At 43.1% G+C, this 71,868-nt stretch overlaps 3 protein-coding genes, 3 non-coding genes and 1 pseudogene across 7 annotated transcripts; 3 read left to right on the top strand and 4 right to left on the bottom strand.

The window, feature by feature from the left end:
- The first annotated feature begins 1,437 nt into the window (after positions 1-1,437).
- Positions 1,438-2,110, top strand: LOC6532275 (calmodulin-2/4). Its single transcript, XM_002093008.3, has one exon. The coding sequence runs from the start codon at positions 1,566-1,568 to the stop codon at positions 2,019-2,021; it is 456 nt and encodes a 151-aa protein (XP_002093044.1). The 5' UTR covers positions 1,438-1,565; the 3' UTR covers positions 2,022-2,110.
- A 5,672-nt stretch (positions 2,111-7,782) lies between these two features.
- Positions 7,783-8,527, bottom strand: LOC6532274 (annotated as a pseudogene).
- A 26,587-nt stretch (positions 8,528-35,114) lies between these two features.
- Positions 35,115-35,214, bottom strand: Trnai-uau. The gene is made up of 2 exons: positions 35,177-35,214; positions 35,115-35,150 (listed from the first exon to the last, which is right to left on the bottom strand). It is a non-coding gene; the product is annotated as a tRNA-Ile (tRNA).
- Positions 35,215-36,037: 823 nt separating this feature from the next.
- On the bottom strand, positions 36,038-36,135 carry Trnai-uau. The gene is made up of 2 exons: positions 36,098-36,135; positions 36,038-36,073 (listed from the first exon to the last, which is right to left on the bottom strand). It is a non-coding gene; the product is annotated as a tRNA-Ile (tRNA).
- A 16,842-nt stretch (positions 36,136-52,977) lies between these two features.
- LOC6532271 (protein extra-macrochaetae) lies at positions 52,978-56,957 on the bottom strand. The gene is made up of 2 exons (XM_002093006.4): positions 56,087-56,957; positions 52,978-54,112 (listed from the first exon to the last, which is right to left on the bottom strand). Exons 1-2 carry the CDS (start codon positions 56,648-56,650, stop codon positions 54,077-54,079), a joined length of 600 nt encoding a protein of 199 aa, XP_002093042.1. The 5' UTR covers positions 56,651-56,957; the 3' UTR covers positions 52,978-54,076.
- Positions 56,958-62,898: 5,941 nt separating this feature from the next.
- Trnam-cau lies at positions 62,899-62,970 on the top strand. The gene has a single exon. It is a non-coding gene; the product is annotated as a tRNA-Met (tRNA).
- A 4,627-nt stretch (positions 62,971-67,597) lies between these two features.
- Positions 67,598-69,689, top strand: LOC6532269 (ras-interacting protein RIP3). Of its 2 annotated transcripts, none has more exons than XM_002093005.4 (3): positions 67,598-67,755; positions 68,078-69,308; positions 69,384-69,689. In XM_002093005.4, exons 1-2 carry the CDS (start codon positions 67,623-67,625, stop codon positions 68,938-68,940), a joined length of 996 nt encoding a protein of 331 aa, XP_002093041.1. In that variant the 5' UTR covers positions 67,598-67,622; the 3' UTR covers positions 68,941-69,308; positions 69,384-69,689. The 2 variants fall into 2 exon arrangements, with proteins under 2 accessions (XP_002093041.1, XP_043063011.1); XM_043207076.1 differs by having other exon boundaries at positions 69,357-69,689.
- The last annotated feature ends 2,179 nt before the right edge of the window (positions 69,690-71,868 follow it).

Raw genomic sequence — 71,868 nt, 5'->3', positions numbered from 1 at the left:
AGCCTGTGTCCGAGCTTTTGGGCTAAAGTGGGATCGATTCGGAGCTCGAATCTGTGCCTGTGAGCCAGACAGATGTAGGAAGTCGTTGGGACAATTGGTCAGGCTTTTCGGTTGGAGTTTGCAATTTAAATGCATTTATTTGTATATCTGATTAGATTCTATCTACAGATATCTACATGGTTTAGAGTTTATTCCTTTTGTCGTACTGCTACATGCCCAGAATTATTCATACGCAGTTAATAAGCTTTCCGTATTTTTCAGAAATGAGGGGAAAGTTAGGGGTGCTAGTTGCGGTGCTGTTTGTTTTCCTTTCATTGAACTCTCCAATAGTATGACTCCCATTTGGAGCTCTCCCAGTTTCTCAGTTGTTCTCTGTGCGTTCATCCTTTGCGCAGCAATGGCGTCTGCTCCACCAGACGCCACCCACTGAAAAGGAAGGTGGGCACAAGCAGCGGAAAAGGGGGACGGTTTGGAGTCCTTGGCAACAGGATGCGTCTGTCATCGATTTTCCAACGCGATAGGGTTTCACTGCGGCCGAAAACGGCTTCCGGTCGCATTGCCAGACGAATCCTTTCGATGATAAAGACGAATCCCAGCACGTGCACCGCATAACGGCAGATTCCGGGGTAAGTCTACGGCGGAACACGTGTCTTGTGATCAATCTGCAGAACGGAACATCCAATTGGGCACGAAGCACAGTGGTTGGATCTATCAAAACTGAGGACCAACATGAATTGCTAGGTTGCAATATGATATGCTACATAGCGCATATGTTAATTAACACATTTTTTTGGGAAATTCCTTTTTCTGAACGTCAAGATACTTATTTAACAATAGTGTAAATATATATTATATAACTCTTCGAATAAGAACCCACTGTACATGGCTGGCTGTCGGAAGTGCATTCGCAGGGGTGGTGATTCGGAGATTCCCCGTTCTTTGTGATGATGTCAGCAAATGCGGGCACAAAAAAGGACAATCGATTGTTGTGACACGGCTTGTGTGTGCTGTGCACTCCCATTCGCGTATCCATTCCCTTTTCTCTCTCTGGCAATTTATCCAGTTTTCATGAGCGTTCAATTAACGCTGCCCAGTCTCGCAGAACCCATGCCATTCCCATTGCGATTCAGATTCCCATCCCAGAATTTATTCTCCGATCCCACGGCGACGGCGTCTAGCTGCTTGCACGTGCAGCGCAGGACATTTATTGGATTCTCGGCGTGCCTTTATTTGTTTCTATATTTGCCCAAGATTCCAATTAAACGCCAGTTCCCTTGGTTCGCCGTGGATCGCCGTCTGGGTCTCGAAGTCCCATGGAGAACGTTTTATTCCTACGGCTTCTAAGGGAAACAGGGTGCTTGGCTTGGTTAGGAATCCCTTGGAAAACTTACATAGTTTACAAATGAAGTAGCTTTTGAAATGAACTTCCATTTGATTGCGTCGACAGTCAGAGCCATATTACTGATACATCAGTTCAACTTCCATATTGAAGCTAAAAACAACAAATAACATACATTTTTAATACAAAAAAACATTTTAAGCAGTTGCAACACCCAAATATACGAATGGAGAGTCCAAACTACACCTTATCGAATGACGATTTGCAAGACATTTGCGAGGCCTTCGCCCTTTGTGATCCTCAGAAGACTGGAAGAATCGGGGCAGACGATTTGGGAACAGTGATGCGCGCTCTTGGCCAGAACCACACCGAGTCGGAGATCTACAGATATTCCGAGGGACTCGAGGGAGACGTCAATGGGTTCATAGAACTTGCCGATTTTATCGAATTGATGACCAAAATCTACAAACTGATGAGCCACGTTGACTACTTAAAGGCGGCATATAATGCCTTTGATTCCGATAAGGACGGTTTAATATCATATACCGAGCTACGTCATGTTTTTGCCAATGTTGGCGAAAAAATCTCTGACGAAGAGTTCGATGATGTGTTTCGTCAGGCTGATACGGATGGCGATGGCGTTATTAACTTTCGGGACTTTTATAACGCCTATAGATCCTGAATACTCATATCCTCAAATTTAAATTGGTTTGGCGCGCTGAGTATATACCTATTTATACATTCAATAAAATCTTGTTAGACGGTTGTAAATTAGTTTCTTTAGGACTCTATGGTTTCGCTAAACCCCTCACCAAACTATTCTGGATGCCTTTTTACAGAAGACCTATTAGTGTTCAACTTTTAAGAACTAAGGGGCTTCCTTGCATTGTTGGTGACACTGTGGCACCCTGTATTCAATTAAAGGTCTTCTTGGATATCAGCACTAAAAGCCAATGGCGCAAACAGAAATTGAATGACGGTGTCTTGGCTCTAGTCAGCCCCTCACCCATTTTTGTAAAGTCCTCCCCCCTGCGTGGAAAACCGCCTCCTGCCATGCCATTAACCCAATAGGACGACGGCACACGCTGAGGATTAGACGTGTAATCAGCATAAAATGTTGCCAAAAGCCGCGCCCGACGCAGTGCGTTGCACAAAGTGGCAAACATGAAATCCAATATTGCGATACAGCGAGCTGAGCAACCGCATGAAATTGTAATGGCAATCGGAGTGTGAGTAAGGGCACAGTGGTAAATCGATTTATTTAACTCTTTCAAATACCTTTTGCTATACGACAAATGTAATGTGTCATTATTTGCCACAGGAATTCAAATATATATGGGGCGTTTCTCTGAAGAGGTAATTTGTTCTAATGTTGGTTTTCAGGGCAGAAATGTGCCAGTGTTCACTGTACTGTGGACGCTACAGGCGGCTCTGACGCCGCTCTGAATGTCGATGGAAACGCGGACGTTGCTCGTACGCATGTCCTTATCCAAATACAAATATGGGAGGGAGAATTCGAGGCGGAGAGAACACGTGCAAAGCCGCGGGGGATTGCACGACTTTGTCCGAAATGGAGTTCAAATTGGGACTGAGACTGGAGATTTTGACGTGGACTGGACTGGGGTATGGAGTATATGGCTTTGGGTTTGTTGGTGTTTGGACTTAGGCTTGTGCTCGAGCTCGAGCTTGGGAATGGAAATGGGAATGGGACGTCGATGTGGGTACGCACCGAAAATCTCCAAGCGCGTTGCCTGTCGCATTTAATAACTGTTTTTAATAAGTGTCCCTCGGGGTTCGCTCCGCTCAGCCTGACCCTCTTTTCAGCCCACTCTGCCCCTTCTTGTGCGTTATTTGCATGAAGGTAGGCACTGAGAAAAAAATCGATGCGATTCGAGCTGTCGTACAACAAAATGATGTAGAATGAAAACTCCGAAGAATATAAGAGAGTGAGTTCATATGACACAACATTTAGCATAACTTAATGGCCATGCGCTTTTCTCTGTGTAAGCGTATTCCCCGTTGAACTGCAAACGTTGTACTCTAATTGCACGCCCCGGCGTTGCGTTGTTGTTATTATAGTTGGACGGGGTTTTTGAGTCACGCGGCGACTTCAGGTGCAGTGGGAAAGGAAGACCCAAAGGGGGCATCCACGAGTGGGGCAAGGAGGCAGAGGGGAACACCCCGCACTCGTGCAGCATGCAACATGTTGGCCGCAATTTATTAGTGCTGCCATTATCGTTTTTCTTCAGATTTACCTCCAAGTGCCTGGCTGCGTGTCGCCCAGTGTTCGAAGGCCCCTTGGTCCCCGAAAGTATTTATTACTATAATTTTCCATATGTTTTCCTTGTGCGTTCTGCTCGTTGCACTGCATTTTTTCTCGCTTTTTTTTTTGCTTTTTTTTTTTTGTTTTTGGCAAATTGCGTCTGGAAATTGTGGTCATAATTTGCAGCTTACTAAATATGAAGATCAGCTTTTGGAGCACGATCTGTGTGCCCACAACTCCTCCGAGGGAAACCAGAAGAAACGGGGAAACAAATTTATTAACTTGTGCAAAATTAGTCGCTTACAGTCGTTTAGACATTGCAATTTGATTTTTATGGTCGTTCGCTTGTGTATCTATAAGATACATTCGAGTGTTAACTAGCGGATCCTTTGCCAGCTGCACCATCTATATGGGTTTTTATTTAGTTTTATGAGCCTGAGATTGTTGCACTAATCAGACGACAATTTATGGGGCATTTGTGTTTTGGCCACACTAACTAAAAGTTGTGGTCGTGTCTATAAAAATCAGGGAGACACAAAGCCATTACCCTAATGAAAATTAGTTGAAATATGCAAAGTATGCCTCTGATTAGTGGCTATCATAAAAAGAACTCCGACTCGAGTCGCTTTTAATGGCCATCCGGCGCACTCGGGTACTTTGGGTGGCCCCCAATAGACTTGAGTTTGTACAACCGATACCCTAGCCCATCGAATCTATCTATAAATCGCACGGACAACTGCCTTCGATGTCGCCTCAAATCGTTATGGGTATTTATAGGATGGGAAAGGTTAAGTTAAAGTGAGTTTCAGGTTCTGTTCGATTTTATCTGCGGCTAGAACTAGATGTTCGCCAGAGATCTCTGACAGTTTTATTTCAAGTGCGTGATCTGGTTGATTTAGGGGCCATCACCTGGAGCACAGCTTCATTTGTTTGGATGAGGATGCTACATTGAAATTAAGAGGACTGAACAGGGAAAGATTCCTAAGATATTTTCCAAGTATGAGAATATGCTAGTATTCAAGCGCGTACTAAAATGTTGTTGGCTCAGCTTGTTTCTCGTGGTCAAAGAACTATCCCCAATCTTTAAGCTATTTTGTATGATATCTGCAATTGATCGATGTGGCAGCAATCTTTTCCAACACGATTTCTTTCTATTTCCCGGAGCAGCTGCTTTGGCTCAGACAAACTGCAACTAAAATCAAAACCGCATTTAGTTATACATAAACTTTCAAATGCCAGCCATAAATCTGTCTAGGCTGGCCCCCCAAACCCCTTGTAGCCCACGATTTACCCACTCCTAAAAGACAGACATTTGAAGAGTCGCCGGTCGCCGGTCGTCGGCAGTTGGCGTCTTCCATTGGCCATCTTCCATCTTGCTGACAAATAATTTACCATAAAATCAACGACAACTGCCAATTTTTCAGTAATTAGCCCCGGCGGAGCACCCCCCCTCGCACATTCCCCGCCCCTCCCTTCCAGAGCACTTGAGCGTAATTAATAAAATATATAAGCCCCGAGATCTCTCGAGGCGCATTGTTGGGTTCAGTGATGCTGCCTGCCAGGCATTTGCAGAAAATTAATTGTGCTCCACGCAGATTAACACATGCGTGGCAGGCTACTGAAGAGGGGCACCAAGGGGTTAAGGGAAGGTGCACGGTAAGAACGCACTTGCACTAAATTTGGAGCTCAAATAGAAACTAAGAGGTACATGGAATTCTGGAACCAATAATGCTATTTCGTGGCAATGATTCTTTTTAAAATGAAAAACTGAAATAGTTTTTCGAAAATAGTTTTGAGTATTTCTTACTTTTTGTCCAAAATTGTTCTCTCTGCATCCAGAAGATGCGGCTGCGTTTTGGGAATTTTTAGCGTTTTACAAATTTGAAAATTTCTTGCCGCATTTTTACGACTTCCCCGCTCGATGTCTGCATTTTTATGTCGATCGTGTGTTGTCACTGAAGTTTGCCCGATGCGTCCCCCTTGCAGCACGTTGCATGCGGCACGCGCGTCGCATAATTAATTAAAAACGCATTTAAACGAAGCTTCACGACAGTCAATCGTTCGTGCACATTTGGCCACAGTCTACGTAGCATGTGGTGCTGTCTTGACGCAGGTTTTATGAATTTTCTAAGAAGCCTTTCGTCGACCGCCATAAATATAAATAAAGAGAATGGAGAACTATATTATTCTCGTTAGAATCGGCTGTCTCCGCCTTTTGTCTTCTGACTCCGAGGCTTTGACTCGACGGCAACATGTGTCTTTTGATGAAATACTGACAAGCCTTTGAGTTTGAGGCAGTTGTTCTTCTGCGGATGCGAGGAGCCACAATTGACGACCTCTTTTGCGGCCCCATCGATCCGTTCACTTGAGATTTGCATACGGAGAAGGCAACGCGGAGGCTGGCAATCTTTTGACCTCTGATTTCGGCGTTTTAGGTCGACTTGGAAAGGTTGAAAGTTGGTTGGGAAGGCAGAAAAAGGCTTGAGAACCAGATAAACAATCTTGTACAAAGAGAGGTAATGGGAGGTCAAATTGATTGAAAGTTCGTTGATGATTATAATTTTTCTTGATCCAGCATGTTACTTTTCATAATCCATCGGATGTATAAATTCCCACAACACATTTCAAATCAAATGATTGACTCAACTTCAAATCGAATTCAATTTACTTCCTCAACAGCTCCCACAATTTTGTAGAATTTCACAGATTGCTCAAAACTTGGCCTGCCAAAACAATCATAATTGCTCAAAGCATAACATCCTCTATGTTATTTACTTGCCCCTAAAAAGCAGGGAACTCATACCCTTGCATACATTTGGATTTTTAGGGGCAAGCGAATCAAGTTCGGAGCTGAAGACGCACATTTATTTATGAAATTCCGCTTCTATATCGCCTTTGCTCTTTTTGGGTGTTCGAGAATTAAATAGCTCACTGAAAGCCACTTAACAGTTGATTTCAGCTGAATTTAATGCAACATTAGCGCTTCTTTATGCCGCTTCCACCGCGAGAGACCCGCAGAGGTGATAGAATCAGATAGAGTCTGCAGACAAGCCATGGGAATCGATGGACGCCCATGTGGCAGGCGCCGTTGATGGGAAACAGCTGACCAGCGAGTACCGAAAATATTTTATTTATGTGCCAGATAAATAAAGCGAAATACCCCGAAAAACGTGGAAACGTGGAAATATATAAAAAGCTTCGTGGCAACACTGATTGGCAGGCCACATGGATTGAAATGGTAGGAAGTCGTAGATGTCAGGTGATGGAGTGCAGAGTTCCGGCGAAGAAGTAATATTCTGGTTAATTGTTGGTAAAAATTCATAATTCATAACTACATAACTACCTATATACACAATTAGGTTTGCTGACGGTATCTAATTAAAATACCTCTTTGGTTTAAATATACTCCCCAAATGATCGACCACTTCACACTTGCTCATTACCTGATTAAGCCAACTAAATAACCCCATGAAGCGGTAATAGAATCCTTCAGCCAACAGCAGTTCACTTAGCCCCGCGATCAATTTATAACAGATCGTTGGCCGGGCCAAGAAATCGCTTCATTTAAGCCCACTTTGGACGCGGCCGGGATCCGTCCTCGTTGGCCACACTCGCCAGTACGACACCTAGGAAATGGATGGAGGAGATGGGGAAGATCGAGAGGGAAGCCCATAACGATCATTGTCATGGATGGTCAGCACAGCGGGGCGGCCATAGCTGTTAACTACTGTACTGAATGGGCGCATTTGCACAATTTGCACTCACTTTTTAGGCCTTAATAAATTCGCATAAATTTCGAACAGAGTGGCGTGCCAATAAGCGAGCGATTTGTGAGCCTAATGAAGGCGATTTGTTGCGGCACCAACTGCCACTAAATTAGACATGAGAATTGATGGGACCCAGCAGACCCAGACCCTCAAGGTGCTATCAATACGCCCCACACACTTTTAACGAGCCGCCACTGAGATTGCCCGCATTCGCTTTATTTGGGAAATCTATGTGGAAATATTTTATTTTATATAGTTCGATCAACTGGTCTGCGGATTGTCTGATCGTTTTTAATGTGGCAAACCAACTTCTGGACAACATCAGATTCGGGCTGTCCAGAGATGGCCTGTTATCACCCCATTTGGTGAGAAGTGTTTGTTTCTTTTCCATTTTTTTCCCTCCAGCTTACGCACTTTTCACACAAACACATTTCCGAACTGGTTCACTAATTTGTTAAAACATAGCACTGAGATATATGTGCAATATCACACATGCAAATTATTCAATGTTTTTAAGATTACAACATTTTCCAATCACGAATGTATTGCCCTAAGCCAGTTGGATTGTTAAAAAATGTCTACAGCTGGTCGATATGGATGATGAAAACACCTGCAAATTGCAAAACATTGAGTGGAATTCGTCGGGGAGGAGGACTCTTTGGCCGAGGCACATCCTCCCACATGACCGCGAGGCAATAAGTCAGAAGGGAAAGTCGGGTAGGAAAGGCACAGGCAACCCTCGCAGCTGGCAGGAAGCCAAATCCTCGAGAGGGGGAGGATTTTGGCAGGGGGCTGGGGCTCCCCCATGCGACACCTCCCACATAGAAGCCAGCTGGCTGGTAAGATCCGGCTCATGAATACATTTGAACTCGTTAACTCCGACACACCCCAACATTTGCTTTTGGGGGTTGTTCCGCCCGGGAACTCACTCATCCATCTCGACCGCCTCGTCCTCCGGCAGTCGTCCATGTCCTGGCTTTGCACGTGCACAATTTCGAGTTCATCAAAAGGAATTTGCTTTTGGGGAGCGTCCTCGTCTGACATTTATTAGAATTCTTTGCTTTCCGCTCGTTTCATGGAGCCTGAGGGGAAAAATAGCTGGGCAGAAGGGGGCGTAGAAAATTCAGCTTTGAAAGCTTTCAGCCAGGAATAAGTTTTTCTTGCTCCAAGCACTGCGGAAAAATTCCTGGTGTTTCCAGAAAGTATTTTATATTGGCTTGGCTTTTACTTTCTATAATAAAGTTTAAGCGGGAACTTGAAATAATATTTATTTCACTGGATTCAGTCACTTCGTTTCGGTTTGTTGATTGTAATGTTGGTTGACTGCCATTAAAGTTTGGTTTGTTCTCGCTTCAGCTGGCTGGGTGCCAGTGGTTGAGGACATGAATCCGTATCTGTGGCGGATTTGGATGCCTTAAAGCTATTTGCAGGGCATTGAAATCGGAGCTGAAACACGCCACGCATTTTGACTTTTGCAGCTGCAAAAACTGGAGAGTGAGTTGTGTGGAATCTCCATGTGGCTCATGTCGCGGAATTTACCATTGCGAATTGTTTGATGTTGTCAATAGAGAAATCAATGAAAAGACAAGTAGCAAAAGGATTGTGTGCAAACCACATTGAAACTATGACAGCGATGAAAGAACATGTACAAAATATTTCCAGATTTTTCATTAGGAAGCTAACATTTGTCCCATGTTTATCTCGTTAATTTCGAACCAGATATAAGCTCATAAAGTTCCCCTCGTGTTTGTCTACTAATTTCATGTACTATTCCCTCGACTAATTTCGCTCGCAAAACAAATCAAGCAAAGCAAACAAGCCTCGGACATTTTTGTTAGACAATTTCACTTCGGAAGGACAAATTAAAATTACTTATTAACATTTACCAACTGGAGCAAACAAACTTGGGTAAACATACAAGACAAAGCGACGGTTTGTGTGCCAAGCCCTTCGTCAAAAAATTCGACATTTGTTCGAGCACAAAGACAAACAATCCGTAGCAAGAGGATTAGGACCACCGATTGCGACTGCTGAGCACTTGTTATTCCAATTTAATTAAGTTAATTGCTAGGATTTCGTGTCATTGGGCGATGAAGTCCCGTCCTCGAGGGTTGATTAGTGGATTTTCGATCCCAGAAACACCGAAATCGATGGCACCTTTCAAGGCGCAACCCCCGAACAATGGGATCGAAATGTGCACAGACTTGCGTGCGAATTATATTGGCAAATGTTCTGAAAAAACAGCTCGAATGAGGAATACTTTTTCGCACATTTGTTTTATAATTTCCGCATTTCAGCGGCAGGCATTTGTCTCTGCAAATATTTGCCATTTTAATGGGAAATCTGTGCGGATTGCGGTGCCGTTTCTGTTCCTCCGATCGGAATCCCTTAATTTAAGTGGGCGCGACAGTTGGTCGATGGGCAGCGGCAGCTGCATCCGAGTGGTCCCACTAATTGCACTATGCAAATGAGTGATTTTTCACTGTTTTTGCCTCGAAATACCAAACAAACAGATGGCTCTATTTACCACTTGTGCACTAGTGGCATTAACAGCTCATTGTGGGAAGGTGAAATAAATTAGGGACACTCATAGGCATTTGCTAGGTATTGTTAATACAGTGGCCGGCTCGGAGCAGACATTTGCGCAAAACCTTGAACGAAAACTCCCCACAGTGAGGTTCATTCCGGTTAAGTGCAAGCTGAGATCCTGGCCACGGGGAATCAGATTTTATAACTTAATCAACGCAGCCGTCGCTAATGGCACATATGGGGATTGCCTTTGTACAGAGATTGGTTTTCCAATATCATCATACCGCCCCTTTTGCGGCTGCAACTTGCGGCACAAACATTTGACCAGCAAAAAGCGCAAATGTTGCAATCGTTCGAGTTTTTTGGGGTGGCTTTCTACATCTTTTGGGGGTTTGTTCTACCCGAGAGTTAGTCGGCGTCGAAAGTCAAGCATAAATGCGTTACGGACTATCAATCTTGATTAGACGTGATTTCTGCTCTTCGAGCACAAGCACAAAGCATTAAAATTAACAGCCGACATCCAGAGGACATCCCATCCCATGAAGTGGATGACAACAAAAGACGGACACGTGCCTGAGAGATATATGAATGACATTTTGGCTTTGGTTTCGGCTTTTAGGGAAATTTGTTCTGAGCAGATTTAATGACGTCTACGGTTACATGACTCAAGTTGCGGAGCGGAAAAGCCAAACAACTTTGGAAAATGAAAACATAAAAATGTCCGGCTGCAGCGATTTTCTCATTATTTTGCACCGTTTTGTGGCAATTTCAATAAACAATAAATCCCTACCGTGCTCGGCCCCCAAAAGCAGCAAACATTGTTTGACTATATATTTCTGCCACAGCGCGAAAAGGCTCGAAAAGACTCGAAAAGGCTCGATCTGGCCACAATTTATAGCAATTTTCACATGAATTGAATGGACCGCGCAGGCGCCTGCCAACAAGAGCGACAACAAGCCAGCTGGGATCGGAATGGATCGGATCGGGCTGGAGCTAATTCGGGGTTGGGTTTTACACTCTGCCAAATATTGGGGAAGCCTTTGCTATTTGAATGTTTTTTTCATATACTCATCAACTACAAAGAAACCAAAGAATTCTGAAGAATTCCCGTTCCCTGAAGGCACTTTAAATATAGTATTGATTAGTTAAATAAAAGGAGTGTTGAGAACATTTCCCGGTGCAGTCTGCAAAGAGGGGAAGGGGGGCCAATAGAGAAGGGGCCACAAAGTCTGCTGTCGTCGGGGCGTATGAGTGACGCGACTTTGCTGAATGGAGTTGCAGTTGGCCGGCGTTGGCTGGAATCGATGGAGAAGCCAACTGACTGGCTTACTGGCCATTGCCTGTTGGCCAGCGAACATAATCGTAAACAAATAAAATTATTGCTGCCGATCATGCACACAAATTTATGCACACACGGGAACGGGAACCATCATCTCCCTCTTCTCTTTTCTGCCCCTCCCACTGCCTTTGCCTTTGCCTATTTTGCACTAATTTTCCAGGCGAAAATGGCCAAACTCTTGGCACGAGGTGTTGCCGCAAGCTGTGTGTGTGAAATATGCAACAACAGCGTGAAAAAACATGAAGGCAGTGGTCCAAGACTTTTGGTTGCCTTTTCATGAAAAGCGGCTCGCACACACAGCGGGAAATGCATTTTCGCGTGCGGCGGCTCTTGGCCAGCGAACAAAAAATGGCCAGCACATCTGGCTGAAACGCTGAATACTTTAAACTGGCAGCCAAACGTTGCGAGACCACATAATACAGGTAGTCAGTTAGTCAGCGCCGGTCAGTGATGAGGTGTTAGTTAATGCACCGTGGTCTTAGTCCGATGGAATGTGGGTGGAACATGTAACAATTAAGTAATGAGTACATTTTATTCAAAAATGAATGCCTCATATAAAGGACCAACTGAAAGGGGCTTATAATATTTAAAGATATTCAGATACTTCACTTCCGTTTTAAGCGTTTTGGCAGTGTTTAGTTTCCGAAAAAAATATTGGTTGTGCCTTAATTTAAATGCATTTACTAAGACCATACAATGTGCTGCGCGTTTAGAAAGCCTTACCATCCGAAAAGCCTCTCCGTGTCAGTTGATTCAAGACATCTTCGTGGCTAATGAAGACTTGAGCATGACGTGCTGATAAAGATCGCACATGAGGTGGGTCTTCTTTCCTTCCTCTATACTGTCATCACGGGCTTTAATATTGGTGTTTCTCGAGGCGCTGGATAAACGATGCCCGGCTATAGTTTTTGACCAGAATGGGCTGATAAACGCTTGAGTGGGCGAGGCCCCAAGGCCAACCCATCATTAGGACAGCTGTTGGACTCGCTGTAGTCAGATGTTTGCCGATTACAGTCAAAGCTGGCTAAAGAGAACAGACATCTGTCATTTATATGATGTTGAAAGGGATATTAGTAGCTTTAATATGTATACAAATTATATTTAAAAGTTTAAATTAGTTAAGTTAAGAATATCGTGTTGGTTTTTATTGAATGTTTGGAACTAAGTAATTTTATTTAGTCCGTTTTATTGTGACGCGAAAAAGAAAGGACGAAAACAGGACAGTAACTGGGGCTTCCTACTCTATTTCTATGCTCAGGGGTTGGTATTTGCACCCTCTTCAGGATCAACGGCCATATCAATGGCATTTGTTTGACTTGTTTTTGTTGCCTTTGTTGGTGTGCGCCTTTGTTGTTGCTAGCTTTTAGCATAATTAAACGACACATGCCACAAAATGCACTTCTACGGCATTCATATCCTCGTTTCAACAGCGTCATCATCATTCGACACGGCATCCATATGTTCTATTAGTAACCCGTGTGCCGACCCATCCCCTTGCCCCAATTTCGTCACTCACAAATTACTCCGTATGGCTGAAAACTCGCAGTGAACATAAGGTTTCATTTCGAGATCCCACACTTTCGCTCTTCGTTTTAATTTAATGCAAATAAGTCCAGCTGATGGATTAGTCCTCTTCACGCCTCGCCTTTGTGGCCTGAACTATTTTCCATGTTGATGGATTGCGGGGAAAACTGGGTTCGTGTGCTTTTTCTAATATTTAATTTAATCATGCAGGTGCAGGGTGGTTGGATGATAATGATAATGATACTATAGGTACGTAATTAACGATGGGCCGGCATGAATAGCATTATAACCAATATTATTTTATTTCAATATGCCGACACAGAAACACCTGACACATGCATCAAGATAAAGCTGATCTGCCTCGTTGCATTGAGAGATTAATTGCCCAACCCCGACAATGCTACTAACTATAATTGTAGAGGAGAAATTTATGTGTCGATGTGCTGGCCCACAGCCAGAAAACTATCTACAGAACATTCCTTCTGTCTGTTGTTAATTATTTTATTACAAGTGCAAAAGACACAATATGTTGTGAACCATAGCAAGCTGAATGAGAATTCATTGACCATTTCGTTGTTTCAGTGCCGAAGGCTATATAAAAATTCAAATTAAGCTTATTAGTTTTCCAAATTGTTTTTTACACCGCTTTGCTCATTAAAAACATGGTCTTTTGCCGTAGCCACGTGTGGTCCTTCGGCATTTGCAGAAATGCCTTTGCACATTTCACACATAATTATGAAATGCATGCGTGTAAAAATGTGGGCATCCTTAGCACAGTATTTTTGCAATTTTTTGGCCATAGTCGTAAAAATGCAAATTGAAGAGGCCGTTGGGCAAAAAGCTGAAGGAAAATGCTGGGAGAAATGAAGAAAAACAATTAAAATATTTGCAAGGCGTGTTACAACGCCGATGGATTTTAATGATGTTTTATTGTCTGTTTCGAGACGACGAGACAAGACGAGAGTCGAGATGTGATCATGATCACACCACGATGATGATCATTTTTTCAACTAAATAATTGAATGCAGCTGGTTGGCGGTTGTCGCATTAAATTTAGGTGTCTTGTCGCCTGGCGTCTGCATTGCATCGCCTCGCAATTGGAGGCTGAGCCAACGACCGCGGCAAGTGACAAACTGACTGAATGACTGACTGACTGACGCAATGACTGACTGACTGAGCAACTGTCTGAGGAGGCAAGTCGCGACGATAATAAATGAAGCGATTGCAAGTGTAACAGAACAATGACAGCAACAATTGCGGTGTTTGGCATTTGCCAACAGCAGCAGCCACAAAAGCAGCAGTCGCAAGCGCCAGACAAAGGTCTATTAATAATCAGTTTTTGGTTCAATCGGAGCACAGTGGTTGAATCACCACAAGAAATTGTTAAGTGGTTTAATGTCCTTAGGCTATTAAATAGTTTTATTTGGATAAAAACGCTATATATAACCATAGTAAAACTTGTATATTGGATTAGATCTTATGTTTGAAATCATTATGTTAATTTTGCATATTTAAAGAACAGTATAAAATCTATCAAAGCCCGTCGTTGTAATTAAAATGTCAGTTTCACAGCACTAGCATCGTGTTTTGACCCACTGTGACCTGATGCCATCGGCGGACAAAAACAGCGACGATGACGACGACGACAACAGCAACAACTGGCAACTAACGATCGACAACTGCAGCGACGACTATCCAACTTTGACTCCGAAACTCCGAGAGGTGGCATGGGGAAATCGGAGGAAAATCAGAGGCAGACAGGCCGGCAAATGCGTCGCGTTGGCTTTTCCAAAAATAAAAGCCAAACTAATGAGCCGGCAACATGCGATGCAACAACTGCGACGCACGTGCAGCAAATAGCTGAGATCGAAAATCAAGAAAAAATTCAAAATAAAAACAGAGTCAAAAACAAATAATTGATGGCCGGTTGCAATTGTTGCTGCTGCTGCTGATTGACAGCAAATGGCGACAAAAATCAGCATCTGATTGACAACTCACTCAAAATGTGTGTGCGTACGGTATGTGCCGAAAACAATACTTAATTGATTTTCCAAACATTTCCCGATCTTTTTCCAGCCTCCGGCTCCTTTGGCCTATGATTTATGGCCACAAATGCGCGGAAAACTTTCAAGTCCAAAATAGACGAACATGCGTCCTCAACTTAATTTTCGATTGCCTTGCCTCTTTCTCGTGCCTCTTGGCTTAAAAACTCTCATTTGTCATCGCGTATATATATACATATATATATCCGAAGATCGATCCGATCGAAAAATGCAGTCGCAGGCGCGTGTCTATTTTGACTGTCAAAATTGTTTTGCGGCTGTTCCCGTTGACATTTTATTATGTTTGACTTTCTGTCTCTATTCATTTGGACTGCTCCAAAGATTTTCGGTGGGGATCACGTCTTTGTTTTAATGTGTTCGTAAGGATTTCGATTTAAAACTCGTGTCTCAGTTGGCAGACAAATCGCTCGAATTCAAGCGTTTGACCTCTAAACTGCTGCAGAGGGATCATCGGGGGAAATGGTGTGAAATTTGGAGAGTATTCTTGGGAGGGGACTTTATATAATCACTACGAAACAGTACATAAACGAAATGCTTTGTTATAGTAGCTGCTACATTGTGTCGAAATTCTTTAAGAATCTTATCTTAATTCTACTTCAATTATCAAGCAACTAAATATTTGAGCTTCGCCCACAAAGCACACACCATTACTCTAATCTTAACTAGCTAAGATCAGTTCTATGTCTGATACATGTTTACCCAAGTCGTTTCGGATAGCTTTCCTTTTAATGTCAGTCGTTGTACTACATTTTCCAGCACACAGAAACGGCAGCTAAAACAGCGAAGAAACTGCTTCAACATCTTGCCAATAAATATGCATAATTTCTGACAAAACTCTCGCGGTGTAACAAGGTACGAGAAAACATCTTTAACCAACCGAGGATGTTGCAATGCTTTCCCAGTCTTTTCCCCACTAAATGAAATATAAGTGCATGGGCAAACAATAATGGCAACAACAACCGGCGGCAGCAACAACAATCGGTTTGCATACACCTGCAAAATGTTGCCGACATTATCATCCGCCCGCCTCCCCTGCGAAAACCCCTCCCCAAATCCGATCGGAGCAGGTGTTTGCCTCCACTTGCTGACTGGCTGGCTGCATAATGAATTCATGGGTCTCCCGGTCTCTCCTATTGAAACCCCCTTCGGACCATACGATACCATTATGCACCCCACATGCATAAGAGTCTCATTCATCTAGTATGTAGTCCCATCTTTCATGCACGGAGAGAAATGATTATACAATTTGTATATCTGGATTACGCGGATCGTAATAAAAGCTATGAAAACGTTTATTATCCGACGTAAATAAAATACGGAAATTAGTTATATAGCATAGTAAATTTTACTAGATTTAATTTCTCTGGAAGCTCTTCTTCGCAGTGCATCACCTCTGTTGCACCTTTCCGATTCGCATTGGCATATTCAATCAGCGCCTGGCCAACATCTAAACAGGTGCAATTCTCTTCTGCGATTTCTAATTATTTTTAGTCGGGGGCTTTTATGACTTTTCACTGGCACTAAGGCGGTCCATTTGCCATTCGTTTGCTACCTGCGTTGGCTCATAAATTTCATTACGCTTTTATTGCACAATTTTGCATGTTGTTTATAAACAAATGCATTCATTGCATTTGCCGCTAATGTGATTAAGCGGGTCCAGAAAGCGCCGCAGCAACAATGGCCAGACAAACAAATGAAATTATTGGCAAATGCCATAAAATTCGCCATAGTGCACCTGCAATGCATCAAAGTGCAGTAATACTTATAGTAACAAAACTTGGACTCAAAGTGAGTGCATAAAATTAAAAGCAAATTAAATAAATTGGGCGCCATTTATTGGGGGCAGTTACTTCGGTCACTACGGTTAGACAAACAAGATTACTTTGCTTTTACGATATTCGGGTAATAACTATTAGTATGCGAATTTTAACTATTTTTTGACGTTTAACGGCCTTAAATAATATATTATATTAAATGATTGTGTTTGTTGCTGGAGGAAAAAAAGAGTTTGCTTTGCAATATATTTAGTCACTGGTGGAAAACTATTTCCACATACCTTATTTCAGTATTGAAATTTGTATTTTTCTTTATTTTTATATATACTATTTTAAAGGTTAGTCTAATTTTTAATTCTTTAATCAATTTCCTTTTTATGGAGCTGCAATCTCTCCATTGCCTCTTAATTTCCGGGCATTTTCCAACCAACGACATGGAGAGCAAACATTTTGCCACTTTAACGTTCGTATTAAGCGACAACATTAATTAACTTGCAATTTAGCATAAATACATCATCGCTCAGTCGAGTGGCAAGTTGCAAGTTGCTGGTTGCTGGCTGCAGGTTGCATGCAGCATGCTGGTGCGGCTGCTGCTGTTACTGTTGCTGTGCTGCCAGCAGCATTTTCACCTGGAAAACTCGTATAAAAAGTGCTCCAGTTTAACTTGGTGCACGTTTTCGACAGGCGGGCTTTCGAGAGGAGGGGCAACTTGGGATTGGGATTGCGATTGGGAGCTAGCCAACAGCAGCAGCAGCAGCAGGCCTTGTACGTGTACGTCTATATGCGGCTATAGGTGGCCACCTGTTGCACTCGAGTTGCCGAGTTCTCTGTTAGTCAGCCGCTGGGAAATACCAGTTGGTTGACTTGACTAGAGTTTTTCTTGGATCACAGACCTCTGCGCATAGGACTGTGAGCAGCAGTTCGACTTTGAGACCACGAGGTGTGCGCAGACGCCGTGGGCCGTCGTTGAGAGTCTGTTACAGTTACCGAAGTGCAGATGGACGCGGCGAATGCACAGCAACAAAAAACTTGAATATTGATTCTCAGCTTAGAATAATGTTTAGCATAAGGATTTTATTGTTTATCTAAAATGAAATAATAACACTTTAGCGAATATGTATATAACTATTGAAATGAATATCTAGGCACCAAGTTTTCTTCCCGGTGCTCCCAGTAAATGATGCAGTCTGGATGGCGATGCAGATGGCGTGCTGCATGCAGATTGGCTTCGATAAGGTGCAGCTCCTACCCATCCCGAACCCCTTCCCCATCTGCACTCCCATTGCCATTCCATCCCGAGCCCCGAATCCGCCATCTAATGGCCTTTCTTTTTGACGTTGTTGCTGTCTAATTGCGGGGCGTTGTTTCTCCTGGTCGAGGAGTTGCTCTCAGCGCTTTTGTTTTTGTTTTCATTGTGGTTGTTTTGTTTTTGGGCAATTTGTCTAAATGACACTAACTAATTGCCAGACTAACGCCCCATAAATGGGCGAAAAGCAGCCAGGTGGGACTGGGACAGGTAAAAAAAAGAAAGAGACAATGCTGGCTACTTTCACCTGGATTTGTAGAGTCCGAAACCGAGGTTTTGGGTCAGCTTTGGGGTCTTAACTCATCCATGAAGCGGAATTTCGAGGGCATTGCGTGGGTCCAAAACAAAAAGCCCCTTCTATTTTTGGCGGGTGAAAAGCCTATGTGGCGAACCTAAAGTTTAGAGACAGAAATTCATGGGGATATTGTTTTCTTGTTTATTCGCTTATGTTTGCCATAAATTATCGCACGGAATATTTGTGCACACATTGTTATATTTTATTATGAGCATTTTACTTTGTTCTCGTGGAAATTCTTGCGTTATTTTGTGAATTTCGTGGCCGCGCGCAGCTGCTGTCGATGTGTCTTTTTTAAATTGGTGTGCAGCATCAGCATCTCTCGCTTATTTAAAAACTTTAAGTGTCAATTGTTGTGACAAGTTGAAAAAGCGTGAAAATATTGCGAATGAATGCGAACGGACGGACGGACAGACGAGGGCCACAGGTGCGTATGAGCAACATTGAGAAGGCGGCCAAACGAAACTAGTTGAGCATAGTTGGCCAAATGGGATCCACAGTCGTCCGTGGCTGAATACTGACTTGAAAACCAGCTAACGTCGCGCCACTTGACAGGCCAAACGGTAAAATCGAAGTCGAAGTTTGAAGAACACTCAGCGAAATACTCGAGCTGCTCCAAATAGCTTTGAAACCTGACATAAATAATCTTAATGGTGGTATGAGAATTTTGCTATCTTAGGAAACCCATGAGCGAAGACCAGCTTTCAAAAAGCAATATTCATTGTTAGCGAAATTTAGAAGCAAGCTGCACTGTTGAACCGATTTTTATGGCCTCCTTTAGGCAGTGTCTACTGTGTCGTTTCTGGGAGTGCCCGCCATAAATCTGCCGGCCATTTAGTGTCCATCATTTCGTCCGGTTAGTCACCGTCATCGGTGGCAGGCAAATGAATTGCCGCCGGCCATTATAATTTTTTTTTGAGCCAGCCGCACTTGCCCGCTGTAAATTTGTCAACTTTCAGTTCGGTTTGGCTTTTCGAATCGGATCGCTATGGATCGGTTTTGTATCTTATGAATCTGTCGAGGTGGTGCCTGTGCACCTGCACCTGCTGTGCCCATTTCACGAAGCTGCCGTTTCTGCTGCCATTAGCAGCGGCGGCCACTAATGGGCGCCCAGTACCGCCCCACCAGCAGCAACACCAACAGCAGCAACATGTGGCGCACAGCTGCAACACATCAGCGGCAGGGTTGTCAGAGTTGCCACCCACTGCTGCGGGCGATCTTGTGCGACTTTCGGTGTGTCATCAGGCGTTTCCCTTCTCCGAACGGCGGGCAGAAGAAACCGAAGACTTTATGCCCTGATAAAAAATGTATACTTCTCCCATAAAGAGAAAAATCATTTCCGATCAATCTTAGAAGAGATTTTTTATTGCTTCGCTGCATTTAGGACTCCATGAGCCACGAATACAGTTTATCCAGAAAAGGACAATCAGCAAAGGCTTAAAAATGATTTATCGCAGGTTTCTCCTCTATTACAAAAGCTTTGGAACATATCTGATATATCCTCTCTAAGGGTATACAAAATAAAGCGAATGAAGTACAGACCGCCGGCCTGTCATTTTCCGTCTGTGCACCTGTTTAAAGGCATTTCGCTTTTATTGATTGCAGCCCCTGAATCCGAATCTGAATCTCTGCCTCCTTTACCTTTATGAACGAGTATCTGCATCTGCATGTGTATCTTTTTCTGCGTTCACAGTTTGCAGTTGCGGTCATTGAGCCGCTGATTTGTGGCGTTTCTAAATTGTTTTTCATGTTTCGGCGGCAGCTGCATAATATGTACACTTTATTGACAGCCACGCCAATTTGATTTAGATACCACTCAGCCCGTTTTTTCCAGTGTGAGCGTGTCTCCATTGCGTAGATTGTTTGGCAATTGAATGAGTTGCAAGCGTGTGCTGCCAAAAACGGAAAAACCATAATAATATTGTTAATTTGTATTTTCCCTTTCGATTTGTAGAGCATCAAAACATAATTAATCACAGAGATCATATACACGTGTAGTCAACTGTCACAATTAGTACATTTCGAACATAATCTCTAAACACCAAGAACTGTAATAGTTTTGATGATAACAATAGGCTAGACGGACGCACTAGGTCAAATACTAGTTTATGTAGATAAGAAAGCACAAATTAGCTCAATTAGTTTCTTAATATTTGAGTAAATCAAATCATGCGATTGTTTCTAAATCTTTATTAATGCAATACATTTATCTTAAGCATGTCTAAGGGAGGTTAATGATTAAGCTTCATATTTGCATAGTCAATTTCATCTTTTTGTAAGGGATGCGAATTTATTAACATAAAATGCTTTCAAGTAATTATATAGCGTGGGTAATACTATTTATTTTGGATTCCTTACTCCCATTGAACCCCATTTCAGCTGGGTATCGGGTGCAATTACACGCCATCGCATCATTAAATTATCCGCTGAATTGCTGTGTGTTTTGGGGGACTTGTGGAGTATATATAGTGGCGCACTCATTGCCATGACTACAAATACTATAAATACAATGCCGCTGAAATTCAAGTGCAAAGCAAATGGGGACTTTATCGGAGTGATGCGAAGTGTACCCGGGCGACTGCGACTACGACGTCGACTGAGGCAGCGGAAGCGTCGCTGATAACTGATAACGTCGTCGTCCGGCCGAAAATTGTTACTACTAAAGCCCCTCATAACCCCTATATTATGCCTAATGCCGAGTGCAAGAGGGGCGCTAGCTGAAAATGGGGCGTGACCACCTGCGGAACCACCTGTTCGTTCAATGGTGCGATTGCTGCGATGTGCGATTTGTATTGTTGCTTTTTGTATTGCCAATGACGAACGATCGTTAGGCATTCTTTTTGTTTGTGTGTTTAATTTGCTCAGGTGTTATGCACCTGATTTGCGCGCTATCGTAGCGGCCAACGGCCACATGAGATAGCGTCGCATCTGGGAGAGGAGAAGGTGTAGTGGCACAGCGAGAAAAATCATTCGGAATGGATTAATGAAAGGAGATCACTTTTTATATCATTCAAAGCACTTATTTTCTAGAAAACTAATTGGGAGTACGTTTTATTTGATTTGATTTACAGACGCTTGTATATACATACATACGTCCCATTTGATTTGAATCACACATGCGTGTGTATCGCTCGTGTTTTTCCCCCAGTGCATCAACCGAGTTGTGGACCAGGTAATTACTTAACCCACCTCGCTGGAGCTCTGTTGTTTGCGCATCAATTGCCATGTGAGGGGGAGTGAGTTGCTAGGTGGGGCACTTACAAAATGGCAGTTCACTTATATATTCAATTTGCACTTCATCTTTCCTGGAACTTGCGCAGGAATTATTAATAATAATACCCCCTATGGGTAGTTACTCAATTGTTCTTTAATCTCGGTTGGTGTCTTGAGTAGCTAGTGGATTGATAAAAATCTGGGTGAAAGTGCTCAAGTGCCGTCTTAAATAATAAGTCACTTGTTTATTTCTGCACACTTTTTCAGGTACATTGTAAGTAATCCTTAAGCTAGAAAACTGCGTCGAAAGCCAATGAGTTTAAGTGGCTATAAAGCTATATCTGTTTTGTTTTTGCAATACAAGTATAAATGAGAAATGCATGTTTAAACGGTATTTTTTATTCTCAGCAGACAAAGGAATAAAGACTAATTCCCCCCTATTCTATAAATTTAATATATATCAAAGCAATGACTTAATACCCCCCTAAAAAGATGCAATTTATGTTATGTCTTTGGAAATGATAAAATATGTATTTTTGAGCTCCTTTCTAACCCAACATACAAGTTCCTTTCGGCTGGGCTTAGTTTCAAAAGGTTTAGATTTATGGGTCGATGTAAATCCGCTCAGACTTTTCGACTGACTAACTGAGTAAATGACTGACTGGCAGCCTTCACCGTTGACTGGCAACAACAAATGACACGAAATGTTTAACAAGCAATTCAATGCGATCGCTAATGGTATTGCTGTTGTGCATTAACATTGTTGAATATTTGTTGGACATTTTCATTTTCGTTCCAAGCACATACAATAAAATCCGAATAAATCTAAAACAGAGTTTAAAGGCTTTTGCCAAATGTTAATGCGTTGAACACGTCTTGGCCATTAAAGCGGGGAGCCCACATGGCGTATGCGTTATGACAGCCGAATGCTGTTGTTTCACAGCATTGGTTTCTGGTTTCTTGTTTCTGTTTCTTGGCCAGTTTGGTTTCTCGGAGCGCACCCATTCAAATTGAGTTTGGACCCGCGCACACCTGTTGCTTTGGCCATGGCAATAAGGTTTCTTCTATGCGCTTATATATTGCCACATGTGTGTGCCTTGCTATTGTTTTATACTATAGATATCTCTCCGAGCGCGGAACGTTTTTTCCCTTTTAGCGAGCAGCTGACAGCATTTTGGCCTGCCCCTTTGATGATGACATAAAATGGAACAAATGGCCTATGAGCGTCGCAAATTAAGGCAGTGCAAACAGAGATCCAATTGGAAAACAAAGCCTGTGCTAAAAACACAACATTTGTTAGGTCCCCCCTCCTCTCGCTCGCTTTATCATTAGGACTCAGGATTTCCCACCCCATTTATGGCCTGTCATCTGCCTTATATAACTCGTGTTAAATTTATTCAAAACCTCTTGACTCCGGGACATTCAACCCCTGTGCTGTGATGCCAATGCGGTTGGTTCCTGTCCGCGCCAGTTGGCCAAGGGGTGTGTGTCCTTCGGAGTGTTTGAGTGAGTGCGAGTGTTTGGTAGCCTCACCCCTTTGCGATCTCGATCCCCTTTGTGAAGTGCTGGCGACGGACTCGAGTTATTATTACGTTTGTTTGCACATTTGTCGCCCTGAATTGGCGTACAAATTGCGGGGCGAGCTCATAAATTCTCGTGTTGCGACAATTAGATGAGTGCCACGCCCTCACGCACCACCTGCCACTCAAACACCTGTTGCAAAGTGCTCTTTTATTAGCACTGATCACCTTAAATACCAATTTTGTCTACGGCTAAAAAGTATTATCCAAAAACTTCCATAAACCCCGAAAAAAGATAGCTCTTCCGGCAAACCTCACGCATTTTGAACTCAACACACCGTGTACAGCGAAATCTCAACCGAAACATATTCCGGATTGGCTTGAGAGGCCATAAATTAATTAGAGCGACTATCGAAGGAATAGTTTCGATTAGTGCAAAACACCTGTAGCCCAAAAATGAGCAAAAACCAAACCAGATCCGATTGTAAGCCTGTTTGGCCAGCCGACAAGCGCTGCTGACGAAAAATATACAAATGTACAAGTGAGCAGATAAAAAACAGATTAGAAATTCAAATGATGACATGTCTGGGGCCAAAAACGTTCGCGCCCATTCTGATAGCAGTGCTTACACAAGAAACAAAATACAAACATCAATAATGCGTGGCCATAATGTGAATGGATCGCAGGTTGCCAGTTGGTTAAGACACCTGTGGCCACTCAGGGGCCTTCTTTTATGACCAACAACAATCTTCCTTTCTGGGTGCAAAGCAATTCCAATTTCAATTCCAATTCCAATTCCCAGCTCTTGTACTTGGAGTGTGTGTAAACAATATTTATCAGTTTGCACTGCGGCTCCACCACTTAAAATAGACCAGGCCGATTCATTCGCCGCGTTTGGGTGCAAACTGGGTGCCCTGGTACTCGTAGCACCCATCGTACAACTCGCACTCAACACCTTGGCACCTGGCTTATCGCACACACGCTACGCATTACGCCCGCGCAAAAGCAACAGCAACAGCAGAGCAAAAGCATAGCAAAAGCATAAGCTGAAAGCGAAGAGCACAAAGCAGCGCCTTCTGATAAGTCAAACTGCTGCCAGATGGCCAAGTCAACCTGCTGCGAAGTGGGCCGAAGGCATCTCCCTGTCCATGGCGTAGTACACAGAGAGAAAACAGTACACCCTAACAGTACGGGTAAATCATCGTTATGTAAAACTTGAATTTTACTTTTTATACCCGTTACTCGTAACAGGTGCGCACCCCGCACCCAAAAATTTGTCAAATTTTTTGTGGTTTTATTTCCAATATATTTTGTAAATTCCTTCTAAGATGCCTGATTGTTGGTTTAAGTGCAGAGGCTTCCCCGTTATCAGCTCTGATTCCGCGTACGTTGTGACTGTGCGAGTTAACCCCATTGCTCCGATGGCCATGCCCACAAGCCAACAGGTGGTTGCACCGGAGCACTGGCTAAATTGCTGGAGCTCCAGAGGCCCAGAAAGCCAAGAAAGCCGTGACTGTCTGGTTTGGTTGGTTCCAAGAGCCCAAGGTTCATTACGTAGGTTCGTTCTTATCTGGCGCACGTTCTTTCTTTCCGCTTTTTTGCTTTTGCTGGCTTTTAAGTGCGTTCCCCCCCCTCGAACACAGTGCCCCACCGCCCCCCTCAGAGGTGTTTGCTCGTTGTAATTAGCCTGATGAATTTATGGAGCCTACGTATATATACCGCCTGATATGGTCTGAAGTGCGGTGTGCTTTGGTTTCGTACATTTTCGCAGTGCGATTGCGCAAAAAGCCAAATAAAAACAAAAACAAAAAACGGAGGAATCAAGCATTAACCGAGCAGCTACAGAAAAAAAATTTAATTGAGTTTGCACTGATTTTTTGAGTTCACTTATATTTGTTTTTGTGCTCGTCGCACGCCTTCCCCAATTGATAAAGTGACAATTTATAGTCCCTTTTAATTGATATCATCATGCGTCGAGAGCCCCGCGAAAGTCCCCCAAATCCCTGATATCTGTTTACATGCACCGCGAGTTATCGGTGAGAAATGTGCACTTGAGTTTCCGACAGCCCAACACGATCTGTATATCATGTGGCGTGTTCTCGGCTCGGTTTCGATTTCGACTGCCCTCTAAGGGTGCCAAAGTTGATCTTGATGGAGCTGTACGGCGACCGGATGTGCCAGAGATCGATCGATCGATCAAAAGCTGTACAACAACACCTTATTAAGGTATTTTTGCTGGGAGTACTTTATTTTAACAATGAGAAGAGCCATTATAAACCTATCTATAGATTAACAAAGCCGTTAATTGTGCTTAAATGAAAAACAGAAAATTGCAGCAATAAAAGAAGCCTCACACTGTAAATTTCGAATATTACAGGTGATTAACACAGACAAAAATCGCGGTTTTCAGTAGATTAATCTGGCAACCGGATGTCCAATCTTTCCAATCATTCCTGCCCGACCAACAAATCCAGTTGGCTAACAATTCAATTTGAATATCTCAATGGAGTGACCAAACTGCTAACAGCGGCGATAAGTCGCGTAACAAATTTCTTTCAATTAAAAATACTCAGACGGCATTTAAAAAGCCATTCCAGCCGCTGTGGTCCAGCGACAGCCGTATATTTATATATATAAATAATTACTTACGACTGCATAAAGATAAAAGCCAAATTAGACGCTAATTTCCAGGCTACAACAAAGCCGACCATAAAATGCAAGCACAAATTGAAATCGAAACTGTAGCAGGGGTTTTGGCTTTGGCTTTAGCTTTGTGTTTTTCTTGGTTTGGGGAAACATTTACGAAATGTTTTTTTCGCGCAAATAACTCAATTGAAATGCCAACGGAACTGACACGCAGCGACAAGAAATTGAAAATTAAAGTTGCGCCAGAGTCGAAAAAAAGCAAACGAAAAACAATTGAAAAGGTTACGGCTCGGAGTCTGAGGGGGCATTCCACAAGATCGCAACCGAAACCGAAACCGAAGTCATGGGCTCATTGGCTAATTACAAAATGCAAAAGCCGAGTGGCTAATTGATGGAAAAAAGTAAAAAGTCGATCTCGAAAGGAAAGAGATCGGCGCCACGAGAGTGGGATTGAAGTAGCAACAGTCGCAGCAGCAGCAGCAGCAGCAACATCAACAGCTGGCTTTCGATTGGCGCAGGTGCAGCTGCCTGGCGCTAAGCTCAAAACTGAAAACTGAAAACTTAAAACTAAATACTCAAGCTCAGAGTCGCAGCCGAAGCAAAAGCAAGGCAAAAGCAAAAAGTTGCAGCTCAAACCAAAACCAAAACTGACGTCGTCGTTTGGCGCACAGGTGGCTCGAGATTGAGCGGCCGGCGGGTGACTCACGTGTATTTAGTAGACTCTGGCGTAAGCGTATCGAAAACAAGTCAAAGTCAGCCGTGAAACTGGCTCGAAACATTGATATCCCTTAATACCATGACATCACTCACAAATATCAAAAAATCATCCGCTCTTGTAAGTTACTTCAGAGTTCCTTCTTCATATTTTATAAACCATTTGAAGTCCGATGTAAGACCTAGCTAATTGGTCACATGTCGGAGAAATATTAGTACCAACTTCTTTATTTGTAACACATATACGAAAATATCTCAGATATTTCCACCTTCAAAGGCAGTACGCTTGCCATCGAAGTTGGCTATGAGGTATCTTAGACATATAGCAATTATCGCAGTTGCTGGCAGGCGGCTCCAACTCAGACTTGCCCCCTCTTATTGTTTGCTATTTGCTTTGCATTAGCCGACATTTAAGCACGGCTATCGATTTAATTTGAGCCCCGATCCGACGGCGGCCTCCCCCGCTAACTGAAAAAATAAAGGAAAGACCAACCGCGGACTCCAGACCTCAAGACATCGGGGGAAAATACCCAGACGGAGTCCGCGGTTTAGCAATTTGTTAACTGCACCTAGCCGAGCGCGGAGTTCTCGTAAATCTTGGCCCAGTCGGCAGGTTGACAGATTCGTTAAATTTTATAAGCCACCTCCGCCGCCTGCGCTCCTTTGGGCCCTCTAATTTGCTCTCCGATCGCGTTGCGTTAAATGTCGCCGAATTTCGGGGAGGGGGATTTTGGCAAGCTTTATCGGGGCACTGGCAATTTCTGAAGTTTTTATGAGCGCAGCGGTCAAAGGTCACAGTCGCAAATTAAGTGACGGCTCGCGCGACTTGGGGGCGTTGGAAAACGCGTCGTGAATTGATATGATCGAATGCAGTTTTACTTTGCAACTATTTTGGAGTAAATTATTAAAGAAAATCTATCCATACGAGTGTATAGTATATGGGTTCAAAGCGAATTACTCGTATATTATTTTTTATTGAGAAAATGTTATATATAAGTTATAGTTGTTTTGAATTCAATCATTCTCAGAAACTAAAATGAACAATTGCTATTTTCCACAGAAAATAGCTCATGAATAAATACACAACATGGGCACATACATTTTTTGAATAGTTCGGAACTCTTGGATTCTTTTTAAATTTTATATTCAATTCAAGAATAAGAAAAAGCTTCGTATTGTTGGAAACTTTCTATAAGGAGATGCAGCTATTCTTTAATCTCTCCCTGATTTTCCCACCGTAAAAAACGTTGATTGAATGAAAAATGAAAACGAAAACCATTCCGAATTCGTTGACTCTGACAAATAAGCTAATTTCGAACTTAAGATAAGCACGCCGGCGATCAATAATATCGAGTCTCCCACGCTGGATTCGCCGGAGCATTTCATCAAGGTTTGGAGAGCGTTTCCGCTGGCATTCGCAGCTGCCAAGACAAATTGGCTGCTCATCAGCACATAAATTTTGAACAACAAGCACAGTTGTTGCTTCTCTGTTGTATTTTTGTGTTTTTCGCATATTTTTTGCATTTGTTTTTATTGCATTTGCAACGGCAACCTTCAAAGCTTCAACATGAACATGAACACGAACGTGCGGTGCACTTTTCCGCAATGCAACGCCGCCGCCGCCGCCGACGGTAAATCAAGTCTAGAAGGTGGGAGCGGGATGGGGAGCCCCAAAAAGAGACAGAGATATATCAAGAGTAGGAGACAGGGACAGGCAGCTGAAGATGCTGGTGAAAAGAGAGGGAAGATCACGAGGATGCACATTAAAAAATAACTTCATTATCGCAGTTTAATTTCTTGGCAGAGCATTCTATATAAATAGTTGAAGAAAATGCTGTTTTGATTACTGCACTAGACTTTGAGTGTTATGTGTATGAGTAATGAATAACTCATCAACGGATCAACTTCGTCTATTTTCGCCCGGTGTAGATTCAATCTTGAGGCGTGGGTTGGCGGCAGGTGCGTTCCAGAAATGATTGACTGACTCAATGACTAACTGACTGCATGACAGACAGACAATGACATTGCAATGCCGCCGTCGAGACTTGCACAACAACAATAAGCCAGCGAAATTGGCTTTTAATTTTTTTGTTTTGCTAAACTACTTAACGAAAAAAAGTACAACTCGACTAATGTGAAATATGCAAATTTCCAGATAGATAAACAAAACAATTAAGGCACGTGCTCCCGAGAAACAAGGCTGGTGGCCCCCGATGACCATAAACCCATCGCAGCTCTGACAGCTGACAACTTTATCTTTATCAGAGATGATGTTGTGCATCAACCCTCAACCCCTCAGCTCTCGATTCCATACATCTAGATCCCTCAATCCCCGAATCCCTCACCTTTGCAGGCGGAACACGTTTCGTCGCTCAGGAAAGTCCGCTGGGAAATCTGCGAGTTCTTAGCGCATCTGAATAATTCATAACTCCACTCGAGCCTCGAGTTTGGGAGGTGAGGATGGATAATGTGGATGATAAAGCTTTTAGGGGTTGTCCATTTAGTCCAGGGTGTCGTGGCAACAAGATTGCCATATGTCGCATATGCCTCAGATGCGCGGAGTAAAGGAGCTAAAAGTGTTGCCACAACAGCGACACGAGGCGTATGCGTAATTCAAGACCTCTTCGCTCTTCTAATTGAGTTGCAGCCATTCTCGGAGGAGGATGACAGGACCGGGGAACAGCGGGGTGGGTGTCTTATTGGGTTACCATTCGGATGCAGCCAACGATGAACCGATTATGACAGATGGCCGGCCAAGTTGCCAAGTCTCAAGTGCCGCGCCAAGGATGCACTCGCAAAAATATTGGGATGTTAGGCAAATGAGATAAGAACTAATATTATATAATTTATATATATAATGTATAATATAAATATATATACATTTAAAAAAGTGTTCTTTATGTATGGAAAGATGGAGATGGCAAAGGTGACATAGCTCTTACAAGAATTCATAGTGCCCGAAATTGTTTTCGGTGCAATTGCTGCGCTTTTTGGCATGTGGCATAAACAGCAGCTTCGAGCAGCTTTGAGCAGCACTTTCAACTCGATCTCAGCCACATGTTATGATTGGTTCGTGGGTGTGTTGAGTGACTCACAGTACGTGCTACTGTTCGACAGCGCAAAAAGTTATTAAATTTTTATGCACATACATTTATTTGCGCGGATATATTTCCTTTAACCCCCAGTGTTTCTCCATCCTTGGGGACCGTTCACCGTAATGGATGAAAGGGTTAAAGCAGCTCGATCCCAACACGTGTTCTACGTGGCCGCCATTAGCGTAAACATTTCCAATGCGTTCTTGAGTGTCTGCCAAATTGCAGTCCGATATTATGTGAATAACTAGTACACATTTCTGTTGATTTTCCTTTCGTTTTGTGCTGGGTCAAAAACTTAATAACATGGCCAATTTTCCGAGACATGGAAAAGCGGGTGAGGGTGATTTTTGGGGAGGAATCGAACGAGACTTTGGCAAATTGAGTTTGGTTTTGATGAGATACAATCATGTATATTGTGTAAGGGTTCAAGAGGTTTAGTAAAGATTGAATTTCTATATAAACAGATTACAAAAGTTAAATGAATGTAAAAGCATGTACAAAGAATATTTAACATATATCTCAAGCAAATGAAAAAAGACAAATACATATTCTTCACCTACCAACAGTTGACCACCAGTTCGATATTGATTTGGAAGCATTCAATTCATTCATTCGCTTCGCTGACCCCAAAATGTCGTGGAAATTTTGCTCACTAATTGCACAGCGAATGCCCATGGTGATGACCCAGTGAAGTCGGTGCCAACGAAAACATTTGGCAGAGATATACGATCAAAGCGAACTGCGACCAGAAGTTCCATATGCTGGGTAGACAAACTGCAGTTAATAGCCGTTTTTCTCAGTTCTCCATCTATATGAGGTGGAAACGGGGCTACAGATGGGAGGTGCCATTCAGTGGACTCTGTGGCGCATCAACGTCAACAACATCATCGTCATAGACATCGGCAGAGGGAGGTGCGGTGGGCGGGGTCAACCTACTTCTGTTTGTGCACTGGGAAAAATACACCTTTCAAGCTATTAAAACAGAAGATTTACTGCCACTGAAAACTATAAAATCAGAACGTTCAAAAAGTAAGGTAACACGTTATTTATTGCTCGTTACGTTGATCGCACTTAAATAGTTTTTAATCAGTAATCGGATAATTTAAAACAAGAATTTACTAAAATTGTATCAACATTTTGTTTGGTGGCTACACTGCCGCAGCTGCAGCTGAAAAACATCAATCAAAGGCTGAGCTTTGTGGCTGTGTTGGTGCAACGTCACTTCTGCGATCTCTAGTATTTTCAAAGCGCCACCTACTGACCATCCGCCCCCCCGCGACCCCTGTCGCACGTACGATTCGCCTTCAATGAAATATTCACACAGAAAACGTTTTCATCAAATTTACGTAACGTTAAATTCGAATAACGAACATCTGTGCAAACAGGCGAGTGCGATCTGTGTGCCCCTAAAAATGCCTCCCAATTGGCTCGCGAGCAGCAGATGCGGAATGCGCCTCGGACTTTACTTTACCCATTTTTTCCCGCTCGTACCCCTCCATTTTATTTTTTTTATCCCTCGACGGTATCCGCTTCGTTCCCATTTCCAGCCAGCTGCCCATTCCGTCCGTCCGTCCGTCCAATCCATCCAATCCATCCATCCGTCGCTTTGGCGTGCTAATGAAATCGAGCGCGTTTATTTGTTTATACGGCATTTGTCAGCAAACTTAGCATATGGACAATCCGACCCTGATATGATGAATGATTCAGAGGGTTTTGCGCGACAAGATTTAATTGCGAACTTCAAGAATGGCTTAATGATAAGCTTGAGCTTAAAAGATTGACGATGTAAAGTGTTTATAATCCAGGCTTGCCATATTCAGTGGATACAATATAATAATATGGATTTGTTATCTGCCAGAATTTAAGCAAACGTTATTTTGCAAGTTTCTAAACAGGAAATTCGTACATTTGTTTCATTCCCAGTCTTTACCGTACCTATACCCATATTCCGTTTCATTCGCGATGGTAATTGAAGTTCGTCGTGTGTCTGAATTAAGACAAAGTTGTCGAAATGTCGTCTATTCCACCGCCTCTGTAAAGTGTTTCCTATATATATATTTCAGCTGACGTTCTGAGTTGGCCACCAGCGTCGATCGTCAGCAGTTGATTGGCCAGTCCGTCACTCAAATTAGCTTTATGTCGCCGAAGCTGATCGAGATCGGTATCAGAGTCTGTATCTGTATCTGTATCCGTGGACGTGGCTGTATAGTATCTGTATCTACGGATCTCGGGTGACTGTGTCGCCTTAGAGCTGCCAATGCAAATTCTCTAATTGTTTATTAACAATTGCTGCCGGCCAATAGTTAAGCAATTAAAAGGCACAGACACCGGTAAGTTAATGGCTATTTCGATGTCGTTTCTTTACGATTTTCCCGGGCTTTATTTTGGAGTTGCAGCAATTTGTCTGCTTTGATTTTGAGTTCGCCACCATTGTTGTAGCTGTTTTCGCCGTTTTCGATTGAGTTTTCGGTTTCGTATTAGCTCTCGGATTATGTCATGCAATTAACAATGGCACATTGTAGTGGTTGTTGTGGTTGCTGCTGTTGCTGCATGTTGCTCGTGTGCCTGTTGCTGTTGCTGCTGTTGCTGCCGTTGTTTTCCTACCGTTTTTGGCTGTGAAAATTTGGCTTTTTGAGTGCGGATTTGTCCGGGCTCGCTGAATTGTCGATTGCGTGCACTTTGCTGAACTTTTGCGGCTGCCTCTCCCGCAATTGTTGCATGTAATTAACCAACTTTGACATGTCTAGTTATGCGTTGCGACAACAAATTGACGTAAGCGCGTGCGTCAGCATTTGGCGATTCGATTTGATTCGAATCCCCGGGGTTTCTGTTTCAGTCCACTCTCAGTTCACGTTCACCTCACATATGCGATTCTGGGCGTGACTTATGCCAGTATTTCTTGGCACCTCGTGAGCAACAAGGCTGGGCGGGCACGTTCAATAGATGAAAGTGCACCTGGTTTCACCCGCACATTGCGAGCGGCTTACCTCATTACTCGCACAATATGGAAAATTCTCAGCTGGAAAACGGCTTCCGACATGTCATTTTCCCAGGTTACTTTTAGAGTAGTATTCAATGAAAAACAAGTAGGAATGAAATTATGGAGTGTTTACTTAAATGTTTTTCATTGTTTTACTTAAACTCCCTGTTTCGTAAAGGTGGTTCCTTCGCTCTGACTTGTTTATTTATAAAGCACTCTCAACAAAATGGAAATAAATGATCAAAGTAATTATGTTAATGCAGGCCAATAATTTAAGGCAAAACGCACTCGAGCGTAATTCAAGCCATAAACCTTAATTAATGCCGTTAATTGAAATATACCGATCGCAACCGAAAAGTAATTTCCATTCCCATGACAAATGCTCGCGTCGAGTAAATATTTGAGCAAATCTTTTTGGCAGTGCGATCGGTGTAAGTGTCCAGTGGATCTGCGGGGCTTTCACGCATTCAAACACCGTAAAAAATGGAAAAGAGGTGCCGAGATGAAGATCCATCCGATGGTGGCCACTTGAGATGCAAGATGCAACGCACCGCACTCTGTAATTAGTGTTAAAAGACACAAACACGCCGACACAGACGCCGCGAGCTGATGACGTTGGCCAGATACGCCAGATACCACATACTCCTCAATCCTCACCCAATCCGAGAGCCAGGAAGAGCCACTAATTGGCCTAATTCTCACTTCTTTTTGGGCCCACGCAGCGGTGTAAATGGGTAAGAGGTGGGTTGAATGGGGGGTGGGATAAAATACAGAGCGCAAAAATGGGATCTACTACACAAATGTCATTTGGATAAGAACATATTTGGAAAAATGTTGCTTTCCTAACTAAATGCTCTTAAGCCAATAACAGTTCCCTAACAACCATTCGCATGCTATCTGAAAGGTCTGCTGTTTTTTTTCCAAGTGTATGAGCTGATCACGCCTGATCCCCATAAATAAACAACACGGCGAACAAGAAGCAGAACAAGCGGCAACATGAGTGTCAGACCGGCGACCGCCCAACCGCAAACTTCCCCGATATGCAGATGAGAATCCACGAGGATGAGGATGGCGATGATGATGATGATGAGGATGGGGATGAGGATCAGGGCATTGCAATCGCCGCGATCATGTTGCGGGCGGGTTACGATGCTTTCTGATTGGATGCGATTCATTCCGTTCCGGTACGTGTGAAATGATGTGCTGGGTGGTCTGTTCCAAATCAATTGGTGCCCTCGGAAAAGGAAAGGCCCTCCTCGCGTGATGTTTATTTTGCATAAATGTTGCCCCAAATATCGCAGCTGTAAACACATAACGAACGCAGTTGGATCTCCGTTCTCCGATCCCGAAATCCAGATCCGATCCCATCGTGATTATGCTGCCTCCGGATGGGCATCAAGCATCTGCATCTGCCCGAAAAGTTTCGGCTGTGTAAATATTTGTTTAAAATTCCGCACGCCTACCACTCCGAAAGAGTGTATATAAAAAACCAAGCCTCAAGCCCCCGAGGGCCACCGATGTCCGTATTTTCCCACTCCATTTGCGGGGACCACCAAAGTTTGCTGGACCGTTGGAACTTTGGAGGGCCATCGGCTGCAGCTGCTCGGAAAATATGCTAAGTACGCCGACTACAGTGGATTAGATGCTTTATAGTTTTGTAAACTGAACAACTTTAATTGTACTCCTTTAATGCTGTGATCTACCAACAAATACACCTTTATGACATCTGTTTAAATTTAAAATATATAATTTCCAGTTAATGCAATGCTTTGCACACTTCGAACCACTGTGCCATCGATCGTCTTGCGAACGTCGTCGTCATCGATGCTGTATAAACAAATCAGCCGCCGGACTGCAAACATTTTATTGGCATTGGATGGCTGCGCTTTTGCCCTGGCTTTCGGATATAGCCGATATAGCCCGGGTTCTGCTGCTTGCTTTTTATTGACTTTACTCCAAACACTCGGCACTCCACAACGCCCACATTCCCATTCCCATTTGGGATCCTCGGAGGGGATCTCTTTTTCAACACCTTCTTGTGGCCGCATCTGTTTGGCGTTTTTAAATTGTTGTTTAGATTTAGACTGTGCTGCAAGATCTGTTCATAATTTCAATTGACTTGGGCTGCGCAGAGATCGTAAAAATTATTTATGTGGATAGACGAACGAACACTCGCCGCAGCGGATATTGTTCGATTTCCAGTGATTAATTGCTGCTTTCTACAACTCAGCAATGCTGCGAAGATCTCCATACCCATATGGCTTCGCAAAGATAATGATTATCATGTTTAGTCGAAGGCACTTTTGTTGAATTTTCAAACAAACTCTGCCTGTCTGCCACTCGATTTGTTTGGGTGGCATGTTCAGACTCAGAAGCTGAGGATTTTTATTGAAGAGTGGATAGGGATGTATCTTCGCCAGCACGTTTGGGTGAATATGATTTTGACAGATATCCGAAATGTTTACAAGCAATGGCGAAGTGTTCGCTTAGCCAAACGCATCCTTCAATTTTTAACCTAAACAAAACCCATAAGACATAAACATAATCCAAACATTCCCTTTCTATGATGCTAATAATTAATAATAAATAATAATTCATAAGTTTAATTATTTTCTACATAAAAGAGAATATAACGCAAAGTAATCTGACAGAAATTACATTACAATGAACACACCCACAATCTTATATAGCAACACGTGCCTAACATAACCAAAAAATATAAATTGGAACAAAAACAAAAATGACCTGCTCCAGGTGAGGCTCGAACTCACAACCCCGGCATAGCTCATATACACACAGAATACTGATTATAAGTACCGTGCGCTAACCAATTGCGCCACTGGAGCGATGCCCGGGCGCCGCCAAAAGCTCAAGGAGTCCTCCAGATCCCGGAAAATAGAATAGTCCGATGTCCTTTAAGCTTTATACCACACTTTCTTATCCCTCCTTTCTCCAAAACTGAAGGCATTCTACATCATGCTTAAACACAAAAGTAAGATTTCAAAGCCTTATCAGTTAATTGAGCAGAGAACCTTAAGCTGTGCTTGAACGCAATTCTATCTTACGCAATGCTCTACGCATACCACTTACTCAAAAGCATTCAATGAAATACTTCTTATAAAGCTGTCGCCATTATTTGAGTTTGAACTTAGTGAAACAATAATCTTTAGATAACTTAGATCACAACTTGCCTAAAACCAAATCTTAAATATCCTTGTAATAATTTACCACAAAGACATGTATCACTCCTGATTATAGTTACCTCTTATACATTCAAATACTTTTAAATCACATTTAACCGATATTTATATTCATGGATTATGATATTATGGCTTAAAACAAATAATTTTAAAAACCTTCAATAAGTGAAAATATTTCAACTACATATTTTGAACTCGATTCTTGTGAAAGCACCCAATAAGGAATATAATTTAATGTTTTCTTTTAAATCTGGCTTAGACACAAACATTTTTAAAACACCAAAGTTCTTAGTGATGTACACATTAAAAGGGATGTATTGAATGGCTCCGTAAGAAAATAAGCTAAAATACCTAACGAAACAAAGTCACTAAAACCACAAACCACCCCTGAAATAATATTTAAAGCCTTAAAATAAAAAAAATATTAGAAAAAAAAAACTGGACCAAAAAGATATAGTCACCAGCGACTTGCTCCAGGTGAGGCTCGAACTCACAACCCCGGCATAGCTCATACACACAGAATACTGATTATAAGTACCGTGCGCTAACCAATTGCGCCACTGGAGCTGTTGACTGAGCGCCGCCAAATGCGAAACAAGACGCTCGACCCTGAAAATAGAACTTTTGCTCTCACTGAATTAAGAGTCCTCTCTCACTTTCCTCTCTCTCCCTTTCCACGACAAAAACAACGACTCGTTTTTGCAAGAGCAAAAATATATGTTTGTGATTTGAAAAAACATATTTCTGAAATCAAGTAAGATACAAAAATGATGAAAATGCTATAATATCCATTATTTTTAAATTTAAAAATTAGGATGCTTTGCGAACGATTTATAAAATTTCAAATTCAAAGTTTGTGAAAAAAATAATTAATCTCGCGGCCCATTTCTCTCTCTCGCTCTCTAAAAATGTTTTTGGGTGAGCGCAAATATTTAAATTTTATTGTTTCGGTGATAAGAACTGAAAAAAACAAAAAGAAAACAATCTGAACAGTGCGAGATTCTGGGTATCCGAAAATCTTAAAATGTGCCAAATGAGTCAACTTCTGTAACGCGCGTCATTTAATTTGTATTAAGTTTTTAATCTCATACAGAAACGAAAGCGAAAGCCCAGCCTTTAGAATTATTAATATGTATTAGGTCAATGAAAAGTGAATTTTGTCTTGATTTTACTTTCAATTAGCAATGGATGTAGCCCATTAAATAATGCAAATAATCGGCTTTTCACTTTCGTTCGTTCGCTATTTAGTTACCCATAGAACAGGTGTGCCGATTACAAAGAAGCCCGTGAAAAATACAGTTCGTATTTAGTACCGACCCCTACATTCCCATTACCCCCTGAATTACCATTCTATTACCATGCCAACAGCCGGTGGAACAACAACGAGAAAGTCACTTGCGACAGTTCGATTTCTTCTGAATTTCATTGGCAATTGCAAAATCCCAGGCAAGAGGAAAAACACCAACATTGACAAGTAGTAAAAGAGTCGACGATTTCAATACTCTTTAAAATAAAATGAAAACCACATTTTTTTGGATTTAGCTATTCTACACTTTAAAAATCGATTGTGGCTTTCCGTTTCCAATTTTGGTTGAATACCGATAAAATTGAAAGCTTTAGTTAGAGCATAAATATAATGGTAACTGCAGAAGGCCCAAGTCGGGAAATGCAAATGCCGCTAATTACTGAAGCCGTTGCTGTGGCTTTGGATGTGGCCATAATCGCTTCTAACTAAATAAAAACTATGCAATAACAATAACCATAAAGCACAAAAGGCGATCCCCGTTAGCGACAAATAAAAAAACACCAGAAACCTCAGCCAAGCAGCGACACCTGAAGCCATGACAAATGACCACCATATGACATTAATAATCATAATTCAAAAGTTGAGGAGAGGAAAAAACAGCGAGTTTGCAGCGGAAAAACTTGGCGGAACAAACCAAGTAAATCCCTTGTCATGTCATGTTGTAATTAAAAATTATTAAAATAATATTTCCATATGACAGGGGCCGTCTCGCCAGCAGTTAATAATACTATATGCCCGCATACTATTATCGGACAATTATGTCGCACAAGCCGAGAGAAGTGCAAAAGTGACGAGAATGGGTGACCAAGCAAATGAATAAATTTAACTATACATATGCAGAAAGCGAAGCGATGTGCCACATATGTATGAATGTATGTATGTACCTACACAAATTAATGCTCCGTTGTGCAATTGTAATGCTGAGAATTGAACTGAACGAAATCAAATTAGAAGCGAGCCCAAGGCAATCAAATCAGTACCATATAGTATATCAGTTCCACCAAGGAACAAACTAGAGCAGAGATTGAGCTCGTAGGCGGGATCATTGAGGGAAATGGGGGGCTTCGAGGAGCCAGGGTTACCATTGACTGGCGCCAATGGAATTAAAAGAAAAAAACTAGGACCGACGACAACAAAGTAAGCACAAATTGCAGGCGCTATAATGTCGATCACATCCGAACGTTAGACACCAACGAGAATCGATTTGTGGCACCCATAGTTGCGAGTTGCTTCTCGGAAGAAAAACCTAAGAAGATACACATTCAAACATACATAATTACTTTATCTTTAAGCTGTAATATAATTTATATCAGTTGACAATTTAAGGTAAACACATAGATTTACGTCGAAGATTTCTCTGCTCCCATTGAGTCATGAAATATGAATTCAATGTGGATCCGAAAAAAACCCAAAGTCACAAAACATTATAATCATCACGGGGGAAATACGAAATACAGGCGCACATGCCAAATCTTAAAGCCACTTTCTCCCGCAGATAAGCGCCGCAGAAACAAAGAAGAAATGGGAAAATCTTGGGTGAATACGTACGCAAACAACATTATATCTTGGGCACTAAAGTCACTAAAGTACCCCTGCCCCCCGGTGATTAAGATAAAGCTAAACTGCCCAGACGGACCCACGCCGCAAAACAGTGATAAGCTGCACTGTAACTTAGTCATTCCGACAGCATCAACATAATACTGCATGTGGTCATAGGAATATGGATAAATATGTATTTACTTATTATTACACAATAAGGGAAAAGTATTCAATATGTGCATAAAAATACACTGCTTAGTCTGCTAATGTTTTCCCCTACGTGATTTAGTACTTTTAAGGGGGGTAAGCTTTTTCGTTTTTTACATGATCATGGTTGCAGGCTCCAGGAGACCGTGGGGAAGGTATAATTTATTGTTTATTTACTTAACGACCTATTATGCTGTCCGCGGCTGTGAGTAGTTATATCGCATATAGCCCACCCCTGCGCAGCTGTGGGACCTTCTGCCTTCTGCAATCTCGAAGACTGTGGGTTGGCACACAAAAAAGTGCATTAAGATTACAGCTGGCGACCGTCTGACAGTTGCTGCATTATGGAAGGAGCTTATCAGCTGTCGATGCACTTGTAGCGCCACTTTCAGTTTCGCTGGTAGACGCAGATGCAGTTGTAGATGCACATGCAGATGCAGATGCACTCCCAGATGTAGATGCTGTTCGAGTTGCAGTTGGAGCTGGGTGAAAAGCAAGCAGAGATTCGGGATGTCCAAAGGGGCCACTGGTCGGACCATACGATTGATTATTGACTCAGCTGCAATTGCCCGCCAAACTGGTGACACAGAGAAAAAATTCTAGTATATTAACGACAAAATATAAATAGTTCAATTTTACTGCCATTTGGAAGGTGCCGAGGTGCGGATTTAATCATTTAGAAAAAGTAGATACGCAATTAAGAACCTCAGATAGATGAAACTCGGGGGTAATAAAGTGGACAATTGATGGTCGATTTCCGAGCCGAGACGGGTTTTCCCCAGTGTAGGCTTGAGTATTTTCCCGGGGGCGCTCCAGGGCAGCCTCACTTAATCACGGATCAGATCATCGTGAATTGTTGTTTACCTTCTCACGCGTCAGCGGCTGAAACGCAAAATGCTTAATGCAAAATGCAAAATGCTTTACAGGCCGGCAATTGCCGCAAGGTACGAAATGAGGCAAACTTGGTGCAAAAAAGTAAAACGCCTGCGCAACTCGCGGATTTCCACTAAACTTCTCATCATCCTCCGACAGTATCTGCATCTGCCTTTCTCTGTCACTTGCTGGGGACTCTCACTCGCACTCTTACAGCCAGCACTTTGCATATTATTTGTTTCGTTTGTTTGACTTTCTCATTAACTTTTGCTTACTTTGCGGCACTTTAGTTTGTCAATACCCTCGGCTATGAAAAGATGCATAGGTCTGGTAACTATTAAATTTTGAATGCTGTCTTAATATAACACCTTATTTGTTTAATTACCTGTTTCTGATGAAAAATCGTTAAACTCAAACTGCAACTGGTAATTTTGTGCTAGGAAAGCTTCTCAGATCTCTACAAATGCAAGTATGATTTTGTAGGGTATCTGATAGTCGTATGATCGTGTCTCACATTAATTCCCTGGGCCTCTTTGCCCATGTACACTGCTCTGTGGCCGTTGTGTGTGTTTTGCTTAACTGAAAGTTGGCGTCGTAAGATTTGTATGCGCACCTGATCAAACTTCACGTTCACGTCATTTGCTTGCGTTGCGTTGTTGTCTCGGTCAAGCGGAGTCAAGTTTGTGGGAATTTTTTCGCTCATTCGCATTTTGCTTTTCCCCACCCCGACTATATATTTTATTCGGCTACTTTTGAGCCTGGGCCTCGACTTATCTTGTCTGGCATGATTCTTTTGGAGAATATGCCTGTCTCTCCGCGGCAATTAAACTCGATTAGCTAGAATTTACAACTGGCCACGGTTGCGAATTACAGAATTTGGTCAAATTAACGCAGTTGTCTCCGCTGCGTGCAGCGCATGAAAAATGGCCAAGAAAAATATGCAAACGAAAGCTGCCAAACCAACACATCGAGTGCATTGCAGGTGTTTGAACTCGATCGTCGATCGACGATCGTCGCCAGAAAAAATAAAGAAAACTTGGAATAATTGGGCGACAGACGCTGACGCCACCGATTTTGGAGCGGTGAACATAAAACGCAAATCGGCGCGACGGCGACTCGTGCAAATGCGAAATGCAAAACAAACAGTTTTGATATCGAAATCGTCTCGATAATTAAATGCGTTCAGCGGTAAAAGTATGTCAGCAATACGCCGATTCGTCGATTTAAATCGGGGAGCCGAGAGCAAAGGGAGCACTGCGTTATTCGATATTTATCAGGTGTGCCTCTGCGACACTGGTCCAGTGTATCGCAAGCTGAATGATAAGAGCTTATGCCACAGAGCTTATACTCCACTGCAATATAATAAAAGCCAATTTCGAGTATGAATTTAACATTAATCAGAGATAGTAATGTATATTTATCAGTGTAGCTCTCTTTTTGTTGACCAGTGCCGCGCATTCGACATTCGCATGGCAGGGGGCCTTCTCCAGCTGAGTTCCCCGAGTTCGTTTCTAGGGCGTTGACATTTCGAGGGCGCAGCAATTGTCCAATGTTTGTCCAATTCGTCACCCAGCCGCGGACCAGATCATGTCACTTTATGGCCCCCACATGTCCCCACCCCACCCGCCTCTCTTCCGTGCGATTTGAATTTGAGTTTCGTCAACTTAATCAGAGACGGCGGCCCAGTTGGCGCATGTGCACAAGACCCCAGCCCCAAAAACAACGAGCTGGTGACAAATCTAAGCTCAAGAGTTGCACTGAAACTGGGACTCATGGAGTCTCGACACTGCGAGAAAAAATTCCTTAAAATATTTAGAAACACATTACTACTGAAATCAATGGTTCGAAAGCAAGACCCTGAAGATCCCTTTCAACCACGCAATTATTTCGAGTGTCGGAACTTGGCAGTGAGGCCGAGCCCATTGTCTCGGAGCGAATGCATCTGCATGTGGGCGTCACTGGCTCCATGGCTGGAGCTCCAAGTAAGCCCCCAGATCCGACGGGTCAGAACGGCTTGGCCAGAAGGGTGTGACAACGTTTGTGGTGACTGCCTGTCGCCTGCTGGCTTCGATCTCTTTCCTATTTTGTTTGGGATTTTATTTTTGTGTTTTATTGTGTTTTGTTGTGTTTTCGGCGCATGTGGGCTTAATTTATTTTGACTTTTGGCCATTTAACTTGAGATTTATCTGGCCTAAACTATGCGCAAACATTTTCCCGGTGCCCGGCTCGTTGACGCGTGGATTAAATGTGCCAAATGACTGAGCCGGGAAGGATTTCTGTTAGCGGATTACTCAATGGGTGTGGTCCAAATGCAACCAAATCAAATCGTCCATTTTGTGGGGGCTCTGCACTCTGCAGATGTCCAATTGAGTTGTCAGAGGCTAATTTGCTGCTCCCCTCAAATCAAAAACCCAGCCGAATGAGTAATCATCGCTGGGTGCGTTTAAAGGGGAGAATGATGAAAGAAACTGGAATTGTTAATGCAGTTTTATACAACGAGATTTTAATGCTGGATATTACCTGTGCCTTGTATCTCCTTTAAAAACCCTAATTTACCCTGAATGCTGGGAAAGAAATACTTTAATTGGCATAAACAAGTTCCGAAGTAGCTCTTGCCCTTTTCTGTCCTTATTATTGATCTTTTTACGGACAAATACAATAATCCGATTATATACTTCCGTTTCCGTGGAAGAACTATCAATGCAATAAGGTCAAATATGCCTCATATTTTACCAAACGAAAGCAAATAAGGAAGTATCAGTAAAAGTCCAGAATATAGACTTTAACTTATTAATTACATTTTTCAGAAGGAAAAGTATTTGTCAAAGGGTGTATTTTTTTTCCGAAAGGGGACTCTGTAATCTGATTCTGATCTGATTCTGATCTGTTCCGGATACATATTGACATAAATATGTAATATTAAAACTATTAAGCTGTGATATGTTTTCACTGAATTATTCCTTTTTAAAGAGGGAAGAAAAATCCTCTCATTCCATTTGACAAAGTATTTTTCAACAATTAAAGGGGCTTCGTACTCGATTCAAAACAATTGCTTCAGATCGTCTGCATATTTTCTCCAGAGTTCAATCTGCCACTTGAGCGGCATTTCAGAGCTCGTCACATCTGCGAATGCAACAGCCTCAAGTGCTCGATGGAGTTCTTCAAACGCTGCTGACAGTTTCGACATATAGCGGATGGCCGCCCGGCCTGATCCGATACCATTCGATCTCGAACTCATCCACCGAACTCCGTATGCTATGTCTCAATCAGCGGCGGAGATTCGTACTATCGTTTCCCACATTAATTATGGAACAATTAAAAGATGCGGGGAATTCCACTTGAATGGCTGTCAATAGGGCGAACAATGGACCTCTCGAAAGTGGGTTCCACATACCCATTCTCGAGCCCCTTCCTTCGAGCGGAGGGCTACATATTTACACCCGCATATACACCGTTGTGCGATGTACGATGAGCGATGTGTGAGCTGATGACCTCCGCCGTGGACAAATCTCAGAGTAACAACAAAGTCTCGGCACTCACTTCGTGGAAATTACCCACCAGCTGTGTGTGTTTGTTACGCATTTCCTCTCAGGTGTGCGGCAAACAAAAGAGCTGAAAGTAGGTGCAGCTGAGGCTGAGACCGGGATATGGCCTCTGAATCCGACTCCGACTCTGAATCTGAGTCGGAATCGGAATCGGAGGCTCGGGATTAATGAGCGGCGAGCAACAGTTGCACACAGCTCAGCAAAGTGAGTGGGAAAATGGAAAGGCCGCCGCCAAAACAGCAACCGATAAGTCAAGGCACCGAGAGAAATACATCATCAGTTTTGTGTATATTTTGTCTTACTATTACTTATCAGCGATACCATTATTTCTAGCTAGATAAAATTGCCTTCCCTGTTTACCATGTTTTACCACACGTTTCAAGGCAATGTTGTGGGGCGTTTCCCTCTGTGTAGGCTTCCAAGCCGCTAAGACTCAGACTCCGTCTCCATTTGGGATTGAGACCGGGCCTGAAGACTGAGACCTGGCGGTTTGGCTAATGATGCCGCCGCTACGTGACGTTCGTTGCCAAGTGGCTGCCAAAGAATGGCTCACCTCTCTCGCCTTCTTTTCCGTTTTATTTCTTCTTTGTGGCTCATGGTTTTATGAATTGTGTGGCATTCTTTCAGACGACGTGGCTGCGGGTTTCTTTATCTGCCGACGCACCTCATTTTCCGGCTCTCGTACAAATGAAAAATTTACAAAAAAAGTGAGGGAAAAAACATTGAAAGAGCGATAAGTACAAGTAGCTGCAAAGGCTGTCATCTGGGAACGACTGCCGTTGACGATCTGCATGGCTACCGTTCCACTACCTACGCAGTTGCAGTGAAACGATCGTCATTATTACACTTGGAGATATTCTAGGCTTAAATTCAAAAAACTCCAATATATGGCTAAGTAAAGTATTGAAAAAAGTTGGACACTGGATAATAATTCTACTGAACTAAAAAGAAGAAGATATCAAATGAGAACTTGCATGTGGTAAAGCATTTTTGCAAGTGCAAGTTTGCGGAATATTCATCATCAAAATCAGCATGCAAAAACGATCAGCAATCTCCCCGCTTCATTTGCTTCTTTTTTGGCTCGCTTTTTAATTGAGGCGACGACTTTCCACTATAAATCAAAGGTCTGCGATGATTTGTTTGCAATTTAAATGCAAATACCGACCACCCAGCAGCTAAGGCTCCAAAAATTATAACTTAATTTTGGAAGAAGTCTGCATGAAACCAGCAATGAGATGAAAATGCCTTCGAGCCACATCGGCGATGAATTGCGGCCCAAACGGAATGGCAAAAGGAGAAGGTGGAGGGCAGGTTGGCTAAAACCACAAGACAAAGCCACACAAAGCGATCCAATGCGACCAAGGGGCATGATTTGTCTTCAAAATACTCAAAGGCCCTCTCAAAACCTTTCCCCTCGCCGAAAAAGAAGCCCAGCTTGGAAAAAAAGATTGAGGTTTGGTTTTAAAATGAAATCGAAGTGCGAACTTACCTGCAAAATGCAAAAACTGCGGCTAAAAGAGTTTTGGCTTAATAAAATTAAATATTTTATTAATTGTTAGAACTAACGTTTTGAGTGTCATTAAAATGCGAAAAATAAGATCACTTTTACGTTAAACTTTGATATGAAGAATACGTTAATTAAGATGAATGGATATTATTATTATTTTTTCCGCTTGTTTTTGAACATATAAACTGCATTTATAAATCCTCTTTATTTTATTACTGGTATTAATCCAACGTCATTTTGCGTGCAGTTAAAGCAAATTAACTTTGACGTATTAATCATATTCCTTGATCTCTGACAGTCGTCTTAATGCATGCAATTTTCTTAAATCTTTCTTTGAAAATAAAGGGCATCATATAAAAGCGTTAAGCTGATCACAAGGTACGATTCCGAGAAGCTTTGTCTGATACCCTTCTTCTCTGCCCAGTTCCAGTCCCTAACCGAGTTGCAAAAAAGGCCCCAAGCTCCAAACCAATCCCCGAAATATTAATAAAAGTCGTCACCGTCAGAAGGAAGCGCAGTCGATCCCAAAAAACAACACACACACTCACATGTATGTATGTATGTATATGCACACACAAATAAAAAATTGCAAACCCAAACCCACAAAAAAGATGAGCAAAATAAGCGGAGTTATGCCACGCCGGTGTTCAGCAAATTTCAATCTCGGCTCAAAGGCAAAACCTCTCAAGGGGAACCAAAAAAAGTAAAAGACAATGCGAAGAAGGTTCGCTTTTGGCCTGCACGTGCAGCATTGAAATGCGCCGCGCGTTGGACCCAAAGGATCTTTGCCAAAAAAAGGAGAAGGAGTGGGATCTGGGTCCCAGATCCCGATCCCAGAAACCCAGTCGAAACCAAATGAATTGAAAGAATTCCTTGCGGAGCACATCGCGACTCATATTCGGACCCAGACTGCGACTGTGACTGAGATCACCTTCAGAACGGGAGTGCAGTGAAAGAAAATCATTGTGACTAAATCAAAGAATGAGATTTTTAAGAAAGTAGTTAGGAATCCAATAAATGGTCATATCGTCAACTACAAAATACAAAATATGTACTTGAAGTTTTTCATGGTAAATGCTCTACCTCTTGCTTTTCATATACCTACATACATACATAGAAAAGGTTCTAGCAGTGTACGACTGCAACTCAGCCCCGGACCTTGGCAAACCTTCGACGAATCGTCTCAGATCAAATGGTGAGATAGCCTTGGTCGACGAATGGACTGGACAGGACAGGACTGGATGACCGTTCTTCGGCTCGTTTTGGCCAAAATGCGACGGCGAGAAGAAATTCTTTGGCTTCGCTCAAAGGCCTTTGATTTCTGACTGGCTTTGTGTGTGAATAGTTTTTGGGTCTCGATCTTTTGTCGCTGGCCTTTTGTTTCTGCGGCCTTTTTGCCAGAAGAGGTGGCCCTATATTACGATTTGAATTTCAGATTGAGTTTTAATAGCCGCAACTCAGCCGAACCACACCTGCATTTTGGCTTCTTTTTTGCAGTTTTTGCCGTGCAGCCGCGGGAAAAAGACGCTGCTGATGCTGAGAGGCCGTCTAGATTTGGGCCCGGATCTTGGGGTGTGAAGTCTGCACTGCGCATATATGGCTAAGAAATTCAATTTCACGCTTCTTTATTAATTGGCCAAGCTCTGGGCAATCGCTTTTTCCCCAGCTCTGCTCATTTTCGGTGTGGATTTTTTGGCCTCTTGCGTTAATGAGATTTTTGCACTGCGATTATAGGCCTGGATTTGAATTGGGTTTGGCATGGCCTCCAGTTTTCGGGAAGTGCAATTCGATTGCCTTTTGAGATGTGCCGACTCAGGGTGTTTTTGCCGTTCAACGGCGATGAAGCGTTAATTAGACAAGGTAAGATGCCTGATAGACAGGTGGCAAAAAGAATTGAGGGAAATTGCTCGAAAGTTAAGATCAGGAGGTGGAGTGTTCAGTGTAAGATGAGTTTCTCTTTAGGAAATCAGTATACAAATTAAATTTAAATGGAGTATTTAGTTGCTTATGCTTAATAATACTAAAAACACTTGATAATTGTAATAATAACTGAATGATAATCCTCATAAAAACTGATTACGTATTACAAAATACCGAGAGTGTGCACTAAAGTTCAACTTTACTTTCCAGGAAAAGAAAACATTTGTATGTGTACATCATTTTAGAAAGATATTTCATTAAACGCACATACCAGGGAAATTGCAAACATAATTCAATAAACATTTCCAGCCAATCAAAATTGAAAAACCGCTCAAATAAAATAGAGGAAAATCCATAAACGAATGCAAATGTTTATGCAGAGATTGACGCACTGCAGGCGTTGCGGTGTTGACAACAAAGTTGGGCCAAAACCAAAGACGCTGCAACGTTGGCGATGGCTCAAGCTGATAGGCCAGCCCCCCATTCTCCATCCTTCCCACCCATTATTTTGCTCAGTGTTGGCGGCATCTCCACACATTTTGGCAGCTACCGCGGCAACGCGTGAAAAATAATATTTATGGCAAACAAATTTCCATCTATCGACAGCAAACGGCGCCGCAACGCCAACGTGAATGCAGTTTTTGGAGGTGTGTGTTTGCGAATATGACTGCAACTGCCATATAAAATAATTAGGCAGTCAGGGGTTAAGGAGCGGCGGGGTTGAGGCTGTACAGCCAACTGAATGTCAACGTAAATTTCCGACTCTTTGCCGGCTAAGTGCGTCCATCAATGGCTCCATAAGTTTGGCTTGGCGGCAACCTAAATCAATCCTCAGACTGAGTACGCTGCACTCAAAAAAAGTGCGGTGGTCCAACGCAAAAATGTAAATTCTAAAATCCAATTTGTATTAGACAAAGGACCAAGTCTTAACCCTACACTTCATTACTTCTAATTCGGTCTTTTGCATTATTGTGCTTTTAAAGTCGAAAGTATTTTTTCACAGTACTGATGTTTGTTAGCAAAGGGTTGGGGATCCTTCCTTTTTCGAAATTTCAAAAACATAAAAAATCAATTTTCTGTAGTGCACCCCCACCTTTTCGCTGGGGGCCTCCACATAATCGTAAATTATATGCGAAGTCTGTTCCTTCGTCGCCATTTTTGGGCATCTTTGGACCGCTCTGACATCGCATGACAAATGGCAAATGTGCGACGGAAGTTTCAAGTCCGGAGTTTCGAGTCCCGGCTTTGGATTGTGGAGTCTCTTTCTTGGGTTTCGTGGTCTTATGGGCAGGCGGCAGCCTTTGTGTTTTGGGGCTTTCTGCAAATAGAGGAAGAGGTTGTGGCATTTGTGACAAGCTGGCTGGGTTTCATTGATTGCAAATTTAATTCGCCTCAGCGGTGACAGATAAGAATCGCATCGCATAACGAATATATCTGATGGCCACGCCCCTCCGACTGGCAATTAACCTGGCAAAATCGATCGATACTGTTCGTATCTTAAACAGAATTTGTATTTGCTGATCTGGCCGGCGATAACGGATAAAAAGCCCAGCCTGCGGAGCAAGAGGCAAATTTATTGAATTTAATAACGCGCCAAGTTTATCGCAAAAAGTTTTTGTCAATTTAACAAATTGCAGCTACAGCAGCAACATAAAAACTGAAACAAAAACAAAAACCCGGCCAAGCCCCCGTGCCTCCAAAACCTCGAAAGCCTCGAAAAGCCAGTTGGCCAGGCCGACAATGGAAATGGAATTGAATTCCTAGACGGCTAATAATGTCTTTGTGCACAATTGACGGCCAAGTGGACAGGCGTGCAAATGAATGCGAGTCTCTGGTCCCGCAGCTCGCCAAAGAATTATGTTACGATCTGCGGCAGGATCGGTGGATAATGGCGGTAGGGGAGGGGGAGATAGGGGGATTTGGAGGCTGGGGCTGGGGCTAAGCTCTGGTCACCGGGGAGCGATATCGCCAAGATCAATGAATCAATTAGCAAAACGAAATGAAAATGAATGAAATAACCAACTGCAACGGCAGGAGCGCGGTCAGTATTTATTTGCGATTTTCCTATTTTATTTGGCCTAAACACAGCCAAGGCGTGGGATGGCATTTATCAATGTCGGATTTTCGGCTCTTGTTCGCTTTTAAGGGGTATAGTTAGTGGCATCAGAAGCCCACGAAAGTAAAGCTACAATAATCGTTCCAAAAAGTCCCTTAAATTAAATTGTATCAGTTCTTATTCACGCGTAAGACAAGCTTATAAATTATGGTAATTGGTTTAAAATACTTTGTTAAAAATTAGGGTATTCATAACCGCAGCCAAACAGTAAGCACTTTTATGAGTTTGCAGCTGCTGCTGGTGGTCTTTGGTTTCGTTGTTGCTGCTGCTGCAAGTTGCAAGTTTCTGTTGGCAGTTGCAGTTGCAGTTGCAGTTCCCCAGCGCATATCAATCTCGTCGGCAACTCGGGTGGCGCATTAGTCAGAGCCTCGAGGCAGAGGGAAAATAATTGAATAGCAACAATTCAATTGGCGATAAGGAATTGTGCATAATTTTATTTAATTTACGGCTTGACACTCGCCGCAGTTCGTCATCGATGGCGTTGGGGTTTTCTATTCCTTTTTTTCTTCTTGACCCCTTGTCATTCGATCAAATGTCAGGCGGCAGCAACTGCAACTGCAACAGCAGCAGCCGCAGCAACAGAAATTGCAACTGCAGCAGCCGCACCTCTCGACCATTGTCATCGCCAACGCTGAGGGAAAATCTGAAAAGCGCGGCTGAGTCTTACCAGTCAAAGCTGTCATTAGGCCAACATGTGGCGGCCACTGAACCACGGCAGTGGCAGCGGCAGCGGCGCCACCCCTTTTCTGCACCGCCTTAGTTGCACCACCTTGGCAGCACCACCTTGGCTGCACCACCCGTGACAAAGCCACAATGGCCGGGTGACGCAGCTGAAATCAATGCTGTCCAGCCTTCGGGGTCCCATTTCTCGACCCAGAGCCATTCCCTCCCGGTCGTCAGCTGCCGTCCGACTTTCTGGCTTTTCTTGCCAACTTCCGCCAGCTGATGGAGCTCGACTGCGGTGGTAGATGGTCGCGCCGTTTAAGCTTCCGATTCGTACACCTGACTCAATGGCCAAGCAAGCACAAATGAGGTAAAACCACTAGGAATGGAAACCCACATCCTAGCAGATTGAGTTATTGTAAAGGATGTAATAGTAGCGGAAAGTATTTAACATAAAACATTATCAGACATATGAATGTTTCTTTATGCAATATTCGGATATACATATAAATTAAAGAACTTAGTGCTAACATGCTGCCCATAGCTGTGCGTTTACATATGTTTCCCAGTGCGACTTCAGCTTGGTTTCGATTTCCTAATTCGCGTGGAACTCTCACCCAGTTTTTCCGCTTGTCCCCCGTTTTTCCCCGCCACAAAGACAGATGGCCGCTTCAATTACACAAAGTCGGTTCCCCTTAACCCCTTGCTGCCCCACCTCGCCCAGCTTAACCCATGGAAAAGTTGCTGAGCCGTGTCCGCGTTGCTTTAATACACATAGTTATTTGAGTTAGTATTGGTGTTGCCTCTATTTTCGCTGGCGTTGGTGTCTTGACTTTGTTTTACTTTTCGTTTGCCGGTTGTTGTTGTTGCTCGTGTTGTTTAGCGAAACAGGTGCGTTTTGCGTTTTGCAGGTGTTTCCCAAAAGCCACCACCACAACAACAACAACAAGAACAGCAATACGAGTAACTACAACAAAAACAACAACAACAAGCGGATCCAGCGGTCGCGGACTGTTTAGTAGTTGCGCTTTACCGCTAGTTACACAAATTGCCATCAAGCAACCCGCCCCCCCCTCAATAAAAACGCCCGCGCCCCATCGTTTTAAGCATTTTAACCAGCGGCGCCAGTTGCTCATGCGCATTGTATTTCGTGTGAAAATCACAATTAAATGCGATTTTTATGCGCACCTCGCCAAAGTCGTCGGCGCTGTTGATTGTGGTTTAGCTTTCATTTCGGAGACCTCAGATGGGGCTGGAAAAAGACGCTTAACCCTAGAAAATCCATAATTTAACTATTCAAATATATTACAAAGAGGTTTGTGAGAAATATATATCTTAACGAGGGCAGCTTGGCTTTTATTTCAATTTGTACACCTTGCACATTCACTTGGCTAAGTTTCCGTCTTTGTAAACAATCGTTAACAGAAACCCCACTTATTTGTCAATATTTACTGAACGTGCCTGGGAATTCAAAAACCTTAATGGGCATTTCAGTCAACTAAAATCAATAGGATTGCACACTTGGCACTTGTTTATCCTACAAAAATTAGAATGCAAAAAAAACAAAGAACTTATATTTGTACAGGTTTTCTCATCTTTAGATAAAGGTAAGAGTCAATCACAGTATTCCGAATTTAATAGAACCTGAGTTACTCAAACCATATGCCGGCCTTGAATGTCTAAAAATTACGGCGAGTTGTCTGAGGTTAAGTTCCATAATCCCGCCCGTAATCCCCCTGGGATCGCAAGGGGTTAAGCCGGGAGTTCGAGTACATAGCTTCGTTTAACACTCGGGAGCCCGGCTGGTTCGGGCTCAGCTGTCAGCTGCGTGGTTGGAAATGTCAGCTTGACAATTATTATGTCAAAATTTTCCGGCACGGCCATTGGAAGGCTGAGCCGAGGCGACGGCATTCGCAATCGCGCAGTTGCCGCAGCTGTTGACTGCTACACAAGTTTTTATGGTAATTCAAGTTTCACTGATTTCTCGTCTCAGCGCAGTCGCACCCAAAAAAAATCATTACATGAGAGAAAACCCGAGCCCCCCAACTTGCGACTTGCAACTTGCGACTCGAGCAACAGCGACTAAGGTGAGCGCACTAATTGTACCTGGCCAATGGCTCAGAGCCCAAAGCTCTGCAAACAATTAGTGCATACCAGAGTTTGGTTCGGAATCGGAGATCATTGGCCCCCAGAACGGGCGACGTCGAATAAACGCACCGATGCACAGGGAGAAACTACGTATTCAAACATATTTTTCCCAATTTAAAGCTATGCTTATGGATGTACTTAAAATCCTAAACCTTTGTATATTTAATTGGTGGAATATAAAGTTATAAGTTCAACTTATTTCTGAAATTTTTATATTTTCAATCTTTCCTAAACTTTTTTCCAGTGAACAATGAATGTCCCCCATAGACAATGCATGTGAACCCCAGCGTGTTTTGTTTCTTTTCCTATTAGTTTCCAAATGCCTGCGACTCCACTTTAAACGGCTGGGCATACCCTAACAAGAAGATAGTAATGCGGTTTTCTGGTGATGGAATGGGGACTTTTTTACGATTAAATAATTGCTCAATTAATGGGAGGCATTGCAATAAATTGTACTTTGCCGGAGACCTGTCAACAAAGATATTTGAAATATGCAGCAGCTTTAAAAATATATTTTAAAAAAGGTGTTGGGTTAAGTTTAGTACTAGGAAATCGATATCTACTGCATAAACTAAATAAGTTAAGTAAATAATTTGCTAAGATGTGAAGAGGTTCTTTTAAGGAAAGTGTCTCAACCCAAAGATTTAGTTACACATACTAGTTACTGGCCTTTCAGGGCTTTCTATAGAGCATCCCAGATTTATGGGCTCCGAGGAAAAGCTTTCCGTAGCTGCTCAAAGTGTTACCCCAGCGTTCCACTGGGGTCCGATCCGAATTGACATTTGAATGGGGCGGCTGGCACCGAGTGCTCCAAGTTCCGAGCTACGAGCTCCGAGCTCCAAGCCCCGATCTCGAAACCAACCCGAGACTGTAGTCGCAATTGCCAATTGGTCAGTGCATTGTAGTTGCAATCATTAACGCTAATAGGCCGGTAGATAGCTGGAAAGAGAGGGAGAGAGTGGGTGGTGGGCATTGGGAGGTGGGAGTGCAAGTGGGAGGGCAGACAGCTGCGGGTAGCGCAGAAAATCCAAAACTATAGTAAGTCCACACCCAAGTGGTCGGTCGGCGGTAAGCGAATAAAAGGAAAAACGAGCAGGCAGGCCAAAAAGTGAAGGAAAGAAGGAAATTTTCTCAACGGAAATTTTCCGTCCGCAATTCGCACACGTGTGCAGGTCGAGTTTTCCACGGGCCCTGCGGCCGTTTTACCTGGGAAACAGAGAATGGGAAAACCAAACCCCTAATGACAAAGGCGGCGGCTGCGTGAGAAAACTGGGTCGCCCATGGAACTCGGAACTCTGAGAATAATATCATCCACCTCATTGTTCTGGTAATTCGTTGCACTTGTTTACATGTGAAAATCGCCATCCAGCTGAGTTTTCCTCCCTCGGCTACTTGTTGTCTGCAGGTAGTTACCGACTTTTGTGGCAAGATCTGGTAGTTTCCTAATCCCCCCCTCGCCCAAAGGAAATCCATTGACGTATTCGGTTTTTAATGTTTTTTAATTTTTGCAATTTATTAAGAGCTAGTGTTTGTTTTTCTTTATGTTTTAGATATATATTTTTTCGCAACATCATCAAATGTTTTCTTTTGTTTTTTTGTTGTTTTACATCATGATAGAGTGTTTTTACCATCGAAATGAGAACAAAAATGTGTAATTTCGATTGCGGATCATAATTAAAATCGCATTAATTATGCTAAAAAAACACTTTGTACAAAGTATGCTACAGATCACAGAACATATATTAATATATATTTATAGGTTTTAGTGTATATCTGGTAATAATTATTATGCATTATACGTTATTTCGATAAAAAAAAAGAGGAAAACGATCCAAGGGACTCGGAAAAACTACAAAATGAGGTGTGTGTGTTTTCTGTGTGAGTGGTGTGAGTGAAAATTAGTGCCTGGAAATGAACTTTCTCAAAACTTAAACACTAAACGTACTCTCTCGATATAAATTAATGAATTTGAATGTGTGTGCTGCTGAGTTGGTTGTTCTTGTTATTTATTGGCTGTGGCTAATCAATAATAGGAAAACTCTTCATTGATTAAAATTAATAGGAAAATCATTTGGATTGAAATCATATCATAATCGCAATGCAGAAAACGATGACTCAACGTAATTCCAGTTTGATGCCTGTGCATTTTTATTAAATTCTTTTTATTACTGATCTCTGTTGTTTGCTTTGCATTAGTAACATTTTTTCTTGCGTTGTTTAAACCAAAACAAAACTAAAATTAGGAAAACAAAAATATATGCTTCAGTGTAATTTCAAGCGTTAAAGGAAAAATTAAATTGTTTAAAGCTTTGCCAAGTTTTCTTCCGTTCATTCTTAAGCGCCATCCTAGTTGTAATGTTTAATTGATAATCATAATGTTTACTTGCTTACGCTGCTCTAATGCTAGGTTTTGTGTTGTTGTGTTCTTGTTATTAAATGTTTAAACTAAACTCTGTCGAGCCAAAAGCGAGGTCTCGTTTCCCCGGGTTTTCCTTTCCCCGGGAAAAGGAGCGTTGTAGAGATGCGCCTGGGCTGTGGTTTTCTTGAGAGTTTCACACGATATCTTATGCGGAGATCTTCACACGAAGGTTGCGAGTGGAGTTTTGACTGTATGTACTTTCATTATGCATTTAGTTAATAAGTTTATAGGTTCCGTGGGTTTTCCCCGCTGGGCGTTTCCACGCTTACGACTGTCTGCTGTCTTTCTCCGCATTCAGTGGCTAAAAAGAGAGAAGCGGGAATATTCAAATTAGTATTTTATTAATGTGCGATTGAAATGCAGTAATTTGTTTATAAGCTATGTATGATTTCGCCATTCTATGTTATCAATTAGTTGCCTGTTCCACTGATTGTTTTTTGCGCTTGGGACACTCGATGAGAAGCTGATGTCGATGAGTGGAGGGGGATGAGACAATAAAGAGGCGCCAAGAAAATCAAACGAGCTGTCACTGAGCTTTTGTTTTTGTGTTTTGCACTTATTTGAGTTCTTTGGCACTGGGAAAAATGATTTGCCTATTCTTGGTGCACTTAAAGATACAACGTATTTTAGAATAACATCAGCTGAACGAATAGCAGAAGTTCAAAATAAGCAAACATAGAAATCACGCAGTTTTTCCCCCAGTGTCTTGCGCTCTCTCTGCTCCTCCGTCTTCTGCTCTCTTACTGCGAGGGGGCGGTTGTGGAGGGGGGCAGGATACGTGGGGGGAACACAATGTAGAAAGCGACCGACTGGCGACTGGCGCACAGCTGCGCGAAAAAAAATCGAAAAAGCAACAGCAAAAACAACTGAAAACAACCCACAGAGAGAACATTTTGAACACGTGCATTTCTTTTTACAGTTTTCTGAGTGCCCCCATGTGTTCTTCTGTGTATGTGTGTGTGTGTGCGTGTTTTCGAAAGAATTCTCGGATTGTTGTGCTGTTGTTGTTGCGGCGGTGACACATCATACAAACAGAAAAAATATATATGTTTGTGGGTTGCAGATGTTTTGCAACAAACACACACGAATTACGCACCAAAAATGAGAAAAAACAGACCTACGCAAAGCGGACTAAGTTCAAAACCCACTGTAACATTAATCAAAAATTTAAAAAGAGGCTCATTGGAAGAAATGAAGAGGCAAATCTCTGAATTTCGGAGAAGGGTTTCCACCTTCACAATTAATCAACAATCAGCGATCGAAAATTACTAACACTTGCCGGGCCACCCAGTCAAACATATGTTTAAAAAATCGATTGAAAAAAGCTTTTTTGAACCTGTTTTTACGTAGGTTCAAACGAATTTTTTCGCCAGCATCATTAATAACCAAAAATCCGAAAACGCAGAAGAAGAAGAAGCGGAGCTGAGCGCTAATGAAGTAAGCCAAAAAATAAACCCAAATGAAATAAAATACGAAGACTGATGATTCCCCAATTTCAAATTCCGTTTTCAAGCTCGCAAGTGCGTGTGCATGTGTGTGTGCTGATGTGTGTGTGAAATAAATTTAAGTATCTGCAGGTGTTCATTTAAAACATCACAACAACAGAAAAAGGCCGCGAGAAAAAATTAACAGCTACGTATAGGCAACACACAAAAGAAAGAAACGATGGCGACAACAACCGCAACCCATACAATCGCACAGAGACGGCGGTCTGTGAAATGACTACATATAAAACCGAAATGAAATTTTCGGGCGGAGAAGGCCGTGATGTGATATGTATTGTTGTCGAGAAAGCCCAGGAAAGAAATTTCCCAAGACTCGCCGAGACTCGTCGTCCTTACGAAAAAAAAGAAAGAAAATAAATGAAACCCCTCTCACGCAAACATTCGACAATCGCCTTATGAATGAGGTCACTCGCACAACAAAAACAAGTAATGCCAAACAGTTTGACACTCAATTGTCTCCTATATTTGCAATGCAAATGTCAAACAGCTGCGGTCAAAATAATGGCACTCAAATCGGTGGGATATGGTTTTCTTTATCTTCACTCCTGGAATTTATCGCTAGACTGTCTAAAGTTAAAACTTTTCAAGTCAGATACTTTTTGGACACCTTTCCTATAACTATTTAAGCAGTTAAAGGTTTAACCATGCTATTTTATTTAATTCCTACCCTAACCATATATTTTATCTTATTATTTCGACCTCAGCTGTGCTCATCTGCCCACTTCCTATTCGGCTGTTTCACTACCTTAGCAATTCGTTTGTTAACTCACCGTTGCTAAACTGTTGGACAGTTGCTGCTGTGATTGCAGTTGCTGCTGCTGCAGTTGCAGTTGCTGTTGCTGCTGCTGCTGTTGCGGATGGGCGGGCGCCACAAGAGTGTTGGGCGTTTGGCGATCGGTGAGCGGGAGACGGGCGGCGGGACTAGAGACTTTCGCCGGCTGTTCGGCGTTCAGACGCTGGGCGAGGACATCTGGATCGACTTCCGCTTCCGCCTCGGCATCCGCATCCTCCATGTCGCTGTCCTCGTCCTCGTGGAGTCCGTTCACCGCCGTCAAAGCGGCTGCCGCATCGAAGTTGCCCATCTCGGGGTGCGTTTCCAGCTCGGTCTGCAGGTCGCAGATGTAGTCGATGACGTGCTGGATGATCTCCAGCTTGGTGAGTTTCCTGTTCTTGGGCATGAAGGGAACTAGGTCCTTCAGCTTGGACAGATACATCTTCATCTCGGCGTTCTCCCCATCGCCGCGGTGCGTGGGGTGGCGCTGGATGCGCCCGCTGGCGTTCAAGGCCGGCATACCGGAGGCACCTGTCTGGCAGACGGCCGTCAGGGACTTCATTCTGGAGATGATTGCTTTACGCTCCTTGAGTAGAATCTTGGCGGTTGTTACACGGTCGTACCGGATTACTTTGCGAGGTTCAGTTAAAGATTGCTCTTGACTTGCTTTTCAATTCAATTCGATTTGATTTGATTTTGGTTTCTCTGCGAGTTGGCAAGTTGGCTTTGTGCGCTCACTTCACTTAGTTATTTTCACTCTGTCGATGCTCGAAACGAAACACTTTAATCCAGCGTGTTTTCTGCGTTTGCGTTCTCGATTTCTATATCTTTTGCTGCGAGCGGTCGGCACACGAATGAGTGTTGCTCGCTCAGAGCGCCCGCTTTTATACCCCCGAACGGGCATATGCGGTCGGAGGCGGAGTCTTCGCTCTCGGGTTCGCTCGGCTGGAGAGAGATAGGTGGTTGGAGAGTACGAGCATGGAGACTGGGGAAACTATCTCATGGAAGTGCACCATGTGGAAGTTGGACCACAGCTTGAAACCGGAATTTGGGAGAGTTCCCAAGAGGGCTGTTGTGGAGAGGTCTGGTTAAGTGGACAGGAACCTGGAAATAAGGGGAATATTCATTTGAAATCCACAATGAGAATATAGTGAGCATTTTAAATGAAGATCTTGGGAGGGGAAGCTGTGTAAATTCAAAAATTCACCAAGGATGGATCGGTATGCAGCCTATGAATTAATGAGAAAGGGATTCGATTTTTCTGGTATCAACATGAAAAAAATTACTTTAAAAGAGGAGAATAGCTTATCATTTTCAACATGTATGTAGATAAGGAAGAGTACCATGATTGAGGAAAGAACCAATTTGGTTCGTACTACCTGGGATATTTTTCTATCTTGCTAAGATAATGACTATCTACATAATATAACAATAGTGTGTAATACAATTAAGGATTATTACTATGAATGAAACCATTCGGTTACTTTCAGTTCTCGACCAAATTTCCAACAAGTTCTACAGTCTGTCTGCTCCAATATCCACCAAATTGAGTTCTACTCGAGATATTAAAAGGAAACTGTCTCACCACAAAATCCAATCCACAAGATACAATCCAAATTCCACACTTTGTAGACACTTTTCAAAGTACTACCATTTCCCCTGAATCCACCACGATCCACAAATACTCACCTTTGTAGACCCGGCTTAACAAATTCCTCTCCAAAACTCTCCAAATAAATCTGAACACTATCCACCAGATGCAAAATGCTCGGGTTTTAGAAAAGGGGAAATGGATTTGTGATTGGTCGGCTGCTTTTCTCAGCTGAAAATGAGAAAACACGAACAGTTCTCGCTCAATAATTTTCCCTCTCACGACTGCAATGTTTGTTTTTCTATTTTTCTCATGTTTTGTGAATGAGCATGAAAATGAATGAAAAGTGTTTTGTGGGATAAGGAGGTTCCACAATCAACACGAAAAGGCGAAAAAGACAATGCGAGTGGTTCAACAAGGGCTTGATTAATTACAGAATGAATATTTAATATATTCATGGGTAATTTAGTTTTCAACCGCTGTGGAATGGTAACAATTTAAACTCATTGCAAAGTAAAGGGAAATATGAGTATGCATAATAGATTATAATGCGCTTGTATCCTCATCACTGTCTTATTCATTAAAAATTACTATACGACTAAGCTGATAGCTTCAATCTTGAGAAAGAAAAGCGATTAAACGGTAGTCTTTCAATTTGTCATATTAATTCCGAAGAAAGATAAGCGTTATGCGCCTCCGTTCAATGAAAAACTAGTTGTTATCAATGGATTAACCAAATTCCTATTAACGTGTTTTCAAACGGCTAAATCGAAATGCACGGCTTATCCGAATCTTATCTAAATTTGGGTCCACGACATCTTGAACACTCATAAGAGTTCGAGGCGCCTCGACTTTTCTCCCACTCCTTCGCAACGCAGAAGTTGCAGGGTTTCTGGGCAAGAAATCCACGATCGTATTACACACACATGATAGGCCGACGACGATCCATTGAGGAAATTGTGGAAATTTTCATTGAAAATGAGCGGGCGCGTCGTTGTTTGTGAAAAACGACACGTCTCTCTGGTTATCGTCTGTGTTAGAAATGGTTTTGAATTGGTTCGCCATGGCTGAATGGGAGACATGACTGGGCTGAAAAAAGCTTATGTTTATTGCTCTTCGGCTTTCGTGCCTTTAATTACTACGGTCTATTTGCAAGTTTCCGTGGAAACGCAGTTCAGGAATGTCCCGAGATCATACGTACATGTGTTCCTGGAAATCGGGGAACAAGGTGTTGCATGAAATACAGCAGAAATCCATGTTCCATGTCGAAAAACTAGACTCAAAATAACTAAAAAATGCTGGCAAAAACCAGCGACACAGTTCAAATTTCCCAGGGGAACGGAAGGCTAAAAAATACCGATCATAATTTTATGACTGCTGCGGCAACGACGTCTCGAGATGATTTCACGTCTTCCTCGCCAGATTTCAGGAGACTGGAACTGAAACGGAGCTTACTTTACGACTCGCGAGTGTTTCGCCTGAATGACAAATGAGCAGCGCCGCCGAAGAACCAACAACAGGTTAAAAGCAGCAGAAATCTGAAGAAAAAAAGAAAAACTAGAAAAGCACCTCTTGAAATACAGAATTTAAATACCCTACGTCTAATGATAAATTTTAGTTCACTTGCAACAATTATAATTTATATTTTATATTATTCCTTTTGAGATATTCAAACACATGCATTTTCTGAAAACGTTTCGTTTTATTCAAAGCATCATTATAATCTTAACATGTAAGCATAATATTTAAAGTGTATTTAAATCCAAAGGCAAGAGGGCCGCTATTTGCAAGCCATAGAAACTTGTGGAGGATGCGATGAAGATGAGGATCACATGTCAATCAGCGGGCGGGCACTTGCGGTGGAGCAACTGGTTGTTTTTACTTTTTTTTTGTTGAGGAAGGGGTATTCATATGTGTATAATATATTGGTATAGGGAATCGGGGATAAGGGATGAGGGGATCCCGAAGTATCCCAGAGATGGCGTTGCAGATATGCAGCCGCATGCCGCGCCGCGTGCATTGCATGTTGAAATCCAATACCCGTCACTCAGTCCCGCTCCTCGAGCCCCAATCACCAATCTCCAATACGATCCGATCCGATGCGCATTGAAATCCCAGTCCCAGCCGAACTGATTCCATTCCAATCTCAGCTGAGCTGAGGACATCTAGTTGCCATTAAAGGGGTGCTCTGCCCTGTCACTCTCCGGTGACATCCCATTAATGACTTCGCCTTGGAATTCGGAACCGATTTCGTTTCGCTGCACCGATAAAAATTGTAACACTTCTCCTGGCAATTGCAAAATATGATAAAAACAAATGCAACATTTTATACTAAAATATACAATACTGCTGTACTATACTTTATAATTACTATAAATGAAATATTTTTCACTACACCATTTAAGTTAAATCCAAATCTTGGGCAGCATTTTGTGAACAAATCCCTTTTTTCCAGTGTCGTTTATTTATAAACATATTTTGCATATGGCCAGCGATGATGATTGGCGATTGGTGATCCAAGATCAGAGATCCCACTTGCAGTCGAGGCTTCTTGGCTTCGACTTTTTTTGCTTTAGCCGCATCCGGCCTGTGTCCATGGTTTTTTTCAGGTTTGTTTAACTTGTTGTTGTCCGTATGGTAACTGAATACTAAGTTCGTAGCAAAAAAAGTTTCATTGAGGCGTCGATGATCGCTGAGCTTTTGTTTACTCACTCACTCACTTCACTCGCCCCCTTTTTCCCTTTTTCCTTTCTCCGGGCGAAACAATAAACTCAATTGCGTGGGAATGGGAACTGAAACAGAAATGCTTTTTTTTGTTTACGCATGCCCATAATCGCCGAGCTCAGCTGGATTCCAGACTCATAATGGGCCGATTGATTCGCGTTTGGGGTACGCAGATCATGGGACTAAATCGCATACTTAAAACATATAAAATGTTTCTAATTTCTGTTATTGTTCTAAAATTGAAATAACGGAAAGTCAAGCATTCTAGTCAAAGAGAAAAATATATAGGAGGCAATGAAAGAGCGGTAAATAATGCTACCCGATGGAAGCCAAATAGAAGTTGACTCATTGAAACCGAACTATTCGAGGATAAAACAAACTCAAAACATGGCTTCAAGAGGAAAAGCAAACTTAACCCAAACTCAAACCCCAATCGAACTGCTGAGTAGCTGCACTGAAATAAATTCTGAATTTAAATTCTTAAAGTTTCATAAATAACTTTACATATATTGTAGTCCTTGGAGCTAAAAAGTTTTGTTTCACAAATAAATATTTTAGTTAAGTATATAAATTTGAATCTATGAAGCACAGTAATCTTATTTTTCTGAGTGTGTTTCGCCAAAAGTGAAACAGCAGTGAAAACGGCGGCAGAAGGCAAATGAACTGCTGTCAAAATAACCCCAGCCCGTTGTTAGGGTAAAAAGGACACTCGGCGACAAAAGGCGCACAAAGGACATATCGATGGAAGCCAAAGTGGGAATGCGAATGGGAATCGTGCAGCCGGCGTTTCGATAGTGTGAGCAACAGAGACGAGAATGAGAGAGAGAGAGAGGGATAGTGTGTCAACCAGGTGAACTGATCAGATGCGATTAGGGATTATTATGCTATTACGCAGGATACGATTAACAATGCCCCTCGGCCAGCAGGCCAACAACAACTGCGCCGCACGCCGCCACATATGCTGCAACATATTCCGTTCCCTCGGATCCGGAAAATATATCCCCGTACTCGGTTAGGCAAATGTGCGCTGTATTTTTTGCTACCCTAATTGACTGGAAAAACGGCAGTTGGAGGGCAGTTGTGCAATGCATCGCATCTGCAGGATAACTGCGCTCCTATACCAAAAACCCGACGGCTGCCTTTATTTGAACTGCATTCTACCCATCCGACACACCGGGCTTTTTTCACTTTCCCCGTGTTAATTGCGAGCAGCTGAGGGGAGTGGGAATTACGAGTAAATATGGCATTAAATATTGATCACACTTTCGAGTAATGTGTGGTTTGTGAGAGGCTGATCAGATTTGAAAGTTCCTAGATGTTTAATAGGCTTATTTGCAGTAGTGCGAATTAATGGTAATAAAATGAAACTGTGCTAAGAGATATTATTCAATAATAATAAACTTCTGTTGTTTTCGGACTGCCTTATCGGCATATTTACATCTCAGAAAAATAACAATTTCGGCCAACTTGATATGTTGTTCTGGCACCATCTTAAGGAAATACTTATCAGCATAATGAAACCCATTTAAAGTTGCGTTAGGAGCTCAAATTGCGCTTACAGAATTGATCCTATCTGGGTGGAGTTATCCTCATTAGTCGAGCGACAGAGATGGTCGAGTTCGGATCCGTCTAGACGGTAATAATGGCCACGGGCATTAGAGGCTTGCCAAAAGTGAGACATTTGGCTGCTGCAACTTCATTTGGGACTGGAACCAGGTAGTCGGCCGGTAGTGCAGCAGCAGCCGCCTCTTGGCACAAATATTATGGCCACAATCCGCTCTTCTGGTCGACAACACAACACCAAGTCCCACTCCCCTTGTCCTTTTTTTCGCACAAATCGCAGCAGGTGGTCAAAACCCACGGATTCTGGTGTGTGTTTTTGGTTTTTGTTTCGGCCTCGTCAATTTGTCGCCAGTTGCTAATTGCTTACATTTTCCGCCAGGCAGCCCCTTGCTGCCGTTGTTTTTACTTTCAAGCCACGAGATGATCGAGCCAAGCCAGGAAGGCCACTTGCCCACTTGGCCACTTGTCATATCTGGGATGATGGATGGGAACGGAGAGCCGGTGTCGTGCGGTGGCAAATGGCTTCTTGAGCCGCTTAAGTCCACAAAAGAGCCCAAAAGTGGCTTCCTGCCGATGACTTCGTCGCGATAGCCCACTCGAAAAGGGGCTAAGCTGACGTCTCAACTGAAAGTAATCACTCCTCAAAGGGAGTCGTTCATCCTGGCTACCCCGAGTCCCCTGATAAAGTATTTTGTACCTTTAAATTAAATAACTCATTTACCTAAATTAATCTGATGCTCAATTAAATGGATGTGCTCCAGAGTGATTCAGTATGGCAAACTAGCTGAACTAAACAGAGGTATTACATGAGTTGTAAGGAAGCATTGTTTGATAGAGGTATACCAATTTATCAATATACCCAAACAAATGCAAATTTAAAGTGCACTAATTTCTCGTTGTTGCACAGCGAACTTGGCACAGATTTTCATGCAAGCAGAGTGGCGCAGTGGAAGCGTGCTGGGCCCATAACCCAGAGGTCCGAGGATCGAAACCTTGCTCTGCTATGTGCTTAGGTGTTTTCCTTTTTGGGAAATATTTGCCTAAAATATGTTATATATTATATAAACTAGAAGCGTTTAGCGTTTAATCTTCATTGTTTTTAGCAATGCTGTAAGAAACTAAAATCGTAACAGTTTACTTTGTACTTTGAGTTGAATTTCGATGGCAACATTTTCCCATGAAAGTACCATGTCCGGCGAAAAGCTGGGGAAATCTCAGATGCCCACATAAATCTTTCGGCCATCCATGCGGGTTCGAGTTCTGAGATTTCAGTTCTAAATTCCAGTTCGGGCTCGGGGTTCTCCTTCTTAATCAGCTGCACAGTTTCCGATGCCAAAATGTGAGGAGCAGATATCACACAGCTGCTCGGGGCATTCCACGCACATGTCCACGATCCGAATGAGATTTCCTCCGATTCTGGGGTTAAATCGTGGAGAAGGCGGTGGCCATGTGCTGCTCTTCAGTTTGTCGACGGCGGCGGCTGCATGCCATAAAAATGATGAGGCGAACTGGTTGCCAGCCGTCGATGGAAGTCGCTGATTGGTTCCCCCTCCAGAAGATGCTGATAGTTGCCAAATGTTGGGATAAGTCCGCTAAATAAATAATTCACATTTGTGAAACATCCCACTAGAAGCGAAATGAATATTACTTTGTACAAAAAGCAAAGTAAGCTCTCTCTAAAGATTAGTAAATATACTAATGGTGCAGTGATAAAAAGGGAGAATATGCAGTAGCCAAAGCTCGTTCAGTTAAAATAAATAATATATAATTACCCTTTTTAACCCAAGTAAAGTATTCCCGCTCCACGACCCTCAGAATCTGGCATATGTGCCATGGAAGTAGCCAAGCTGGCATTTCTGATGCCAGAGTGCCGGCAGCATGTGTGATCGTGGATTGGGAATTGGGATTCGGGAATCGGGGCGAGGAAAGCGCACACATGTGACGTGGACAGCTGGGAGGATGAGGATGTGGATGCGATGGAAGGGCCTTGCCGAGGGGGTTGGGCGGCGAGGTAGGGAGGGTGAAAGGCAGGCAGAAACAAAGGCTGAAGCATACCGAAACGTCCTTGCCCCGCAGCAGGAAGCTACATATGCGCAATCATAAAAACTTGAACGATCGACACGTGTGCAGAATTTCCGCGCGCTCGCCGGCACAAGGCAAACAAAAATCGCCAAGGAAAATGTCCGTGGAAATGTATCGCATATGTTGAATGGATGCAGAGCATTCCCAGACTGCGATATCGATAGACTGCCAATGGCAGAGCAAATCCCCTAGGCAGCTGCTCCAGGCTGGCCACCAAAAACGGTAGCCGTGCAACTTTCTATGCCCATGCAATCAAATCGCAAAACGCACCGCAAACGAGGGAAGCTGTGAGTTTGTGACTCTAGGAGGCTGTGAGGCTGGGAGGCTGGTGAGAAGTAGGGAAGCTGGCAGACTGGGAAGCTGGCAACTTGAGTATGAGCCACTGCAGCCAAGCAGCTGCCAATGCCGATGGACGGACTTGCTGCCTGACTTTCATTAGCATTTCTAACGGCCAACGCAGCTGGCAAAGACGAACTCCACTCCACTCCGCACAGGCCAAACAAACAGATGCTGCCGGCCACCGAGGCTAGGAGTAAGTAGCCTCTGGACGCTGGACGCGAACTGGATCGATCCGAGACGACATCGTCATCTGGATGGTGGACGGGCAGACTGGTGAAATGTATCCAGGTGCACTCGAGAAAACTGTGTGATTGATTAGGTATATTTAGGCAGGGAAGGAAAGAGGGGACCATTGCAGACATAAATTGTTGAAATTATAGTTTATATAGAGGGGTTACATATCCAAAAGTATGCAATAAAAGTGGCTAAATCCATGGACTTTCAGTGATTTTAAGACCATTACAATTTCATTAGTTGGAACATTTCCTACAGGTATTTCGCGCAGTGTATGTACAACAGCTGTACGTAGACTGCATTTGCGTTGGAAATATTTTTAATTGCTATTGGAATTTTTCCATGTGCGCCTCGTGGACATCTTTCATTCGCTTGCGGATTTCGGACTGCGGATAGCGGATTCGTGTGGGTTGCCAGTTGCAAGTGGCCAGTTGGCGAACTGTATCGCAGCAGTTGGTCTGCAACAGTTGCAGTTGCATTTGCAGCTTGCAGCCGCAGCATTTGCTGCGTGACAATTGTACGGTTGGTATTGAATTCAATTAAAGCCGCTGGCCAAAAGCAAGAGCTGCAGCCGCTGACCGTTTGACATAATAACTGGCCACATTAGCAGCAATTGGCAGTGGTCAATTAACTTTTTTCTGCACGTTTTCGCTCTCCTTTCCCCATTTTCCCCGTTTTTCGCCACGCTTGTCGCGCTTTTCCTTATTTGCAACATTCATTGACACCTGCGATTGTGGAGTTGCAGGTTGCTGGTGTTGCTAGTGCTGCAAGTGCTGCTGTCGTGTTCATGTTGTTGATTGGCAATCAATTTGTTGGCCGTTTTTATGATTCGCAGTGCGTCAATGTCAACTAACTGTTTTTCTGCCGCTCTCTGGCAGTTGGTAATTTATTATGTTGTTGCAGTTGCAATTAACACGGCAGCAACATGCTGCGTTTACCACAACAATGGCCAAAAGCTGATTTGTTGCATGTGGGAGTTGCAGTAGCAGTTGCAGTCGCTTTTGCGATGTTGCTGCTGTCGATATGCGGCGCGTGTTGCAGACGTGAAGCCAGCAGTCTGCCAGTCTAACAGTCTAGCAGTCTACCAGTTTTCAAGTCAGCCGAACCCAGACATATGGCCGAGATAAGCGGCATAATTATGCAAATTTGTTATAACAATCAGCGGCACCACAGCAACAACAAATGCAATTCCAAGACGACGGCCACATTTTATGGGCAGCGTTAAACGCCGTCAACAGCAATTGCCATTGCAATTGCCATTTATGGGGCGTTAGAACCTAAGTTAGTACATAATCACTGGTGATAGTTTTTATTCATATGCCGATATCTAATACCAGTCTGCTCTAGACTTGGCTCTCCTATTGATGAGTCCCGTAGGATGCAAACAAAGCCTTCATAAATCGCCTTTAGCCAGACCACAATAAACTTGAAACCTACGTTTGAAAATTTGAATACAAACATTGACAATTGACAGAGTCCGTCGACGATATTGGGTAGCAACAAATCAATTGCAGCAGCAGCAACATTCTCGTGCATATGGCAGCACACACTTGAAAAAATGTTTTATTCTCAAAGAATATCTCACACATTAAAGTCCCTTCATAATACTCTTTATAACTTTATAAGCATAGGTAAATTGGTTTTGATTCCTGACTTTTGTGTGGTGCTGTTTGCATTTGATAGAACATTTGCAGCATTTGAAAGCCCTTCTTGTTTCTGCGAGTGCCTTTGGTATTCAGATTCCTCAGTGGCTAGGCTACGATCATTGTTTTCCATTCTCCATTCTGGCTGGTGACTACGCATGCATAAATGCCTTTATAATCATTTCGTTGAACAAAATTTAGACGTCACTTGGCTGTCAGTTGGGGCTTGATCGCCTGACGAGCTGGACATGTGGAAGACTTTGCAGGAGCAACAATATGGTTGGAGGAGAGCCAGGGCACCAGATCATGTCCATATTTGCATTTTTGAAATGACACATGGAAATTTTCGATGTTTTGCCTTTTGAAAGCGAGCGGCCAACAGATTGACAGCAGCTGCAACTGATGACAACAGCAACATGAGACACACAGCACAGCACAGCACAGCAGCAGCAGCAGCCACAATGGCCTGGAATGGCAAGCGAAAGTCGTGCGCAAATCCGACCAGGCGACAGCATATGGATATGCTGCATATATGCTGGATATATGTGCTGTATGGGTATAGCCGGAGATAATTGCTGTCGCATATTTTCCACGTCCACTTGTTGTCGCCGACTTAGCTGCAGCAGCAGCAGCAACAGCAACAGCAGCAACATGTGTTGCTCTCGACTTTTGGCCGGCTGCCTTTTTGGGTTACGGCAACGGAAACATGTTGCAACATGGCCAACCGTCTAGCGTCCGGCTGTGCAAATATTTGGAACTTCCCCCGATAGGAAGCTACTTTGCGGGCCATCATTATCATTATGGCCAGCACATGTGCGCCAAATAGCACGTGTTTTCAACGCATTTCGCCCCACTGTGCGACCAAGTTCAATGTCTGGCACGGCAGCAGCACCAACAACTACAGCAACATTAATACAATAACAACCCGCGAGAACAAACAGCAAATATGTAAGCGCAAAAAGCGTTCCAGAGAGATTTTATAATTATACGGTATAGGCATTTTCTAAATGCTCTGTAAATAACAAAAGTTGTTATAAAAGTTCCTTTCCCAAAATGAAATGATAAAAAAGGGATATCATGAAATGGAAAGTAAAATCTATATTTTTATAAAAAAAACTTTTACCCATATGGGATATTGTATGCAAATTTTGCAATTCCTAACTGAAAAGCGAGTGCAGTAAACAAAGCCGATTTGCGGTAATCGGCGGTGAGTACACTGCACCTTTCTCCGAGTTCTCTGAGAGAATTCCAGTCGAGAGCGGCAATTGCATTGAGAGAGAGATAGCACTCACGTCTCTCCTGCGCCAAGGCAGTTTAGAACCGCTTTTTGCTCAGTACGCCAATAAAGACGCTGCCACATGGACATGCACAGGCTGATCTTCGAGGTGCAGCAGCGGCCGGCTCTCTGGGACTCGAGGCATCCGGACCACGCCAACCGCCCGGAGACGCAGCGCCTCTGGAACGCGGTGGCGGAGGCCGTCGGAATCGATGGTGAGTGCACTGCGCGGAATCGGGGCTTAGCTCTTAGCCATTTTGCTTTAAGATAGCAGGAACTAACTTGGATTCAGTTAAATACAATGGCCAACATAATTTTTTTATGAATTACCATTTTAGGATCAGCATAATATTATTTAAAAATATTTTTGGATTGCTTATTCCAATGTCTGTATTATTTTAAAGTATTATCATTTTAAGTCATTGTAAAATATAAATTTTGTAACTTAAGCATTAACTTTTTTCGGTGTACGTTATAATGAGTGCATTGTTTACGTTCTCTTTTTCGCAATCGCACATTGGCTCTCTGGCATTTCAGTTGAGGTTTGTCGCACCAAGTGGAAAAATTTGCGTTGCAGTTATCGCCGCAGTAACCGGCGAAGTGGCCTCCTGAAGCACCAGCAGACGCCCTCGCAGGGTCACCAGTGGTCATATGCGGAGGCCATGAGTTTCCTGGACGGCCAGCGATTGCTGGGGGAGGAACGTGATAACAGCAACAACGAGGAGGAGGAGATGGAGGGTGCGCTGAAGACTGAAGCCGAGCCCATGCTGTCGACCTTTAAGAGCGAGCAAGTCTCGGCTGCGGATGAAATGGAGGCGGACAACGATGCGCTGATGCGCGAATTCCAGAACGTGTCCACTCCGCAGGCGTTGCGCAGGCTCTCCGAGAACATCTCCTTGGCCAGTGCGGCGGCGGAGGAGCAGGTGCCTCCCACTGCCTCCCAGATGAGTCCGAACTTGAATCAGGGAAGTGCCATTGCGGCCGCAGCAGCCAGCAGTTGCCATTGCGCGAAGAGGGTGGACGAACAGGTCAACTTTCTGGAGAGTCTGGAACGCGAGGAGCAGCAGCTGATGCAGTCCACCAGCCAGGATCTGGCCAGGTGCAAGAGTGTCCTCCATGTGGGCGACTCCGACTACAACTACCTGATCAGCTTTCTGCCGCTGATGAAGCAAATGACGCCCTACCAGAACGTCTACTTCAGGGCCAAAATGGGGGAGCTACTGCTGCAGACAATGCAGCAGCCGCCGGTGCAACAGCAGTCGCAGCAGCGACAGCCGCAGCAGCAACTGCAACTGCAGCCTGAGCAGCAGCAGCAGCAGCCCTCGCAAATGTTGTTGAACCAACAGCAAATGGCCTTGGATCAGGCGCAAGTGAGCACAAGCTCCACAAATTGGAGCTGAATCGGGGGATTGGAGCCGAACAAATGAGATATACAATGCCCTTAATGTTAAGTGTTGGAACTGGACAAGAGCGCGAGCCCCACTGTGCGCATGTCCAGTGCACAGTGGTGCAAGTTCGCTGAGATTGAGATTACTTTCGAATTTCATCAATGCACATAAAGAAAATTAATAAAAAATATATTTTTTTTTTAAGTTTTCAAATCGAGGGGCTTCTTTGCTTTCGTCCTTGCAAACTAAAATCGATTACCTTGTGGTTTACCAGGGCTCCCTTTTTATTATTCTTCTTCTAAGTGGGCTGCTTTTTTGAGTGCCACACTATTGGTTTGACATTTGCTGAACTCAGTCGAAGCAAAAAATTAACTTGACGAGTAAGTAAAAGAAATTGCCGTGTAGGTAACAAACGAAATACAGCTAAGTCCGTTTTGTGTGCTCCCCAACTAAAGGAAGACTTTATCAAGAGATGGCCAAGAAAATTTTGTCATCGGCAGCCAAAGCAGATGATGTGCAAATCAGTACAGGGATGCAGACCATATATAGCCTTAGCGTGAATAATCCATCCGCATTTTTAACGCAAATGGTATTGAACCCGCTTCTGATCGCCCTGACAACCCAAGACGAGCAGGCCAAGGCGGAGAAGTTAGAGCAGATACTTCAGATGCTGAAGCAGGTGAACAACAACTTGAAGAGTCAGCTGTCTGCAGAAGCTCAGGCAATGTTCTAAATGATTAAATACAGCGATGTTATATTTATACGATTGTTGCACTTTCGAAGTTTCGATTGGGTGTCACCCAGACTCATCCGGAATGCTATGCCAATGATGCATGGCACTATTTTAGTACAATTATTGAGCCCTCTGCCCGCGTGCGTTCAATGCACTTCTGGATCGCTTCCAGCTGCAAAGCAAGCCCAAGATGATAGTGACAATCGTGTGGGCGTCCGAGTGGATTCTGCGGCTTCAGCTTCAGCTTTTCAGCCTTATTGCCAGCTGCAGATGCAAGGGCATCCGACGTAATCTCGCCTCCGGCTGCCCACACATGTCCGCATTGAAGAGGGGAAAGGGAAAGGGGGAGAACCAGGGATCGCCCCGTCGCCTCAATAAATTACTGCACACTAGAATGAACCCCATCAACGACGGTGGTCCTGCTTTTTCCGTCCGTCTGTGTGTTAAAAGCCAAGTCCAAACTTAACATGACCATAAAAAAAGAACGCGGCTTGAAAAGCAAACAGAGGAGGGGAATAGGTCGCTCGAGAAATCAACGCAGCTGCGGATGACGAATCGAAATTGACATTGAACCGAGGCTGGAGCCTCCAGAGGATCGGGGTTACAAAGGGGGAAAATCCGGGGGAGAGGCCACGACAATCGACTAGGTTGCTTTGCTTTTGCTTTTGCCTCGGCGACGTCATGTGTTTGAACTTGTTGCAGCCAACTTGGCAGTTGGGGCATGGGCATGGCTATTGGATTCGACTCTTGTAGGTTGCCGTTTGCTGGTTGTTGGCCGTTGGTGCTTGGTGCTTGGTGGTTGGCTCTTGGCCTGCGCCATGAATTCCAATTTCAATAGCAGCGATCCACAGAGGTTACCAGTGCACGGTAGAAAAATATTGTGGCCTTTTAACCTGCTACTTTATTATCTCAAATGAAGTTACGAATCATTTATATAGTATAAAGGTTGTTTAATATTTCTTTCTGGATTTATAAGTCATACCTTTATTGTGCTTAATTTTTTGCAGTGAGCATAGCGTTCTGAAAAACAGTTTAAGGTGTGTTCTTGAGCTTGAAAGCCGTCGAGCCCACAGTGGCAGTTACCGATTCCGATTTCGATTCCAGTGATTGGAAACAGTTGGGAGCCGGGCAGAAAAGGAGGTGTGGGGGCGCAATTAACGGCGGCCGAAAGAAACATTTGCAAATCGAATGCAAATTGACATTTGTCACTCGAACGTGCCCATGGCCAATGCAATGCATTAAATTCCACGCCGCCGAACATTCCAAATTTAGTTTCCATTCCATTCGCTCTTGGCCTCACTGTTAACCGGGCCAGAAAGCTGAGCGAAGATAAAGGAAACAATAAAGATACCCGAAAGATCGGTGATTGATTTCGCACCTCTTCTTCGACGTGTTAATGATGCGGATGGCCAAGAAGTGCATTTACCTGTTGGCTTTGTTCTTCGCCGCCGCCGTTACGGCAAATGCAAATTTCCCTCTATTCAGCTCGCGTCAAATATTTGTACAGATTTCCATGAGAGAGTGCATTCTGGCACACAGGTGCTAAGTCTCGCAGGCCATTGTTAATGGCTCATCCTCATTCCCATTTTCCAGAGCCACCGCTAGCATGTTGCGGAATTTCCAGAATTTGCTTAATTCATCATTCGGAGGTATGAAAGGGTTTCGCATTCCAACTAAAAATCCCAACTCTAACACCTTTTCTGCCTAGTTTCGCATGGCCAACAGGTGCAAAAGCCATTAATGTTGCAGATGTTTCACGGTCTGGTGTGGTAAAAGGGTGGCAAACAAAGGGATTGAGCAATATTTAACCAGAAATTGGTTATGGCCAGCCTGGGCAGCATATTTGCATTCTGTTATCCAGTTCAGGAAGCCAGTTGTTTATTTCCGACCTTCTTTCTAGGAATATCATATTTTGGGATAGTGGGATTAATTCATATCCATTTTTCTCATTCCTTATGCAACTAAGGTATTTAGAGGTATTTTTTCCCCATTTATTCCCACATTGCGTGCATTCCCAAGAACCTAACAGTCAGATTGGAAACTCTATAATTTAGCCTCATCATTAATTTGGCTTTTGTGGCTGGTCCGAACGTGCTGTTTCCTTAACCATAATAAATGCCTGTGACACCTCTTAAGAAGATTATGCACATAAGGTTGCACATTATCCTCGCTGGCCAGATGATTTCAATCCCCTGGATGGAGCTGCT

Source organism: Drosophila yakuba, chromosome 3L, assembly GCF_016746365.2.
Source record: "Drosophila yakuba strain Tai18E2 chromosome 3L, Prin_Dyak_Tai18E2_2.1, whole genome shotgun sequence".
NCBI lineage: Eukaryota > Metazoa > Arthropoda > Insecta > Diptera > Drosophilidae > Drosophila > Drosophila yakuba.
Note: the sequence above shows the minus strand (reverse complement) of the source record. Positions and strands in the feature narration are given on the sequence as shown.

What these genes read in the sequence shown, in the direction of transcription:
- LOC6532275 (XM_002093008.3), top strand. Translation starts at nt 1,566, where the DNA reads ATGGAGAGTCCAAACTACACCTTATCGAATGACGATTTGCAAGACATT.
- LOC6532271 (XM_002093006.4), bottom strand. Translation starts at nt 56,650, where the DNA reads ATGAAGTCCCTGACGGCCGTCTGCCAGACAGGTGCCTCCGGTATGCCG. An exon ending in TGTCCAACAGTTTAGCAACG is followed by an intron (nt 54,113 to 56,086) that starts GTGAGTTAACAA and finishes CTCTCTTTTTAG; the next exon opens with CCACTGAATGCGGAGAAAGA.
- LOC6532269 (XM_002093005.4), top strand. Translation starts at nt 67,623, where the DNA reads ATGGACATGCACAGGCTGATCTTCGAGGTGCAGCAGCGGCCGGCTCTC. An exon ending in GGAGGCCGTCGGAATCGATG is followed by an intron (nt 67,756 to 68,077) that starts GTGAGTGCACTG and finishes CTGGCATTTCAG; the next exon opens with TTGAGGTTTGTCGCACCAAG.